Source organism: Lacerta agilis, chromosome 7 (genome assembly GCF_009819535.1).
Source record: "Lacerta agilis isolate rLacAgi1 chromosome 7, rLacAgi1.pri, whole genome shotgun sequence".
Lineage (NCBI taxonomy): Eukaryota > Metazoa > Chordata > Lepidosauria > Squamata > Lacertidae > Lacerta > Lacerta agilis.
In genome coordinates, this window is record NC_046318.1 from 34956633 (window position 1) to 35022637 (window position 66005).

General features: G+C 42.3%; 1 protein-coding gene across 3 annotated transcripts; it reads right to left on the minus strand.

Annotated features, from left to right (window-relative positions):
• Positions 1 to 26358: 26358 nt before the first annotated feature.
• On the minus strand, positions 26359 to 46666 carry SOCS6 (suppressor of cytokine signaling 6). Of its 3 annotated transcripts, none has more exons than XM_033154817.1 (2): positions 46647 to 46666; positions 26359 to 28474 (listed from the first exon to the last, which is right to left on the minus strand). In XM_033154817.1, the coding sequence occupies exon 2, from the start codon at positions 28350 to 28352 to the stop codon at positions 26745 to 26747; it is 1608 nt and encodes a 535-aa protein (XP_033010708.1). In that variant the 5' UTR covers positions 28353 to 28474; positions 46647 to 46666; the 3' UTR covers positions 26359 to 26744. The 3 variants fall into 3 exon arrangements, with proteins under 3 accessions (XP_033010708.1, XP_033010706.1, XP_033010707.1); XM_033154815.1 differs by lacking the exon at positions 46647 to 46666 and adding an exon at positions 46118 to 46163; XM_033154816.1 differs by lacking the exon at positions 46647 to 46666 and adding an exon at positions 37787 to 37806.
• Positions 46667 to 66005: the final 19339 nt, after the last annotated feature.

The window sequence follows — 66005 nt, forward strand, 5'->3', positions numbered from 1 at the left end:
GACCGTGAAAAGTTAAAGTGCAGCTTATATTCATGACCTTATGGTATGCAGCCAGGAGTGTGGGGCAAACAGCGCCAGGAGCGCAGCAAAGCGGCACCCGCCCCACGTGTAGTCCCCCATCCTCTTCCCCCAAGGCCGGGAAGGGAGAGAGTGAGGAAGGGGAAGACCAGGCTCTCCCCACTGCTGCTGCCCAGTATGCAGCCAGGAGCAACGAGGAATGGATCGACTTATATTCAGGTATTTCTTTTTTTTTCTCCCCCACCCCTCTAATTTTAAAGATGCAACATATTCGGGTGTGGCTTATATTCAGGCAAATACGGTATATAAATGCATAAATGCATACATACATAAACACCCATTCCAAACTCCATCAAGGAGCAGAACTACTGCCAGCTGAACTGGCTCAATCCCACGGAGGGAAAACAAGCCTTTAAAACCAAGTTTAACTTACACTATCATATTAGATGGTGTAAGATCCACTGTGTTGCCAGAGCACATGACTGAGCTGAAAGAGGCTTGAAATAGGTGTAAATCTCTTGTCCAGTCCTGTCACCGCCGCTCCCCTTTTTCAGATTTACATCAGTGTAAATTTCACCCAATTAAGCGGCACAGAGCTGAGAGAGTTTAACTAGCATAACCCCATTTCAGCTGGGACAGCCAAGGACCCGCCTTTTCCAAATTTGCTTGTCCTGATAGATCTTGGGTTTGGATAGCACTGTTAGTGTCATTAAACTCAATGGGTTGTCTTCAACTTTTACTCAGCGTATGCCCATTGAAATGAATGGCCATGACTAAATTTCGTCCATTAATTCCAGTTGGTCTACTCTGAGTAAAAGTTAAACACACAACCCAGTAGAACTTACACCTTAGCATACCCACATATGAGACATGCTGTATCTGGGTAAACATGTTCAGACTTGCACTATAACTTCCTCGCGCATAGAATGCAATCTTGTTTTGCATAGCTGGATATAATTTTCTCCAATTTAAACAGAGCCAGCAATGTGCCCCCCAAATTATTTTGACTCAGTTGAATCAACATTCTGAAGATTTTTATGCAGGAAAAGTGTGGCTTGTTTCTTTCCTCTCTCGTGTCCTTCCATTTTGAGTCACAAGTGGATCTTTTTGTGTCTACTTCATGTTATTGTCTTCTATTCCTTGAGCAAACATCCTTTGTGAAGCATAGATTACCCTCTACACAGGCAGGCGGGAGCAATTTGGATGATGACTTATCCTTTCAGGCACTTCTGTCACAGCTACTCCAGTGAGCAAATCAAGGAGGAAATGCGGAACTTCACACTTGGCTGTTGTGACTGAAGAAAACTCTAAAATCCTGATTGAACCTTTAAGTAGTACCCTGTGCAAGAATTTATTGTTGGTGTGAGGCGAGGTGAAAATGTTAAGCTTGGAGTGCTGTAAAATAGGTCATCTCCCATAACATTAGATAACCTAAAAGTCTTGCTGTGGATTGAAAACTTTTAGAAGTTTTGCAGGAACAGAGGGATACTTGTGGTGAGGTAGGTTGGTGCAGAGAGAGAGAGTACTTGACAAACCTTTTTTATGAAATCTCAGGTGCACAAGAACATACCCATGGAAAACTAGAGAGAAACCAGAACTATGCTACTGAATAGCTACTTTCCATATCTGGGTTCCATGTTGTTGCCCACAGACGAGCAATGCTACACTTCTGATGAATTCTGTGCCTGCTAGGAAGGTGAAGAACTTACCTTCAGTGAAAGACAGGCTGTTCCGTCCTACTCCATGTATAGTGCATAGCCTAGGTTTGCATGCATGCAGATGCGTAGGTGCTATTGTGATTTTACAGGTTTGTGGGGGGGTCAGTCTGGATTATACGGAAGGATTCCTTCCAAACCTATGTATATGAGGATTAGTTTCTTTGAAACATAATGGCCTGATATTGCCAGTTAAGCGCCAGCATTTACATGTCCAGAGAGATTGCCATAGAGGCAAATGGGTGGGCCTTTCCCTCCCTCCTCTGGCTGGATTTTGTCGTTCTAGGGTGTAGAATAATAGGTCAAGGCAGGCGCTGTGTGTGAGAGAGAAGGGGGGGAGGGTTTGTTTTGGCTGATGCTGAAAGCTGGAAACATACAGGCTTATCGTTCTCTGTGTTGGACCCAAAGCTATGGCTTGGAGATCTCCCTGGGAACCTAACAGGGAGAAAAGACCTGTTGGAGTGTTGATAGTGTGGGCCTTTCCATCCGATGCTCAGGTTGTATATTAGTGTAAATAAAACCATGTATTCTAAAGACACCACAGTCTTCATTAACTTTCATTTCAAGGAAACTGACCCCAGGTAAGGCACAGGCAACCCTGGAGTCTCTTGCTCCTTAGAAACTGGGGTGCATGCACCAATAAATTGAAATGCAATAGCCATACTAGCTTAATTTGTTTTGTGTTGACACTAGTAGTGCTGCCAAACATGATCTGAGCACAGCTGAGAAATCCAATTCAGGAGGCTGGATGCTATCTGTGATAGAAAACTGAAATAAGGGTGAACTACTATGAACTCATTGCCTTCAGCACCACTCTGGCCCCATCCTCACTATACATTTAAAGCAGCATCGTACTACTATAAACAGTCAAGGCTTCCTCAAATAATCCTGGTGACTGAGGTTTGCTAAGGATGCTGGGAGTTGTTAAGAGACCCCAATTCCCCTCACAGTGCTTCAATTCTCAGTGTGGTGTAACAGTCAATGCCTCTTTCCAGGAAGCTTGTGCATTTCCTTTGGGAATGGATTGATGGAGAGGTGAGTGTTCAATGCAAAGAAATTTAAATGTGCAGTGGAGCCCACATGCACAGGACCAAACAATCCATTGCTTTCCCCATAGCAAACAAACTGTGTGACTAGCATGCAGTTGCAAAAACACTAGTTTACATTCATGCATGTTGGGGAAAGCATACAAGTGGAAGGGAAGAAAGTGAAGAGCATGAATGGATGGAGAAAGGGATAGGATTTGCCTGCCCCATGTGAATGATCTGCAGTGGATACAACCTTCATGACATGATCATGTGGGAACCAGCCTTCAGTGTGCATATCTATACCTAAGTAGCTGAAATTTATCCTTATTAGCCACCTGTTTGCCTGAGCTTCCACTTCCCTCTGTTGCCTCCTTTGCCTCCCTTTCTAGATTGTAAACTCCTTTTATAAAGAACCATGCGCATGAATGGTGCCCATTATGTGTGTGTTCATTTAGGGCAGCCTTTCTCAACCTTGGGTCCCCAGATGTTGTTGGACTACAACTCCCATCATCCCTGACCACTAGTCTTGCTAGCTAGGGTTGATGGGAGTTGTAGGCCAAAAACATCTGGGGACCCAAGGTTGAGAACCACTGATTTAGGGCATGGCTACTTTCACCTTCCTAGCCCTGACGTTGCTTCCTCAAAATGGGTGAGAGTCTTGAGTCTCACTCCACGTAATAATGCAAGGAAAGAGCCTGATAAAATTGTGTGTTGTTCCATTGGCACCATCTTATAGGCTTGCCCTGCAGTTAAACCACAATAACAAATAGTAATGGCCTGTTCAAATGTATTACAAAAGGACTATCAACTACAGTTTTATTGACTGTCAGAAAACAATTCCCATTTTGTGAAACAATAAAAATCAAATTTAGTGCAAACTTTCCCAAGGTTAGAGCCTGCAACCTTATAACATCAGAAATGAGAACACTAAAGCCACCAGAATCCAAAAGAAAGCAGAAATTATATTTTACAGAAAGGTGTTCTGCAATATACTGACATATGACCATGTACTGCCACAGCCATAGCCTCAGCAAACGCTTCCAATTTGCTTGTTTTCTGTGCATCTGACACATTTCTGCCTACTGGGGAAAAGTCAGGAGTGTTTATTTCATCACAATGAAGCTGCAAACACTTAATGCAGCTCATGTAATGCTAAGTTTTTTTTAAAGGTGCTGAGACAGAGGCTCAGCTTGTTCACTCATCAGTTGCTTATTATTATTACAGTGCATATGTATACTGTTGGATCTCTCTGATGGTGCTGCACATGTGCAGCAGTCCATGTGCAATGGGTGCTGGAGGAGGAGAAATGTGTCCCTGCATGGCATGCAAGGTTTTCAATAGAAATGGTCTCTTAAAAGTTTCCACCCTATGTGAAGTTAGAGAAATTGCAGCGGACCTTTCTCTAGTTTGCTAGAGAAATTCTTCAGCTGTTTCTCAGTGGCACTGGCTTGGTCCTCACAGCTTGATAGTGAAGAACTTGAGCTCCCAGTTTGGTTTCTGCCCAAGTCTTTAATGCATAAATCAGATCAATACATAGGCCATGCACATGTGACATGGTGCAGCAGGTATTATTATTATTAATAATAATAATAATAATAATAATAATAATAATAATAATAATTTATTTTATTATTTGTACCCTGCCCATCTGGCTAGGTCCCCCAAGCCACTCTGGGCAGCTTCCAACAAATATTAAAATACATTAAAATGTCACAGATTAAAAGCTTCCCTAAACAGGGCTGCCTTCAGGTATTTTCTGAATGTCACGTAGTTGCTTATCTCTTTGACCTCTGATGGGAGGGCGTTCCACAGGGCGGGTGCCACTACCAAGAAGGCCCTCTGCCTGGTTCCCTGCAGCTTTGCTTCTCACAGTGAGGGAACCGCCAGAAGGCCCTTGGCGTTGGATCTCAGTGTCCGGGCTGAACAATGGGGGTGGAGATGCTCCTTCAGGTATACAGGACCGAGGCCATTTAGGGCTTTAAAGTTCAGCACAACACTATGAATTGTGCTCGGAAACGTACATAAGAGGCACAGATGCACAGCTCAGCGACAACTAAGACATTGATCCAATACACACCCTGCATCTTCCTTCTGAACGATGGGGTGGGCACAGCATTTAGCAGGTCAAGTGGCTGGAGTCTCAGGACTGGGCAATCAAATGGGCACTCTTTCGAATGGGTTGGACTGGTGAGTTTTGTTTGTGCCAGTGCCACATGTGTTGGGCCAATGACATGTTGGAACATATTGTTTGTGGACCGAAAGCAATTACAACAGTGAATATCGATCATATTTACTGGATTGATTGCCGTTCTGGATATGGGACAGGCGAACATCAGCAATTCTCCCTACCTTCTCCCTACCTTTAACAATGAACTAGTTAAGCAGCTTAATGAAGGTCTCCCATTGAAACAAGTGTGATTTATACCACTTAACTTAGATGGGGCTGTGAAATGGGTCTGTGCTGTCAACTCTGGCCATGAAAGCAGGGCAAAGCAAAACTGGGAAATATCCTAGGCATACACTTACTTGGGTTTAGACTCCAGAATGGAGATCTTTAAACTTAAAACAGATAAAAATGACAGATTGGGGTTTTCCCTCCACATTTTTCCTTCTTGCAGCTCTGTGTAAGCTCCATTTCTAAAGTCTTAAGCAAGACATCAACACCCGTAAAAGCCACAAACTCTACAAGGAGCCTTCGTTAAAACTTTACCATAAAAAGTTTTAGTGTGTCAGCAAGAAGGAGGAAGTAGGCGAGTGGAGAATACTGGATGGCTCAATGTCTCTAAAAGCAGGTTCTTTAGTTAGGCAGTGCAATTCTCCACCACCACCACCCTGCATTATATTATATAAATTGGATTCAAGTTGATGTCCATGTCTCTTGAATCAGCTGGGATTTCTTTTTTTCCTCCTGCTTTTCACACAATGCTCCTCTGCCAATTACTGGTCAGTTGCTGTTTTAAATTTGTTACCAACTCATGAAAATTAGTTCTTCAGCACAGGAATTCAAGTTTTTTCTTCCCCAAGAATGCAACTGACAATGTAGAAACGCATCCAAACAGATCAAGACGGTAGTTCTAATTGCATCTAAATCTATGCACTAGAGAAAGTCATGATTCCTTTGAATTTAAAAAAAAATACTAATAAAAATATCGTGATGGGAGAGCAAAGAGATGTTTGCCCTATATATACTCTGTGTGGATTCATGCTTCTTTCTCTGTAATTATTAAAATAAGGGTTTTGTCCGACTACATGCTGAGACCTCCTGATATGTTAAAATGAGTTCACATAATACAACTGCATGGGAATATCTAAATTCATTCAAATATGATTCCAGTGCCTACATGCAGGGAGCCTTCTATTCATTAAGAAGGAATAATACCAAGTCACGCTGTTATAATTTCGAGTTCATGGTGTTTAAAGCATAGTCTTTGCTTGCGCCTTTTCCTTCCTACTAATGAGAAGAGAAAGCAGAGAGATGTTGGTATTTGGAGCTCTAAGTGGATTTTGTAAAGGACCTTGTATGTTACATCTGATTATTTCCTAGCAGTTATGTGCCCCCTAAATTTTCCATGAAACTAATGATGCAACTTTTATATAAGTGAAGGGCAATGACAAACACAAAGGTTTAATATGCAAACCTATAAATGTCCACTGAGAAGCAAGTCCCACTGAATTCAATGGAACACACTCTTGGGTATGTTTCCTAGATTGTGTCTTAAGGGGGCTTCCAGATGACCTGTTTATTGAGCATTCGCCCTGATTTGTTTGCATGGAAGTTAGAAGACATTGGGTATTTAATGAGTGTCCATTCTGATTTGTTTGCAAGGAGCTGACATAACGTTGCATCAAGGCAAGTGTTATCCCATGCTTCCTGGTGCATTTTCCCATCACTTTCCTAACCGAATAAACTTTGATATTTTGAGGAAGCAAATTTATTGTGAAAGACCTCTAAATGAACTTGAATTGCATAACTTGATTTTGCCAGTATGTGTTTGAATCCCACCCCAAAATAACAACAGTTTGGGAGAACTCTAGTTGCAATGGAAATGAATTGAAAGAATATTCTTTGCACTGGGACATCTTAGTAAATGTGTGTCCAAACCACTTCTGTCACGTGATTCAGTATACATTATTATTATTAAAATAGATTTTCAGGCCACCTTTCAGCCATTGCTGTATACTCAAAGGGTCCTCAAAGTTGTGACAAGTATATCAAATAGCAATAACAATTAATATGCTTTAAAAGCACAACAGATCAAGTAAGCAGCAGGCACAACCATATATGTAATTTTACATGAGTTTCCATTTGCTCTGTCCTTACATTTTTCTTTCAAAATCCTCTGCATCAATGGAGGCTAGTCCATTTGAGCCAAGGGGGCACTGCCCCACCAACCCCAGTTTCCCCTCAGCTAGCACACTAAGTCCAGGGGGTGACCCTAGCTGTCAGTTTCATCCTCTTCCACAGTCTATGTTGCTACTGTAGAACTCAGCAGGGAGCAAAATAAGATCAAAGCTAGAATTAGTTGGCTCCGCCTGTCATTGCCTCTGGCTCCACCTACTGTTGGCCTTCTGCCCTACCAGTTCCAATGGGCACCAGCTACTGGTTGGTTGGCATCCATCTGTCCCAAGAAACAATGGGCTGTGCCTCTGGGGGTGAAGCCAACCCACCATGTTAGCAGCACCCAAGTGTCCTCCCCAGGGCATATGCCTGGGGAGTGTATATGGAGGTCTTGGGCTGCCTAGATGACAATGCCCCCCTCTTGGCCTTGCTGATGTGGTCCAAAGGAAAGCAGAGAAATACATTTGGCAACAGCTTGGCTGCAGGAGTTGCCAGAAGGATGCATACAATGCGCCATCCAACCATTTTAGGGACCCCACTTCAGATTTGTGTAGACTTTACTCCTTAGCCTTTTCTTCTCTCAAAGATATCCTGCAAGGCAGCAGAGGTTTAAGATCAGAGTTTTCCTTCTCTTAGATGGGCTACTTTCCCAGGTAGACCAGCTCAATCTGCCTCTGACTTCCCAAGAAACTTGCCTTTTTGGCCATTGGACCCACTATTGGTCTCGTCCACTCAATCCACCAGTGCCTGTCTTCACATGCAGAGGAAGTCCCTAACTCACTGAGGGTTTGAGACTCATCAGTTGCCCTCACCTGGTTTAGCCAAACAGGCAAAGCCGTTCCTGTTGTGAGGCTGCTGTCAAATGCTGACAACTTCTAGGAGCCACAGGTGAGCCCCGAGTGCAAGGTGGAGACCAAAGGTTGACAAACTACCCCAGAGAGAGCATGATGTGTCCTCCACCAGAGGTACTACCCCTCCTCTAGCACCCCATATACCCCAGCAATCACTGTTCTGCATATACTTAGCATCTAACCCATTGATAGTTTTCAAATGACCATTTTGTAAGAAAAGAAGAGAAATTTTATATTTCATTCATGACACAGACTCATAGTACAGGTTTTAGTGGGGCAATCATAAGATTGACTGTGATGGGGAAATGGATGTTAGAACAATGGGTATTCTTAACATAAGGAAAGGGATATCTAGAAAATATTAAAAGGGAAGGCAATGTTTTCTTTCTGTATGTGTATTAGTATGGTTAGAATAGTTTCTCATATGCCCAGCAGGTATTCACAATATAATCCTGTTAGAAAACAGAAAGGGTAACTTTTTTCTCTCAAGGTAAATTGGTAGAAGAGGCTCATAAGCCATTTTTTGTTTGTTTGATTATATTTTTCTCCATTTACTTAGATGCTGTTTGCTAGTTTTATTGCAAACTCTCCAAGCCTTAAATGAAATCTATTGAACTTAACAGCTGGAGTCAAGAAAACAACAGAAAAATGAATGGATATTTCATATTTAATAATGGTCCTTAACTGAAAAAGTATCAGTGTTTCTTTCTTCAAAAAGTGGATTGAATTTCTTTTGTACATCTGTGCACTGAGACCCACAAGATACAAGAGGCACCAACGCTTCAAATTAGAAAATTTAAACAGTTGACAAAACACTGGATAGTTTTATTGTCCATGCAGGTCTACAGCTGTTTCTTCCTAGAGTGGCCTCTAGCCTTCTAGTGCAGGAGAAGACTAAAATGCATTGGGTTGAAATGGTCTACTACCAGTAGACTCAAACCCATCTGAGACAGTTGCAGCAACAACTGTTAAAAGGTTGTTGTTGTTCATGTTCCTCCAAATGGAACAGGGAAGAGATGAGGCAAAAACAGCAGAGAAGCAGTTAGAATTAAAAGTGAACCCCATGTTGCAAGTTGGTATTAAAGGTGAATTCCAGGTGTGATAAGAATTGAAGGTTATTGGATTAGCCTACAGTAGGGTTTTCTGGAAGCCTTGGTCAGATTGTAACCATCATAAACATTGCAATCTCTTTAATGTTTCTCAACTAATCTGTGCTCTTCAAAGGTCAGTAATGTGTTCCTCTGATGTCTACACCCTAGGCGGCTGCCTAGTTGGCCTAATGATAGCAGCAGTCTTGCCCACCCCAATATGCATTTTTAGTGCCTGTGAGAAGGGCTCTGTATGCACTCTCACAGAAGCATGTAGAGTCCCTCCATGCAAGGAGAGGTCCTGATTAGATCCCTTCTCTTTGTGTACCCACAGCATCAGATGCATCAGCTATGATGGCAGGGCCAACACATGCACCTCACATGTTCATTTGATAGATGAGATAATTATCTGAATGTGGTCTTTGGGGAGTATACAATTCAGTATAAGTAAATTCCTAGCATAGCCCTAAAGTTCAACTTTGCTGGTGAAAAGTCCAGGAAAAGCAACTTCTGAAACCAGAGGAAATAATTTAAAGACTAGTGTGTATACTGCAGACTCCCTACCCTCCTAAAGAAATGGGAGAAAAAGCAATCAGCCTCTCCCCCAGGTGCTTGCTTGACCTGAACTCACTATAGCCACTTCTCAGCAGCTGATGGCAGGTCTGATCACTCTTAAGGTAATTGGCAGAAATGGACCATTAATAAGAACAAGCTGTACAGTGTTGCTTAGGTCAAAGCACTTTTTACACATCGGTTTCAAATTTCAAGGACCATATTTCTGAACAAGCTGTAACCTTTTTCTTTATCTGAGCTATAACTGCATTAGAATTGCAGGACAGAGATGAAAATATTGTTAGGAGGCCGAAGTCACATTACATCTTACATCGCCCAGACTATAGTGTGCCACAAGCAAATATGCCTACAGAGCACGTAGTTCACGATGCCACAGACAAGTGAGCCAAATTGGCTCCTGGCCTCTGGGTGGTTTAATAATAATTAAAATTATTTATAAAATAACTGCCATGATCACAATGGGGAAATAATTTTTCACAGGTTGGACTCTGAGCATGAGCAAAAAGCACCCACCAAAACATAAAATAAGATTTGGGAGGTGTTGGGGGCACAAGTTCATGTCCCAACATCTTACATGTACCGGTAGGTCAAAGTCATCTGAGGAAGGAACAAATGTATCAGGATCATATGAAAGAAAGTCCTGATCAGCCACAACTAAGGGATTTTTTTTTTGTACTTACTGACTTTCTTACTTATTTATTAGCAAGGGAAGCCAAATGCCCCCTTTGCCAGTTTTGTGGGTGGGGTGGATTAGAATGAGATTTCCCTCTACCCAGTCCTGCTGGCATCCGCTGGTTTTCGAAGAAGTGAACAGAAGTGCTGCCAATGATCAGCTGACAGATATTGTCAAAAATGGGAGTTCTGGGGAAAGGAAGAGTCTGAGCAGAACTAGAATCCATTATTTCTTTCCTAACCTTACCAGCAGCTTAGCTTCTTGAAAATGATGTTACTGAAAGAAATAATACAATTCACCACAAGAGGGCGCCCATAGTAAACCAATCATCCTCATTTATATATGTAGCATTACTATAGTGAACTGAAATCTCTTTGTCAGTCCTTATGCAGCCAAATGGCAATAAACATGTACAAGAAGAAGGTGCCAGCCAGTTTAAGGGAATCCCAAGAGTTGCGTAAATACAAAATACATTTAGAACAAAAATCCCTACAGGAAGCACACCATCTCCAAACAACCCAATGCAGAGGCATACCGAGCTGCTTGTCTGCCGGGGGTGGCAAGCCAAATGGCACCCCTCCCCAGGGGCAGGGCCTTGCTCCGTAGCGTATGCGTCATGACGCATGCGCTATGGTGCGCAGCCCGGGCGGACTGCGCATGTCCACAGCAGCCTGGGCGGACTGTGGAAGTCCGCACATGTGCAGTCCTGCGGGCTGCTACGGACATGTGCAGTCTGCCCAGACTCCCAAGCCGTCGCCCGGCACCCCTTCCGTGCAGCGGCTTGGGAGTCACACTTGTGGGGGGGTGGCACAGAGTGTCACCCTCCCCAGGCTGGAACACGGGGTGGACCGCCCCCAACACCCCGCCCTCGCTACGCCACTGACCCAGTGAAGACCCAGGGTACTCAAGTCTCAATAGAAATATGACTGATTTGTGCAGGGAGGCAGAAAACTGCATGGGTATGCTGGTAGGGAATGGAGTATACTCAACAGGACAAGGGCTCACTGCAACATTTTGTTGTAGGTCATAGGTCATTTTGTTGTAGGTCATCATAGAATTGTAGAGTTGGAAAAGACCCTGAGGGTCATCTAGTCCAAACCCCTGCAATGCAGGGAACTCAACTGAAGCATCCCTGACAGGTGGCCATCCATCCTTTCTTCAAAAACCTCTAATGAAGGAAAGTCTTGCCACTTGGTGAGGTACTCCATTCCATGGTCAAACAATTCCTACCATCAGGAAGTTCTTCCTAACGTTTAGTCAAAATCTCCTTTCTTGATACTTGAATCCATTGGTTCAAGTGCTACCCTCCAGAGCAGAAGAAAACAAGCTTCACCCGTGTGACAGCCCTTCAGATATTTGAAGTTGAATATCGTATCACTGTTCGGTCTTCTCTGAGCTAGACATACACAACTCCAGCAACTGTTCCTCATAAGGATTGGTCCTACTGTTCATTCCTTCCATTTCTGATGTTCAGGCAATAGCAGTCAGTGGAACATCTGGTCTCTCTGCATTGCTGATGCTTTGGGGAAGGAAAGGTGAGGGCAAAGGTCAGTGTGGTGCAAATGAACTGGTGGAACCAATCCAGGGCACCTACAAGCGTGTTTGCACTGCACCAGTCTCGCCAACACCTCGCCCCTGTACCTCCTGGCAAACAGCAGCAATGCAGGCAATGGGAGGTCAGGTGAGTGCCTCATCTCCAATGTGTTCAGGCTGCGAGTGCCACTGCTTATGCAGCCAAAACGGCACACACGCACAAGCGACACATCAGCAGGTTTGGGGAAACCTCCTGGTTTTCAGAAGTACCAAAATATTTAGAGAACAAAGTAGGTCAGGAGATCCAGAAATAGTACAGTCTGATGGAGGGAGAGATAAAAAAAACCCAAGGGGGTGGGAAATGGAATAGATTGTCTGGAATCCTAACTTGGAATGCCCCCATTGCAACAATCTGTAGGTCTAGTAAGAATCTTAATACAAACAAGCTTCTGCCCCGCCATTATATGAAGGTTACATCCTGACAGAGCTGAGCCTCCTGCGGATAAATGCAGGAGGTTGACATTGCAGACTTTGAATATTAGTTTTCAGATATTCAGTATATCTATCTTCCCACCAGGGGTATGGGAAGTGCTTATTAAAAAAAAAAAAGTTCAATAGCAGCCTCCTTTGCACTCTGGGAGGTATTAAAAGCATTCATCAATGACTGTTTATCATCGACTCACAATCATTTCTCCATGGCAGTTTATTTGAAAATTTCTTGCATTCGCTCCAAGCTTTCTGGGAAAATAAGGGAAAGGGGTGACATGTCGACCAAGGTTTGTCAAATGACGAATCGAGCTTTACTTCTTGAAGAAGTCTCTTCCTAATTTGAGTCTTACAAAACAGATTGGTACTTAAAGTGAGGTCAATAAAGAAGTAATCATTGTAACTGATGGATACAAATCGGGGTGGGGGGGGGACATTTACCATGAGAAGCCACTCTTGGAAAAAGAAGTATTTGAAACTGTTAAGTAGCAAGCTGGGTTTTTTTTTTTTTTTAATGGGACTTCCGATCATAGAGCTAACTGGCAAACTTTTGATTTGCACTGCCTTCCGTCTGCCTGTCCTTTTAATTGCTGCCAAAGTCTAAGCAATTTGTTTGGTCCCAAAGCAGGGACCTGAGTTGTGTTACACTAGGCCAGTAAGAGAATTCAGACTGCTAAGCAGCCATACGATGATCACTTTTAAATTAAAACATTTAGAAATTGCTCCCTCGAGTTCGGCGCGGGGGGGGGGGGTAAATCTGTTGTCCTCCCAGATGTTGTGCTGCTCCCACCAGCCACAGACACCATGCCCAATAATCAGAGGTAATGGGAGTTGGCTCACTGATGACTTGCTGATGACTCCTCCCCTGTGTTCGAATGTGTTTCAGCTAAAGTTTTCCTCCACTCATGTTCGAGCCATCTCCCATCTTGTTTCCTTTCCCTAAGCTCTGGAGCAGGCATAGGCACACTCGGCCCTCCAGATGTTTTGAGACTATAATTCCCATCATCCCTGACCACTGGTCCTGTTAGCTAGGGAAGATGGGAGTTGTAGTCCCAAAACATAGGCCGAGTTTGCCTATGCCTACTCTGGAGTATACCACTGAAAATACCGTTTCAGCTTATGACTGAAACAGAGAGGTGTAAAATTCAGTTGGATCGAATATTACATTACTGAAGAATTTCCACCAGGTGGAGTAATACTAAAGAGGCTGGAAATTGTTTTGTTCTCCACAGCCGCTTGTCTAGTTTTGGAACATGTGCAGGTAATAGCAAGGACTAAATATATGGAAGGATTGAAAGAGAGGGGACACTGATAAAGACTGAAACTGAGTCTAAACCACTCAAAAATGTTATATGGCACAAAGTTCAAAGAGATGAAAGAGTGGCAATGGAATAGAGATAAGCTGAAGATAAATTACTGTCTGTGATTTATTTTTATTTTTTTTAAAAAGAATGCCAGTTGTATTTTTAACCAGCAAGCAGAGCAAAGTGCCCACCAGGACTGAGGTTATTTCATAATATGTACATTGTGAATTGTCTTATATTCAACTGTGACTCAGGTGTATAAACAGCACAAGTACACAGGAAGCTGCTGTAAGCTGACTCAGACCATTAACACAGTATTGTCTAAACCGTAAGTGGCTTTCTAGGATTCAGATGTGTGTGCTCTATATTTTTTAAATTTTATCTGTTTGTGTTATGGTTCATAGATGTTGATATTTAAACTTTTGTAGATGTTATTGCATGGTTTTATGTTGTGTGCTGCCTTGTTATATTTTTTATGAAAGTAGAGGGTATAAGTATTTAAATACAGTCGTACCTCGTGTTACGAACGCTGCGTGTTGCGTTCGTCACGGGTTACAAAAGCGCCGAACCCGGAAGTACTGGGACAGGTTACTTCCAGGTTTGGCAGTTCGCGCATGCGCAGATGCACAAAATGACGTCATGCGCAGAAGCGCCGAATCGTGTCGTGCACATGCGCAGATGCGGCGCTTCAAGTTGCGGACCTTTCAGGTTTACGAACAGGGCTCCAGAACGGATCCTGCTTGTAACCAGAGGTACCACTGTAAATCACCACCACCATCATTCACAGAAAAAAATAAGTGGACGAGTCTGGCCAAAATTTGTCCCAGCACTCCAGATACTGAACTTACTAAATGCAGCACCTTAGCTCTGTCTGTACACAAAGCATGTAATTTTCTGAACAACCAACAGAGAATTGAGGTCGGTTGCATTAGGCCCCCTTCCCAAGCCTTTTTATGGGAGATAAATTAGGCTGAGCTATTGAAACCTTCATGCCGCTTGAATAATATAAGGAAGCTGTGCACACCCTCATGACTTAATGGAAGTTTGAGGCGTGGGAGGGATTTTATTTCTTTCCCTGGAGATCCCTTCCCTCTTTTAATGCCTGCACGGGAAATCCTTAAGCATGCACAAAAATATAAAATATGAAAACACCTGTTGTAGACAAAGGATGTATTTCACTGACTTGGCCAATTTAAGGTCACACACACACACACACACACACCTCCCTTATAAGCATATCTGGCCAGATTAAAATGGTATTCAAAATATAGTGAAAGCACACTATAGGGGCATCAGACGCTGCCTTGTAAGTACTATCGATCTCAGGATAGCCTGGTTTTGTCGAGCACACACAGGTATTAAGAGTGAGCATGTATGCTATAAGTGGAGTGTCCTGTAGTAAGTGGCCAATGCCTTGTTGCTCCTCTTTTCCAGGGGTGGGGACCACATTTCCTTCTTGGAAACCTTCCAAGGGCCACATACCCATGGTGGAGCAACAAAGGCAAACTCTCTCTCTCTCTCTCTGTCACACACACACACACACACACACACACACACAAGCAAGCAAGAGGCATTGACAACAGAGTTCAAGAAACTTTCCAGCCTGGCAAATGCGCTGGGGGTGCAAAGCAGAGCCAGTGAGGGGTTGGCTTGTGGGGAGGGGGGGCAGGCAGGATGGCCAGGGAAAGTTTTAAGGACCAGACAGAGGCCGGGGGGGGGGGGTCTGCGATTTGGCTCCTGGAGCTGAGGTTCCCCACTACTGGTCCCATTCTTTACAGCATGCAAACCCCATCTTACTGCCCTGTTCGTGTCAGTGTACTTGACGCTTCTGTTGAAATCAGTGAAACTTCCAAGCACTTAACTTTGGCACAGTTCTACACTTCCACACTAATGTCCAGCAGTTGCCCATCCACTAACGTGGGAAGAGGAAATACGCTTTCCTACACTGAGTGCCAGCTAGACTGCCACACCTCAGTCCTCTCGCTGATAAGCCAGGAAGCACCCTGGAGAATTAGTAACTCATTGCAGTCGCTGAAACTGGGGTTAGGGCAAGGGACTTTTACATGGGCCATTGAAAGGGAGGTAGGGTTGGGAATGGAAAGTCGAGTGACCTTTTGTCAGAAAATAATGGAATGAATCACAAGGTTTGACAACTCCGGCTTATCTTTGTTTTTCCTTGTGTGTCAGGCAACTGTGGTGGCTGAAATTTTGCTAGGTTCTCAAAGGGCACATTCCAGCAGAGCACACACTCTCTCACACACAACTTCCTTTTTGTCCCTTTTTCGCAGCCTGGTTTTGTGGAAGAGTTACCCCTTAAAACTAACCAAGCAATCCTCAATGGTGCAGCTAGGTTGGACCTCAGGGCCAAAATCCCAGGTTCTGTAACCCATGGTGAGGTTCCACCAAATGTCGACCCAGCATGTAATAGGGGGCAGCAGCAAACAGGGCCTGCTTGGGCTGGTATGGGCATGCCACAGCCCATCAATCCAATCTAGAGCTCCTCTACATGGACCAATTGCCCCTTTAGCCCAAACCTCTCTGGGAAATCATGTGAGCAATTTCCAGCACCGCCCCTATCCTGCTATTTGCATCTCCATCCCTCTCATAAACTCTTGGCCCTCTCCACCGACTGTCTCATGGATGTGCTATCATGGTAGCAGCACTAATCCCACTTAAGCAACCTAAAGGATAAGCCCCTTTTAATTCCCCAGAATGACACTGAGCAGAGAGTAGAGGTGCCAATGGCCCTGACAGTACTGGGTGCCATTGTGTCCCCCTTAGTGTTCCATCCTGCAGCTAACTGAAATTCTGAATACTGAGCGGTATATGAATACCTGGAATAAAATAAGTAATATTCTGGAATCCAGGATGGCAGTGATCTATTTACACAAGTGCTCTAAATTATTATATATATTTTTTCATTTGTAGCAACTTGATTTAGCTACCAGTGGAACACCCCAATTCCTACTGACTGGAATGTGGCTGCTTCTTGATGGTGCTTTACATCTCCCACTAAAAACTCCTGAGTGAATTTAGCAGTCATGGGATTAAACAGATCCTCTTGAGAATCAGTAAACTGGTTATATACTAGAAAACAAATAATAGGAATAAATGGCCTGAGATTGAAGCTTCTTGGCTTGCTCATATATGATCTGGGGTCAGGGATGAGCAGTGAAGTGGCCAAGTTGGTTGATCACATGAAACTATTCAGGGTGGTAAAAACTAAAAGGACTTGCAAAGAGCTCTAAAATATCTCTCCAAATTGGGTGAATGGGCAATAAAATGGCAAATGTGGTTCAATGCAAGTAAAGTGATAGATGTTATTGCAAAATCCTCTCTCCCCTGCATCTTTACATATGCACTAATAGGCTATGAGCTGTTGGTGACCAGTTGTAAAAGATATCTTGAGTTTGTGCTGGAGAACTCATTTAAATCATTGACTCTGTGCAGCGGGGGGGGGGGGGCAGTGAAATTCATTTTTTCAGGATCATTAGGATATTAGTAATAAAACTGCAAATATTGTAAAAATGCCTTTGTACAAGACTTAAGTGAGACCATACTTAAAACATTGTGTATAGTTCCATTTTTTTAAAAAAATGCAATGATGCTTTGAATGACAAAATATAATTCATAACCCAATAGGGCAAAGTTATGTGTGTTACCATTAAATTTCATCAGCAGTTATACTGCTTATTCATTGAACTGCCCTCCTGAGGCCTTACCTGCACGGCAGCTTACTACACAAAAATGTCTATGTAATGTACATTCACCATTCTTTTCCTGCTGCATGCCATTAAGATGCCACAGGTGAGAGGAGCGTGGTCATAACCAGTATTGTATTAAGGAGTATTCAAGAATAAAGAGAGAATAGACTATGCATCCCTATTTCCAGCTCAGCAAATCTATGCATGTTGATCCAAAAATGTGATAATGTTCCTTTTCTTTGCTTTCTTCTCTCAACTTTCCCCCATTCCCCACAACAGTAATGGCCACAATGAAACAAGTTTCGTATTTTATTTTGCTCATACGTTATGCTGTTGAACCACCTGCATAAATCTGTCATGAGTCATTGTTAATGTTTGAAAGCTACTGCGCCAATTCTATTTTGGTATCACACGAGCACATAATAGTACAAGACCCACCAGGAGAAAGCATGATCCTAAAGAGTGGTTCCTTGTTTATCTTTCCATATTGAAAGAGCTGACCATTCATGTCTTCCTGGCTTCTTATCTTTCAGCTTGTTCCTAAACAATTAAAGGAATTGCCATTTACACCATGAACTCACTTTGAGGTGGGTTTTTTATTATTAAAAAAGCCACCTGTGGGTTGGTATGCATTGGGACAGAGCAGAATATATATACATTTCCAAGATACTGAGATGAAGTAGGAGCCTTAGTTACAGAACAATGGTTGTTGGTTTTATCGGATTGTTAGTCTTCAAACATAGAGTCCCAATTACTTAAACTGACAACACTTAATGATTTGCATATGCCTTCGCTGGGATTTGTGACACTGTTTTTTTCTACTGTAAGTTAGTTGAAATATTTCTTTTGAAAGAGATTGAACTTTATTATTCTTTGTAGAGCATTCACGGTTGGTTCTCTGCCAATCTTAGAAGGAAAAATAGGAAGCCCAGTAGTGGCACATGTGTATATGTCAATTCAATACAGTGAAACTGACGAATTAATGGCAAGGATGACAGGACCAAGTTGCCCAAAGGGTTTCAACCTAGGTGAGCAAATCATGGGTTCCCACATTTTGCAAAGCTGCTGAGATCTTAATCCCCAACATATAGTAATTTTTTGGGAAACGAATTCTCTACCATAGATTTTTAATGGGGACATCTAAAATCACCCCTCCCCTTCAAACTGAAATACCTCTGCCACCCACATGAATTGGTGTTGGGAGAGGGCTACTTTAGCCTGCTTCGGTAATTTGCATTCGATAACATCCAACCAAGCCTGCCAAAGAGGCCGTCTCATCTATATTCCTCTTCACACTACTGTTTCTTCCACGATGCAGCTATAATTAAAAGGCTTTTAAAAGAAAACCAATTCTGCAACACGGCAAACCTTTACTTCCCACTAGAATCGACAGAACTTGAGTATGCATAATTGGATGCATTGCAGATTAAGACTGAAATCCTATACACACTTACCCTGGGAGGCTCATTGAACTCAATGGGGCTTACCGCAGTGTATACATGTAGATACTTGCACTGTTGGCTTTCTGCCTTTCTTATACTGATATCCCTAAACGCTTGGCAATGCAGTCCCTTTGAAAATCAGTTGCGACCACATTTGTGAAGACACCTCTCTCCCTATTACATGGTCCTTTATCAGCTTAAGTGCAATGATACAAATAGGCCCCTAGAAAGTTCCACCAACATGTTTATCATGTTTTTTGTTGTGGCCTAATAACAAGAAGTGGAACCACCACAATAAAATGTTGCGGTGTATCCTCTCAACCCCCAGGAGGATGTTACAGCCATCCTGTAGCAATTTGTGTGCGCGCTATTCAGGCTTCAGATGGAGGAAGTTTCAGAATCATGGGTATGTTCCCTGCTTCCACTGTCAGAGGCAGTTGTGTCTGTGAATATAGTTTCTGGGAATTGTAAGTGGACTCCCATTGTTGCACTCGGGTCCTGCTTCCAGGGTTTCTCATAGAGAAGTGTGATAACAGAATGTTGGACTAGATGGGGCTTGGTCTGATCCAGAAGGGCTCTTAACTTCTTAGAACACTTTTTCTTTCCCACGCTGCTGTACCATATAGCGCTAGCTGCTTACATGCCATTTCACAGCTATATAGCAGGTGAGGCAGGTGAAAGAGTGTGTTCCACCCCTTTCATTATACCTGAAATATCTCTGTATATGAGTGTGAAGGGCTTCTTAAAAAAAAAAAGTTAACAGAATCCATCTCCAATCATCTCTCTAGGATACTTATTTTTTGGTGTTTGTGCAGTCCAATTCACTTTTTCTTCCAGTTTCTGTAGCTCTTGACTCTTAGAGGCCCATGTCCTGTTTTGGGGGTTTTCATATTTTAAATTACTTTAATTAACATATACTTTTATACTTTATCACACCTATTGTATATATACAATTTTATTTTTGAGTGGCCCTGCCACACTTCAAAACTGATAGCAAACTCAGATAGCAGAGTGCCTTTAGCAAGGAATAATATGGTGTTCCTGTACTAAAGTCTTGTAGAGTTCCACTAACTTGCCTCTTAGCTCCTACTATGTTGTCCTTTTTAAAAATTACACCTACTTTGCCTGCGCATATGTGAATCTGTAAAAGGTTTGGAATTCATTAAATGAGAAGGGTTTTTTCCATTTGTAGAAGCAACCTGGAACCAGCAAATGAGGAAAACTGGTAAGAGTTTTCAGATATTAACTTTACTGTATGATTATCGACATTTTACTAAAATATACACCACAATTATTTTTTGTGAATGTTTTTTTTTATTTACACACCGTATCTAGAAGCAGATACATAAATCCTTATACAATTTTTCAAAAAATGTGCAAGAAATTACTATAATCTTTTTAACAAACCAAAACACATTTAAAATCAATGGACTTTGGATAATTCATTCTGTTGTGTGCTTAATACAAATAATGCACACTCAGTTGGAAACATACAGAAAAGTGTAAACTACAGCAATCTGGATTTTAAGTATTAATTTCATGGCACTCCATCACCACTATAAAAATTATTTAACCCAATATGTAGTAGTACAAAATTCTATAAGAATTTCTGCCCCATCCCATTATTGGCATAAAGAGTTTGGACTATTCTCCAAATACATCAAACTCTACAGTATTTTGTCATTTTAAGGTCTATCCCATCTTTGTCAAAGAGCATGTCTTTCATATATATTTTTGTAGCATTCAAAGATACAATATTAGCAATTGCTGATGTGACCATATTTTAGCTTAAAATTTGAAAGTTATATAGCTGAAGACCCTTCCTTACTGGAATTCACAGTCAATATATTGCTGGTATTTTGGTTTCACTTAACAGTTCCAATATTTACACATTTAAGAAATGAATTTGTACGAAAAACTGCATGTTCTGCAAAGTTCAGCAGTAAGAGTTCATATGGAGATAAGCACCTTGACATGAATATTGAAAGATAACCTGGGGATTTTGAAAACAAAAAGACTTCCCTGGGTTTGCAGGACTTGATCTCCTGGGACCAGAACAGAATGGACAGAATTACAAGGGGGGGGGGGGGAGTAAGTAAATTCTGGTTGAAATTCCTCCCTCTCCAAGAATCACTTGCCTCGAGTTAGAAAATATGCAATGTACTCAAACATTAGGGGAAATACCTCAAGCCTCATATGAATTATCAGTCTTGCTAGGGTCTTCCTTCTCTACATCACTGTAAAAAAAATGTTCTGACCCTTACAGACACTGATCTGGTCTTTCTTCCTTCTCCCTGCCCCCTCAGCAGCCCAATCTGGAAGAGTTTTGAAAGAGCTGCCCCAACTTCCTTCTTTTTGCTGCTCCTACTTAGGCTGTGGAATGGACTCAGAGCTGCACCACCACCTTTCCTAATTCAAAAATACTATATTCACCACAGGAGAAAGCTGGGTTTGAGTAAACATCTTCTGCAGATGTAGGATGTTACTTTTAGAAGATCTAAACGTATGAAGCATCTGACAACAATTAGCCAGTCTTAGCTGGTCATGTAACTGCACTTGAACAGTGGGCCTGTTAAGAACATTTGTTGCTTGTGTGTCTGCTTAATGAAGATATAAAACAAAAAATGTAAGGGGAAGGCCTCAAAGAAGGCAAAAATTCAGGGAGACTTTGTTGCTATGATTGCAAGCCAGGCTTATAGTACTGGACTATCTGCACAGGTGAAGAAAGGAAAATACGTCAATTGCCCGTGGACTGATATGCCAGAATCACTGTTACTCTCTATTGTGCATGTAAGCTATCTCTCTCTAATCTTGAGTACACCAGGTTTGAAAATATCCAACGTGCAGGTGTTATTTCATAGCCTATTAAAGGCAGCAAAGAAACGAGGCAGGCACATCTCAGCAGCACTGTCAGGTGCTTTTGCTGTAACAACAGAAGAAATCTATTAAAGGCCTATAATCCAATTTTGAAAACAAAAGTCCCTTTATTATTGAAACCATAGTGCTGCAAGGGGGTAGACTAGTTTAAAGAAGTCTAGCCCATCCCTCTGAAGGAACAGCAGCACAGGTGCACAGCTGTCTGCTTCAGCTTTTGTGTGCTCGCAGCCCATTGGAAATATAACAGACAAGGGGTTTCTAAGGGTCTCAGGCTTTCCAGACCACATCTTAGAAAGGAAGGAGCAGTAAGTGGTTGGATACACTGGCTACAGAGGCCCTCTGCTGGGACTGCAACCAACATGAAGTATGCAGGTGCTAGACTGCCAGAGGCACCACATACTGACCTGTTGGGGTCTCGGGCTTTTGGATCCTATTGTCTATATGTGGAGGTCCTTCAAAATGGATTGTTCCCTTTGTTTCTTATACCACATTCTACTCATTGTGTAAGCTCAGAAATCACCACTGCAGTTCACATTTGCTTTCTCGAAACCTATCTAGTGGAAGGACACAAATAAAATACAGCTATTGCCCTCAGAAAAATGAAACCAGTAGTTTTGTTTTAAAGTGATGCACTCCCACCAGGGAAGGCCAGAGCTCAGTGGTAGAGCCCTGCCTGCAGGAGTTCCCAGGTTCAAACCCTGGCATCTCCAGGGCTTGGAGAGACCCCTGCCTGAAACCCTTGAGAGTCCCTGCCAGTCAGTGTGGACAATACTGAGCTAGATGGACTCAGTATAAGCCAACTTCCTATGTTACAGACTTATTTGCTTTCTCCATTACAAATTAGTAAGTCTTATTTTTATCATGAACTTGTTAACAGTCTGATTTTACACCACTATTTTTCCTGCCAATCTACAATAGCTTTTTCTGCTTATATTAGCATGCTTAAACTGCAGTTATTAACCAAGCTATGCTAGTGCAGAGGCAATAGTGTTTTTCATCATAACCAACCATAAGTATTCCACCAACCCTCCCAGAAGTTGTTTATTATTTTATTTCTGCTAATGTTTCAACAGCAGAAAAATGTGGATATGTAATCTATGCCATTTGTTTATAGAATAGTAAGAAAACTTTAGGAAATTACCTCACCAGGTTAAAACAAATGCTGAGCAGCTTGATTGATTTAGTTCTCCCATAACTTTAGAGTGTCCCTTTCCTTCAGTGTTATAAACTGTCAATCTAAGAAAGCACTATGCATTAAATGCAATTTAAACATGACTCAAATTAACAGCTTGCAGGAGTAATCTATTGGCATGAGCAGTGTCACATGGGAGGAACTCAACAGCAACTGTGAACAGGGGCTTCTGCTTTCTAGCAGACTATGTATGTTGGAGGTTGTTGTGAAGTCTTGCATAAGCTCTTTTATTACACTGAACATATGAGCAGACCATTTAGGCAACCAGTTAAAATGCCCAAAAATGTGACTGAATATAACACACAGATCTTTGTGGCAATAAGATATGTCCATCCTATGAAGTACAAATAACAGAGCAATAAAGGCAATTCAAAAAGGATTTTCAATGGAACCATTCAGTTGAAATGTACCCATTCCTTCATGTAATACATGGGTTCTGCTCACCTCAAGGAGCAATTGCCCCCAAATGCCAAACTGAAACTTGGAAATACATAGAGCAGAAGCCACTCATTCATCTGTCTTATTGTCCTAAGCAGTTTTGGGCCAGAAGATCCTCCAGAGCAGATGGTGTTAGATTACACTTAAAATGTTTCCCCACCTCCTGAACAAGCTTGGTCACTTGCTTCAGGACCATTCAGAGCGGAAACAAAAGGCCAGCATCAGTGCTGCAATTATGTCTGCTCATCCACACTCAGGTATTTGCTAGGTGGCTGTCAGCAGCAAGAGATAAAATAGCTGCTCCTAGTGGGCAGTTTTTCCAGCTGGACTGCTTGCTTAGCTCAGATGTGTTTGAGGGAAAGTGTATTCATTGGTGGTTGCTGCTCTAGCTGATGAGAGGTTGGCTTGCTAGGAGATGAAGGCCTAGCAACGGTAAGGGCAAAGGCAGATCTAATAATTTCATGCTTTTATGGAGTATATGACTACAGTGGTACCTCGGGTTAAGAACTGAATTCGTTCTGGAGGTCCGTTCTTAACCTGAAGCACCACTTTAGCTAATGGGGCCTCCCACTGCGCCGCCAGAGCACGATTTCTGTTCTTATTCTGAAGCAAAGTTCTTAACCTGAAGCGTTATTTCTGGGTTAGCGGAGTATGTAACCTGAAGCGTCTGTAACCTGAGGTACCACTGTATAGGTTGCCATTTATCAGGACACAATGTCTTCCCCAAGTCCACTAAACTGCACAGTGGAAGAAAGCAGCTGCTGCTGTAGAACTGTGCTACAAGAGCAAAGAGGAAAGCGGTGAAAAGCTAATCGGTCAGCATTGCAAGAACCACCTCTGAAAACCTGTTTTCAATACAAATGAACTGGAGAGAATATGAGAAGGAATGCAGCATGCAAGTTCATGCTGTCTCAGAACAGCAATATGACTGGAACATAAGAGATCTAAATATACAACTCATATGGAACTGTAATACCATCATAACTCATAACATCGTTATTTAGAGTTTAGACACCAGGATAATGTTTGCTTTTGACCTTTGCTGTAATACAGATTATTGTTCCAGGAAACGTTTTTACTCCAACAGATTTTTATTTTATTTTTGCATTTGAAGGGGAAATTCCCGGCACCCACCCCCCAAATGACAAGGGTATTAAGCTAACAAGTATGCTTCCTATTGTATAAAAGGGATAACCTCTTTCTTCCTCAGACTCAAAACACTGTACCATAGTATATATTATTGTGCCTTTTGTGTATAAAATTTGTAGTCTTGCTTTGGGGGTAAAAATCAGAAAACCAAATGAAGATTTTGCATAAATATCAGGATGGCAAAGCCAATAAATGACACACATGAATACTTTGCTCAGGAATTTAAGAATACACCTCTCTGAATACTCCCCACACCCCAGAACCTATTTTAACTGGGCAAGAGAGACCCTTCCACCTCTAACTCCCAGAGCAAAAGTCATGCTTTGCCTCTGATATTCTTTTTAAACACTATGATCTAAAAATATTTTTTTTAAAAATAGAAGTTTAGCATATCGATTCAGGCAACCCAGGATGTGGCGCCATTGCAGCACCTTGCAGCAACACTGTACTTTAATATTATAAACTCATTCAGAGCACAAAAAAGGCTAGGTAGAACAAGCAATAGAGAATTATCCAGAAACGACGATTTTTCAAAACTTTATCACCCTTTAATATTTTTTTACTAAACAGAATTGTATTCGAATTTTTGAGATGGGAAAATGAAAAAGAAAATTACTAATGGCCATATCTTCCAGAGGATAGGAGGAAAAACATAAAACTAAAACAACACACATGAAAATGGCACAAAATAAATTTTGTAACCTACTAACTAGGCTCCAAAATACTTTTTTTCTCCAGAAATTTCAGAGCTCAGTTTCCTCCTTGCTAACATTTTGATTAACTAGATCATTCCTTAATGCAAACAGGAATACTTCCTTTCCACCATATAATGCTCGGTAGAAGCAGTCCCTAAGTACAAATCTTAATGGCCCCAAAAAGTTAGTTAGTTATATTTATGTCCAGCAGCAACTTCTCCCACTGGTTTCTACAGAACTAACTTCTGGATTGGATCCATTATGTAAACTATGTAAATCTATCTTCCTCTGGAAAACCTAGTGCAGGATTTTCCCATGTTTCGCATATTAAATGGAACTGCTTTTCCTTGTTTTGAATAAGACTAAGCAGAAATGAGTTGGGTAATGCACTGAAATATTTCCTATAGCGGTTATGCCATAATGTAATCAATTCAGTCTTAATTTCAAAACATGCAAGTTTTTTAAAAAATGAAACTTTGGGGATAGTTTTAATTTATTCTCTTCCCATCTTACATATTGAAATGAATATAATCATGGAAAATGTATGCTAAGCAAATAAAAAAATATTTAAGGGCATTATCTAGCAAAGTTAAGTACTTGCTAATCCCATCAATTTCTATAGGAGAAATTTAAGGATGTGCATAACTTATCTATGAAATTAATTAAATTTGAATTGGCTTAACTTTAGCTAGATGATGTCTCAATTTTGCAGTAAATATGGGGTAATATTTAGATCTGCTGGTCAAATAATAACTTTTAAAATCCTACTGGCAAAGAACCCACTGTTGAAATTATCCGGAAAAGGATAGATTTCAGTTATCTGACCATGTGCTACCATAGCTTAGTCAAAATCATAGTTTTCCAGGGATATCAAATAGTTTTTAAAAATGGTCGCTGATTTACATTTAACTTTTGTCTAAATACAGAATCCTAGCATCCCCCCCCCAGTCTGTTTTGAAAGGCCGTTTTTAAAACTTAAAAAAAATTGTTAAGAATGAACAAAAAAAAAGCAAAACAATATATACAATCTTTGAAACTAGTTTAGGAGAAAGGAGGCTTTCAAAACATATGTTGCATAACTGTGTTGCGTCACACATTCCCTCCAGCCCACAGTTAACTTTGTTTTTAATTAGGATACTGGGAAATCTTTTTCAGCATACATCTAAATTCTGTATACCGACACAATTTTTCCACAATTTTTTTTAATTAAAAAAACGAAACGAAACCAGGCTGTTTGAAGAAGACAAAACATATCCCATCAAGTGTCAACTTTTACTTATGGTTGAAAACACATGAAATGTGCTTCAAATGCATAAAAATCACAGTGGATTAGCAGCAAAGGAGATGGGGAGTTTTAGGAAAACTTTTATCATTCACATTGTGATTATTTTGCACACTGAATGAAAGATAGCTATTCACTCTCCTAAAAAATATATGCTGAGATCATTATTTTTAAACATAAAACCCAGACCACCCATTAAACAAATAAAAATGAATTACCCTTCTTTATGCACAAAATGAAATTATGGCAGCAAAAGACTGATAGCAATTAAAGTTTGTAAACGGTATTTCAATCTCTCTTCTTTATTTTATTTTGTTGTTGTTCCCAAAGTGCAAGATGCAAGGTTCCCATAAGCCTTCAGTAGTGCTTTTCTTGTAAATAATCCTTCATTTTGTTTGGCAAAGGCAGTTTCTGAATCAGATCTATTCTGGTATACTGGCGTATAACAAAGCGACACAGATACTGCAACGAGCGCACCTGCATAAAACGAGACACTGGATTGGTCAGTCTGACTGGGTAAGTTGTAGATCCAGGCAATCGAGACCTTGAATAGCAAAATGCTCCATTTTCAGAGTCCCTGATGGAGTGTTCGATGAGATCAACTATAGAAGTATGTCCCTCCACATCTGGTTGTTCATAAAAGCTAAATCTGCCATTTGAATGCTCAATTCTTGTATGAAGAGTTTTACCATGGGAACGGAAACTCAAACTTAAAAGATAGCGGTCATCAGAGCTATCTCGTACAAGAAACGAGCCATCAGGAACATTGGCCAGTTTTCCTTCTGCTTCCCATCGTGTAATTGGGCCCCAGTACCACCCTTGTTTTGCAAGTTTTTTCAGTTCTTCCGTGAGGCTGGTTACAACCATAGGGCCACTGTTTTGTACAGAATCATAAACTCTTCCAACTCCAGGTGCAGAGTTAGGATCAAAATTCAAATGGCAACGCATACTTTCAGCCACATGGACATCTGTGGCGTTTAGGCCATTAAAGTTCCTTTGGATTTGATTATTCTGTATTGGAGGTAGCAACGGAGAGAGCGGAGGAACATCACTGTGATTGACTCTTGAGCTTTGCAACATGACTCCTGTGGTACCAATTAATAAACCACTCACAGCCTGGTCAACAAAGATATCTGGGGTAACTACTACATCTTGACTCACTGGACCCTCTTCTTCGTGAAATGCACTGCCACCCATTTGAGAAGAAACGGTCGAAACCTCCATGGGTGAGGAACTATCCAAACAGTAACTACGTGATCCTTCCAAAGGATACATTCCCTCATCTAAAGGCACAGTATACTGAATGTAGTCCTGAGGCATAAGTCCAATAACTACAGGCACATGTTCATCAATATGGAGATGCAAATCTCCATTCTGAGATTCTGTACTTTTCAATGCATTGTTTTGTTCCTGGAACACACTGTCGGACTGCAAGTCATGGAAATCTTTGCGAACACCATTTAGTGCAGGGCTTGGATTTGAGGAGTGGACCAAGGCCTTTACTTTCACTTCCATTTTTATACATGTTTCTTCTGAGTTTGTTGGACGAAGCGGCCACGGAGTTGGGCTATAATGGTGATTTCGGAGGGATGTAGATCTAAGAGGTCTCTGAGCTCTCACATCTTTGAAGGTTATTGGAGCAGAAGAAGAAGAGAAGGTGTCATCATCAGCAGAGCTAACAGATGGCGTGCTACCTTTGCCGCCTTTCTGCTTTTGTTTTGCTGAAAGCCTTCTTTTTAATGTACCCATTAAGCTTTCACTCTTCGATCTGTTTTTTCCACCTTTCTCATCTTCACTGTTGATGTCACAGCTCGGCAAATCTTTACCATAGCAGCTACCAAACAAGGAGTCATCTTTTCCAAAATCATTTAACGATGGCTGTGCAACTACAACGAAGTCACTTTCATCTTTGCTCTTATTTAGATTAAAAGACTTGCGAATGGTCTTGAGACTAATTTTCTTCATTATGAAAGTACAGCAAATCTGGCAGTTGACTCTTCTGAGGTTCTGCCCCTAAAGCATGTAATGCAGGAGCTTCTTCATTGATGTGCGTTATCCAGTCTCATTTAACTTCGAAGTCCCATTTCCTGTGGGGAAGGGGAGAAAGAAATATTATTTTTACGTATTTGTAAAGACACATTTACACTACAGCAATGGTAAAGAGATCTACATAACCAAAGTATAAGCTTAACGAACAGCAAGAAATATCAACATTACTATCGTTAAGTCATATGCCATTTTTACTTGCAAACTATATTATATATTTTTTGTATTCATCTTTGATTTGTTGGCTGATCAGTCTTTTGAGGTTTAAACTTTGGATTAAAATTACAGTGGTACCCTGGGTTACGTACTTAATCTGTTCCGGGACACAGTACGTAACCCGAAAAGGACGTAACCCAAACAATTCGCGAAAAATGTTCTGCGCATGCACAAATTGCGCAAGCGTTGGGTTGCACTTCTGGGTTAGCAGAGTTCGTAACCCAAAAAGTACGCAACCCGAAGCGTACATAACCCGAGGCGTGACTGTACAACAGACCCCTTCTGTTCACATTATCAAAGAAACTGAGTATCTTTCATGACTCTCCTTTTCTGTAGAAGGGGCATACTCTGAGAATGTCCGGTTTTATAAACACTTCCCGCAAGGGGTGAGTAAAGAAAGAAGAAAATGGAGATATCAGGTTTCCATGAACAGATCATGCAATATACTGTACAATGACACAATACCAACTCCTCCTCTAGGCATTGCAGGTTTACAGAGTAGGTAAAGAACTTTCTTTCCTCTTTTAACATTGAGTCAACATTAGCTGTACACTTCTATATAATCAATGGCAGCACTGATATAAGGAAAGCCTGGCTTCTACTCCTGCCTTTTGTGACCCTTAATGAATTCACTAATTGCAATCTCTTACTTTCTCCTAAAGAAGTCAATGGAAGTTATTCAACTGCAGAACAGGAAGAATATACAGTGGTGCCTCGCAAGACGAAATTAATTCGTTCCGCAAGACTCTTCGTCTTGCGGAAATTTCGTCTTGCGAGGCACCTTTTCCCATAGGAACGCATTAAAATTTAATTAATGCGTTCCTATGGGAAAAAAAGTCCGGGGGCCCCTCCCGACCGGCACCGGAGCCAAGCCAAGCCGCGTTTTAAGACTGCAGTGAGCGAACAGCAGTGCTGCTGTTCGCTCGCTTCAGTCTTAAAACACGGCGCCGCGGCTCCGGGAGGGAGGGAGGGGGCCGTGGGATGATGCCCGACATCGGGCATGATCCCACGGCCCCCTCCCGACCGGCACCGGAGCTCCGCGGTGCTGTGTTTTAAGACTGCAGCGATCGCTGCAGTCTTAAAACGCAGCTCCGCGGCTCCGGGAGGGAGGGAGGGGGCCGTGGGATGATGCCCGACATCGGGCATGATCCCACGGCCCCCTCCCGACCGGCACCGGAGCTCCGCGGTGCTGTGTTTTAAGACTGCAGCGATCGCTGCAGTCTTAAAACGCAGCTCCGCGGCTCCGGGAGGGAGGGAGGGGGCCGTGGGATGATGCCCGACATCGGGCACGATCCCACGGCCCCCTCCCGACCGGCAGCGGAGCTTACCTTTTCGCTGCAGTCGGGAGGGATGTTGTCTGCGTCTGCCATTTTGGATCGACTGCGCATGCACAGTCGATCCAAAATGGCGGACGCGGACATCACCCCTCCCGACCAGAGCGAAAAGGTAAGCCAGCTTACAGTGGTACCTCGCCAGACGAATTCGTCTTGCGAAAAACAGGCATAGACGAATTCGTCTTGCGAGTCAACTAAAAACTCGCAAAACCCTTTCGTTTTGCGAGTTTTCCGTCTAGCGAGGCATTCGTCTTGCGGGGTACCACTGTATCTCCCATTATATGAGTTACTATTTTACTAGCAACTGGCCAGCCCAAATTTAGTGCAATACGATTCACCTTGTGCTGGGAATCTCCTTCCTGCAAATGTTATGATTTGCTACCTGTGCCTCTGATATTGGTAACTGTTATGTGAATTCAGCATGAACTCAGCTCCTAAAGTCTAGAAATAAGCCCAAAATATGAGCTAAAAATGCACATTATGCACACCAGTTTCACCTTAGTCCAAGAAACACTCCTCCTAAGATGTTGCTCACAACCCCTCTCCTGCAGCAGCTTCTTATAAGGCTTCCAAGGACAAGGAGTAGGGTAGCTGTAAACACGTAGTTTTTTAACATACCGGTAGTTCAATTTTCTTATTAACTGTTCCACTAAGAGTATTAATTTTTCAGAGTCATTAAAGGAAGAATTATGCATGATGAATAGACAACATTCTAGGATTTCTTCTGATGTATTTTTGTGTGAAATATCTTTACACTTATGACAGCATTTTTGCATGCAGCTTTAGTGTTCAGCTTCGAGATTTTCCAGCAAGACTAGAACTCTAAACAACAACCTTTGATATCAGATTAACACATTTATTGCTTAGATACCCATTTGACAGTATCTAATAACACTATTCTGGAAAGTACACAATAATAGCTTCCCACTGAGCAAGTTTTTATTAGTGGAAAGATTGCACATCTGATATTCTAGAAAAGTAAAACTAGTGAAAAAGTATTCTATAAAAGAAAACTTTGTATCTAAACATTTCATTTTAATTTGTCATTTCTAATAACGTTTAGTTTTTGTTGAACCTTTACAAAATCACATCAACTCTGTGGTTAATTAACCTTTGCATTAATAGCCCTTCAAACTAACATTTTATCCTTACATATCTTCAGTATAGCTTTATTTTATTTTTTAGTTGTACTGATAAAGTAGCTCCAGTTACAGGTAGGTAGCCGTGTTGGTCTGCCATAGTCAAAACAAAATAAAATTTAAAAAATCCTTCCAGTAGCACCTTAGAGACCAACTAAGTTTGTTCTTGGTATGAGCTTTCGTGAGTGTGCATGCACATGAAAGCTCATACCAAGAACAAACTTAGTTGGTCTCTAAGGTGCTACTGGAAGGAATTTTTTTGTTTTTTGTTTTGATAAAGTAGCCTTTACTGTTTATTATACCAATTTTCATGTTTTGCTTTAAAGCATTTGAAATTAGAAACACTAAATTTTAAATAAAATATTTGACACACAAGCATTTCTTGCTGCAGCATACTAACAGTGAAACCCTAGGAAACTTTATTCAGAAGAAAGTAAGTGTGTTCAGGAGGAATACTCACTAATAAGTGTGCTTTTGACTGCAGCCTAAGTAAATTTCCAGTACTTGTGGAGCAATAATAGGAGCTTAAAAAGTGTAACAGACTCCAAATAGTCTTGTCAAATCTTCTACATCTTACACGGTATCTGAGATTTAAATATTTGGGGGGGGGCGGGGGGAGAGATCTACTGCTGCTTTGGGATATTAGTCTTTATCTCCAGGCAGCCAATTTATATTTAATGTAAAAGATTCAGAAACCATGATCAAATTGATTTCGACAGCACTTATAGTGTGATCCGCAAACTACTTCATATGGAATACTTGAACAACACGTATCTTACTTCCTTAACGGCTCTAAAAGGATTCAAGAGCAAGTATTCTGGATTAGGACATTCTCACAATTAGTGTGCGGCAGAATAACCTTGTGCATGCTGCAAAGTACCAGATTGTCTGCGCAAAGATAAACGTCATTTAATCAATTACAGCTCTGACCTAAAGCTACTGATTTCACTGAGAAGACTCTCACTTATTTTAATTGAATTTGTCTCTGGCCTTGCAACAGTCAGCCACTGACTTCGTATTTAACCTTGAGAATGTTAAGGTCCCACTGACCTTCTACAGGTAAACAAATAAAAATATGCCTGGAAGATAAGAGTTCAACTGAAAACAACTCTGTAATTATTAAGTAATACTGATCAACTGGAATAATTCCCTACAGTGAAGTTCATCATTGCTTCCTGTTTATCTTCTCTACAATAATTCTGAGGAAATTTGTAACAATTACAAATTTCAAGGAAGTTTTAGCAGCAGTCCTATATTTTATGCTTTGTATCATTATCAAACTTCATCAAAAGGAACTACACCCAGTTCAGATGTCATGCTAAACCTGGGGTCCCCAAACTAAGGCCTGGGGGCCGGATGTGGCCCAATCACCTTCTAAATGCAGCCCGTGGAATGCGGTCTGGGAATCAGCGTGCTTTTACATGAGTAGAATGTGTTCCTTTATTTAAAATGTATCTCTGGGTTATTTGTGGGGCATAGGAATTCGTTCATTTTTTCCCCCCAAAATATAGTCTGGCCCCCCACAAGGTCTGAGGGACAGTGGACCGGCCACGGCTGAAAAAGTTTGCTGACCCCTGTGCTAAACCATGGTTCAACATTACAGCAGCAGCGAATCAGCCCTTTGTATTTGGCTCAGACTTTTTAGAACTTTTTATCTGTTATGCTTTATCAGTTTTAATATTGAAAATGCTGCATAATATACACAAGTTCTCATGTCTATGGTGGATCAGCCTCTCGAGGCAGATTAACAGTCATTAATGTGATTTGACAATGGTCTGTGAATTTAAACGCAATTGGTTGCTGAATAAGGAATTACGAAGCAGAGACTTAACATTCCAGCTTTCCTATAGACAAAGGCAAAGCAGTAGCAAGGTTGGCACATCAGTAGAGCTCATCTGGGGCTCCCATCATTGCAGCAGGTCATTGCAGAGGTGTCAGTGTTCATACTCAGAAACCTTATTTGTAGGTCATTAACAAATTTCTTCTCCAAGCCAAGAACTACTCTTGTCACAACCATTTTGCCTACATGTAAATATGGCTGCCCAATAAATCGCCATATCATTGAATACCTGTATTGAAATAACATTGTGATAAAGTGTTTCAACAAGGCAATATGCTTCACCAGTATCTTTCTACTTATGGCTCAACTAATTATGTTGAGGACCCACCCCCAATGGCTAGACAGTAAACAAAGAATGTAAACTAAGAACTGGAAAGCAATTCTTTCTCCCCCCCACCGGTGAAAACAAGAGGGGGGAACAGTTTATTTTATTTTATGGTGGTGTTTATGTTGTTGGTTCCCCCTAAATAGCTTTCCTTCCTATCAAAAAGGAAGGGTTTTTATTGTATAAAGGAAACTATCTTTTTGCTTGCTTGCCCTCCCTTTGATAAAAAAGGGAGGGATTGGTAGGATGAGGGCTGGGGGGAGGTCTTATGTGGGGGTGTGTGGAGGGAAGAATATTTATGCTGAAATGGGAGGTTGAGTACTATGTGCGAATGATGGGGAAAATGGTTTTTTGTCAGCAGTGCAAGCAAATGCATGTCTACTCACAAGCAAATCCTACTGAATTCAATGAGGCTTACTCCCAGGAAAGTAGAAGAAAGTTTAGTTGAACTCAGTCGGGCTTATGCATGCATAGATTTCACTTAGATCTCTGAGTGGGGAAGCAGATGGAAGTTTATTTAATATTTTTTATTAAATATACTACTTCCTTAAATTTTAAGGCCCTCCACTGCCACAGGGAGCTCCGTCAAGGCCCGCTGCTGCCGTGGGGAGGTGCGGCAAGGCCTTCTGCTGCAGGGAAGCATGGTGCTGCTATGGGGAGGTACAGTGGGACCCTCTGCCACTGTGGGGAAGCGCAGCACCCCCTCCAACACCATGAAAAGGAAAGGGCAAGACTCTCTGTCACCATGTGTCCCGCCAAGGCCCACCACAGCAGCAGATACATATCATGATTATCAAGATATCATGATATTTAGCTGGTGATATCATGATGTTGGAAACCAGTTACCGGCCAGACTTAAATGTAAATGTTCTGCATATTCTCAGTTCCTCTTCCTTTTGCATGCAACCTCCTCTTCTGCAAATGGGGGGGGGGGGGTGCACAGGGTGCAAGTAATTCAGGCCTTCTGCAGAAGTGGCATAACTACCATAGTGCTTTTTCCTACTCTTCCATTATCTGAGTTAAATCTTTTTGTGACTTATTTTACTTTAAGAACAGAAATTATCTGATGTCCTTTAAGGCTGGATACTCTTTGAGTTCAGGGAAATCCAGAAAATGGCTAAAGGAAAAATAAAGGCTTGATCTGGATTGCCCTAAGGTGATTTACAGATAACATACAATTTATATCCTAAATACTTTTATTTAGAAGTAATTAAATCATGAGACGTTAAGAAGGAAGAAATCAAAGTGACTGTAAAATATGCGGGCGGGGGGATCTCTTAAGATCTGAAAACTTCCCGTTCCCCCCTTCAAACATCTCCATGCCTTATTTAACATGCTGATACATTCAGACACATCAAACTTCAGAAACATGAAGGTTGAATTAGAAAATCTGCCTATCAACAAAAGTGCTGTCAGCACAGCTAATAACTCTTACAACCTTTTATAAATCCTGCTGCAATATTCACTTTTGCAAATTGGCACAAAAGTGACAGAAACACAACAAAGCCTCTCATGTATGAAACATTTTTGTATCATTAAAGAGCCGAACAGCTTGTACACAAAATGACAGCAGAATATATTTATTCTTGTGCTAGAGTGAAGGTTGTAGAAGCTCTTAAGGTATACAGCGCCTTCTTAAAAAGTCAAATGTAAGTCCAGTGTCTCACAAATACAGGCTCCAGAGGCCCACCAGGTTCATGCTCTAAAGCTTTCCCCGCATTGCTTCCCCGCAGCCTCAGGGAGGGGATATGTCCAAATTTGCATTTGACCTTGTCTGTAACATCTAATTCGGGTTATAGTTTTGAAACTTATACAGAAACAGTAAGGACACTTGTACCAGTATAGCACCATGCTTCCTTCACCTAATTATAAAAAAAGTCCTATTTTAACTAAATAGTCTCTGGCATAGTGTCAGATTTTAAAAGGTAAATGCCAAAACAAAGCAAATTCCAGCAAATGGTGGAAAGTAAAGTTTTACCAGCTTAACAAAATATAAAGGTAAAGGTAAATAGACAACTTGTTAAAAGGTACATCTCAATTTTTATAGAGTACAGTATCCTCTTTTTAAATTGTAACTTGCAAATTGTAACTTTTTTGAATTGTAACTTGCAAGTTCTACCACCAATGTACATACACTGTTGCCAGCTTTCCACATTCTTACATTACAAAATACCGGTACCCAGTTGCTTTTAAAACTTTTCTCATTTTTTGATATCAACACATTTTCTATCTGTTTGTATTTATTTTGAGGCATTTTCAATAGAAGTTTACAAATGATACTACTGGGTATTCTATAGGTTCACACATTGGGAACAAGTATTTGGAAATCTTCCATGTTTTCAGATCAGAAAAAGTGATATGCATGGGTGCTACAAAATTTCCTACCAGGCTTCAAAACCTGTTATTTGTGTTTTAACTACAGGCTTCTAACCCACTTTTAAAATGCTAGTGTGACAGTATCAGATGAGGTGCCTGTTGTGCATGTCATATGTAAACAATGACACATCTGTTTTGCAATCATTAAATGGTTCTCATAAGGTATGCAATTTACTGTTTTGAGAAATTATTTTCAAGGGGACGCTGGTGTTTAGAGAACAAAATTTCAATGGCATCAATATAAAACGCACAAAGATAAGAAACTCAGGTGCAATAATCTAGAATTGGTAGTACATTTTAGCAAGTTGTAGCAAATTCTGTAAAAGTTCAGCAGGTGTATCTGGCTTACATATAATGGGGAAAATGTGAGCATTATATTATTCCCTATTCAGGAAACTTTTAAAGGCACAGAATACTTTTGATGACTTAAAAAAAAGAAGGTGGCCCATCTATGTTAAATAGCTACAATGTGATGTTCACATTGTTACCACTACAGCCGTTTCCTTCCAAGGTCTGCAAAGTTGAATCTGAAGAACAGTACAGAAGATTCTGATCCTTAAACATTACAGCCATCAAGATAACCCAAATGTTATCAGTGATACTTATGTAATAATTAGTGCTTAGCAACAGCCAAACTAAGTCATAACACTGGTATTATCAATCATATTACAACTACAATATATGTGATGTGAATACCTTTAAAATCAAAATGATGTGCCATAACATCAAAATTGCTCTTATACTACACTGCCACTAATTTGCAAATACTTCTGAACTGTTTGTAAAAATGGGCTTATAAATATTACTTTTCCAATCAATTATATCAAATAATGTTCCTGGTCTGACATGCTTCGGATGTGGAAATTAAAAATCCTGTGTCAGATACATATGCAACAAGGAAACAGGTTCCACTGACACCATCAAACAATAGTCAATATATTTCTGTGTATATTTGCATCAATTTCCATATAGTATATATCTATAAAAAATGAGAATGCCTAAGAGAATGCCTCAACCCATATATCCCTGTGCTCCTCAGATGGGGCACGACTGAGATTTCCACATGCCCCAGACATGAGCTTAGTTTGTACTAGAAACAGGAATTTAATGTTGCAGCTGCAGCCGTCTGGAAACAATTACCATCTGAAATTAAACAGGCATCCAGCATTGTGATGCATAGGTGCCTACTGAATATGTTTTTAAGAAGGCTTTTCCAATGAAAATTTATGAAATATTAACTGTATATCTTTAGGAATGGTTTTATTATATTCAGCGTTTGTCAATATGGTTTTAGTAATTTATATTTGTGTAATTATTTTATATTATTTTTATCTTGCGGTACATAGCTTTGAAGCAGTTTATAAATTTGTAAAATAAAAAAAATATGAAATAGCATGTTTATGCTCATACTATCAAGGGCTGAACCCAAAGTCCTACAAAATAGTTAACATAAATAAAGAAGTGCATGTTAGCAACTGCCTGGTCCATTGCTCCAGCACTAAATAGTAACTCTTAGGCAAGTTTTGAATCATACCAAATACAGATCCTTACAAAGCAAATTTCTCCAGAGTAAAGAACATGTTACTCTTAAGCTCCCTGAGTTATGCAGCATGGAAGGAGCTGACAGAGTGTGAGATCTATATAAATAAAATCGTGCAACTTTTTGTCTTTTTAAAAAAAGAGGGGGAACAATGCAAGAGATGAGAACACGATGTCAGCACAATTGCATGAATAGTTAATCACCCTCCAAATGAGAACAGACAAAGGTTTCAATGTCACATTTTTATATTTTGCTGTCTTCAGCTATCAGATATTTTTAAAAAAGTAATTCCCTTTTGATTTTGTAATGTCTGAGAGAAGTTTTGCTACTATAAATGCTTGCAAAGATCTGTAAGAGTGACATTACAGCTGAGATAGGTGGCAGATTTGGCCAAAAGATTTCATTCTACAGCCAACTAACGCAAGCCAAAAATTCCCTGTGACTCTGCATGCACAATCAATTTCATTGGGATGCTGTATAATTGGATCCTATACCAAATCAATTTGCAGCATCAAGCTTTGTCTCTTCAACCATCTGAATCAGACGTATTCACTATAAAGTCCCTGTTCTGAATATTTAATACCTGTATAACCTTAAGGCTGTCTGTATGTGGGGCTGCCCTAGGAGGCTGTGATGGATGGGGGGGGGCAAAAACACCTTCTGATTGAGATGAGTCACATGGAATACACTACACTAATGCTCCCAATTGTGAGGTCATTTCTTATAGTTTTCTGACCTTCATTTACCTATAGCTATAATTCTAAGCACTTAAGGAGTAAGCTCCACTGAACACATTTCATAGCCATCTACTCTACAATATACAATAAGCTTGACTTGAACAAAATAATAAAGTATATTAATAGATAACTAACATATGTAAAGAAATCTCAAGTAGATATAAATAAAGGTTTTAGTTCTAAAAAGGGAATATATTTCATATGTACTTTCTCAATAAATTGAGAAATTGAGCAGCCTTGACCAGCTTGGTGCCCTACCAATGTTTTGGACTACTTGATATATAAGCTAGGTGCCAAATGGCTCCTTAAACCAAAGTTACAATTGCCAAAATGGAATGCCTAGTTGCCATTTTTGACTTTTTAGTTCCTGGAATTTTTAGTTCCTGGAATTAATTCTGATTGTACAGATACAGATAGAATTCTACAAGATGTGTGAAAACAGTCAAGATCCAAGGATCCCCAGGCATGCTCCTCCAGATGGTGGCCATGTCATCCTGGTGCCCAGGCATCTTCACAAGTGGCTGATAGCCAGGGGCAAAATGAGCCTGGTGAATTTCAAATGCTGTGGCTTTAAAGATTATCATCAGCAAGATGATATGCCCAGCAAGATAGGAAGCTAGTTACAGCTGTTTCAGGGAGGGAGTTAGGAACACCCTCTTTGCCACCTCTAATAATAATAATAATAATTTATTATTTATAACCCGCCCATCTGGCCGGGTCTCCCCAGCCACTCTAGGCGGTCTCCAGCAAATACCAAAATACAATGCAAAGTCACAGTTTAAAAACTTCCCTAAACAGGGCTGCCTTTAGGTATTTTCTGAATGTCAGGTAGTTGTTTATTCCCTTGACTTCTGATGGGAGGGCGTTCCACAGGGCGGGCGCCACTACCGAGAAGGCCCTCTGCCTGGTTCCCTGTAGTTTTGCTTCTCGCAGTGAGGGAACCGCCAGAAGGCCCTCGGCGCTGGATCTCAGTGTCCGGGCTGAATGATGGGGGTGGAGACGCTCCTTCAGGTATACAGGACCAAGGCCGTTTAGGGCTTTAAAGGTCAACACCAACACTTTGAATTGTGCTTGGAAACGTACTGGGAGCCAATGCAGATCTCTCAGGACCGGTGTTATGTGGTCCCGGCGGCCACTCCCAGTCACCAGTCTAGCTGCCGCATTCTGGATTAATTGCAGTTTCCGGGTCACCTTCAAAGGTAGCCCCACGTAGAGCGCATTGCAGTAGTCTATTGATGACTAAGCTACTGCATTCTGTACTAGTTGTTTCTGAGCACTCTTCAAAGTCCTATGGAGAGTACACTGCAGTATTTCAGATGTGATGCAATTATGGAATGGGTCACCATGGCCAGATCTGAATTCCACAGCAACACACATTGATGCATCATCTCAGCTGGGCAAAGGCTCTTCTGGCCACAGATGAGAACTTAGCATCCAGGGTGTCAAGGCTGCCTCCATAAGAACTCCCAAGCTATGACCTGAGTTTTCAATAGGTGTGCTAACAACAGTTGAATCCCAATTCCTGGATCATATTGACTGACCATAAGCATCTCTGCCTGGATTAAGATTCAATGCATTTGCCCTTATTCAATCCATTGCTGCCTCCAGGTAACATTTCAGGACCTAAACAGCTTCCTTAAAATGAGAGGGAAAGGAGAACACAGTTGGTTGTCCCATCCACATATTGGATGACACCAAATTTCTGCTCACCTCTCCCAGATGTTAAATAGCATGGGAACAAGCTGAAACTCCAAAGGGCACCATAGGGTGTGGCACCAAACAGATCTCCCACTACCTTCTAAAACTGGTGCTCCAGGAAGGACGGAACCACCATGCCACCAAGACCCATCCCAGATATCCAGCTCAGAATACTATGCTTGATGGCATGCCAAGATGTCCAACGGAACTAACAAAATGCATTTATCCTGTACAGTTCCCAGTATAAATCACCAAGGAGACCAAAGCTGTGCCTAACACTGGATTGAGATGAGTCTAAGAAAACCTAGAGCTGAGAGTAAAACACATGAGACTCAGGCACCTTGCCCAAAAATGGAATATTTAAAAACTTGCTATAAATTTTCCAGAACACTGGGATTAAGTGCAATGTTTTTTCTCCCAGTAAATGTCTGTAAACACATTTGCATTTTATGAGGCAAAAAAATAATTTAAAAATTCAATGATTTCTGCAGCAATAATACCTACCGTATGTATTATTTTTTGAATTCTCTAACCCATTAGAGCAACAGAAATGTAAATGCACAAATTTAGAGTGGAAAATTTCCTGCTATTTCTTGATTCTTACAGCTGCTACTGATTGGAGAATCAAAGCAACAGAAGTATAGCATACTTTTCATTTTTCTCCCACAAAGCTGAAGCAGGCCAGTTCACACATGTATGTTAATTACCAGATAATTCAGCATCTGGTGACTATATCAAGCACCAGAGATAAAACTTTCATGTCACCTCAGAATTTGGTAGAGACCCCAGTACAAGTACATAATTAGGTACCGCTGTGGCAGGAAGGTAAACGGCGTTTCCGTGCACTCTGGTTTCCGTCATGGTGTCCCGTTGCACCAGAAGCGGTTTAGTCATGCTGGCCACATGACCTGGAAAGCTGTCTGTGGACAAACGCCGGCTCCCTTGGCCTGAAAGCGAGATGAGCGCCACCAACCCCATAGTCACCTTTGGCTGGACTTAACTGTCCAGGGGTCCTTTACCTTTTACCTTTACCTATTAAGCAATTATACAATGAAGAATCAAGTGATATAGATACATGTACGAACCGGCCCTCTGTCACAGAACTTGTTAGCTTAATTTTACCAGGGTAGATATGATTTTGGTAGAAACCTCCCCTCAGTGTACCTCAGCTGCTCCTTCTAACATGATGGCAAAGGGTTCTTTGATGACCTCTCATTAAAACTAACAGAAGCTCTACCAAAGTCACTTTTACTGTTCACTAGAGAAAGAGGTCTGAAGCTCAACATCAAAAAACTAAGATCATGGCCACTGGTCCCATCAACTCCTGGCAAATAGAAGGGGAAGAAATGGAGGCAGTGAGAGATTTTACTTTCTTGGGCTCCATGATCACTGCAGACGGTGACAGCAGTCACAAAATTAAGACACCTGCTTCTTGAGAGGAAAGCAATGACAAACCTAGACAGCATCTTAAAAAGCAGAGACATCACCTTGCCGACAAAGGTCTGTATACCCGGTAGTTAAAGCTATGGTTTTCCCAGTAGTAATGTATGGAAGTGAGAGCTGGACCATAAAGAAGACTGATCGCCGAAGAAATGATGCTTTTGAATTATGGTGCTGGAGGAGACTCTTGAGAGTCCCATGGACTGCAAAAATATCAAACTTATCCATCCTTAAAGAAATCAGCCCCAAGTGCTCACTGGAAGGACAGATCCTGAAGTTGAGGCTCCAGTACTTTGGCCACCTCATGAGAAGAGAAGACTCCCTAGAAAAAACCCTGATGTTGGGAAAGATGGAGGGCACAAGGAGAAGGGGACGACAGAGGATGAGATGGTTGGACAGTGTTCTCGAAGCGACTAACATGAGTTTGGCCAAACTGCGGGAGGCAGTGAAAGAGAGGCGTGCCTGGCATGCTCTGGTCCATGGGGTCAAAAAGAGTCGGACACGACTGAACGACTGAACAACAACACAACAGAGAAAGAGGAATTAAGGAATTTTTTCTTATGCAGGAGCAAATCAGCAGGTGTATCGAATGTTGCTGCACTGACATAACATTTACCTGTTGGAAGATCAGAGGCATATATTTTATCAATGACATTGCTGCCTTATTTAAACACAGTTAATGAATATTCCATTGCAAGATCTCGATGATACTTCTGATAGCATCATTATACTTTGTTAAAAAGAGGCACACATAACTTGTCACCTGAAGTCACTTACATTAAAGAAAAATGTGAACATGTATCTTTATAACTTGATGCAATTACACATGTTATGCATTATGTACTTCAATTGAAGTGTGTAGAGAACAAACCAAATCCGTCTACCAATGCTTCCTCCAGACACAGAATTTCTCTGAAGTGCCATCAGAAGCCATACAATGATGGTTATTTAATTTCTGTGTTCTGACAAGTTTTGCTTACACATTATTTCTTTAGAGTGTGATTAAGTAGCATACATCCTCAGATTTAAGTCCCACTGTATTCAATGTACATTACTCCCAGGTTAGTGTGCTGCCACACTTTTACAGACTACAACCAAAGCAGCAATCCTGTGCTCATGTAACTGGTAAGTCTGACTAAAGTCAGTAAGACATACATATGATCAGACCCAGAAATTTAAATACTACACACTGAATCCTGAATTTTCTGGTTTCCTGAATGGAAATGGGGAAGACAGAATTCCTAAGACCAAATTTACCAATAAGCAGTCTCATATTCAACTGAAAGAATTTAATCAAAGCATACTAACTCAATAAACTTGGTAAATTTTGAAATTTAACTTTACAAAAGCGGATTCCTAACTGCAAGGAGAGCAAATATCACCTAAAGTTGCGACTTTATTATCTGAAGGTGCATGACCTCCAACTGCTGGATAAAGATAACCAATTTGGATTCTATTTACAGTGGTACCTCTGGTTACGTACCTGATCCGTTCCGGAGTGCCGTTTGCACCCCGAAAAGTACGCAACCAGAGCGGCAATATCGCGCATGCGCGGAAGCGCGACATCGCGTTTCTGCGCATGCGCAACCTGCGCAGAACGCTTCTGCGTGTGCGTGGCAAAACCTGGAAGTAAACACCTCTAGGTTACCGTGCTGCTCCCAACCCGCAGTGAACGCAACACAAGGTACGACTGTACTTTTATTATCAAGCACATCTAAAATTAATATCTCCCTGTGTTTATATAAAAATTACCTAGTTTCCCCTTATTCATCATCCCCACAACCAAAAGAACCTGTGTGTTTCACTAAAGAATGAAAGCAGAATTCAATTACAGCTGGTTGTTATATTTGCAGAGATGGTGTCTTGGTTGTTATGCATGCATTTTCTTCTCAGGCCACCACAGTGCAACATGAAACCTGAATGCAAATCATTTGAATGTCTGCTGGCTCCTCTCATGCTCCGCCTTAAAACTTGCCAGATGTAGACATGGATAGCTTAACTAACACCAGCAGCCCCTCCTGTCCCCTTCACCCCTTGTAGTTTTAACATCTAGCCTGATGAATATTTCTCCAGAAATCGAAAGCTTGCACACAAAATTATAACATTTTGGTTAGCTTCAAAAACTACTGCCCTAATATGGACTTTGTAATCAATATACATGCAATCAGATCCTTCCAATTATCTTAAGCTACAAAAGCATAAAACTTTAGCTTTTCTAAAAAAAGGTATTTGGTATATCTGAGTACCTTTGCTCATTGAAGTTTGATTAGGTTTGCCAACATGTTGTGTGCTTTCTATCTCTATATTTGCAATAGGGTGTCAACAAGTGTCCTATGTTACTGAACTGCAATATTCAACAGGAAAATATAGGGAAGAAAATTATGAAAGTTGATTTTGTAAAGAAAAAGTAATTCATAGACCATGAGAAATTACATATAGGATAACATTCCTTTTTTACCACATGCAGTAACTCTGAAGCTTGTAAATATACCAGTATGTAGTGGAATAAAGGTTCTCTTTAAATCAGTAGAGCTATATATAGAGAAGCTCAATAATATTTAATATAATTGCAACTTTATGCAATAATCACACATATACGCATTTTTGGCAAAATAACAAAATGCTGTATTTTATCACCAGAAAAATGTAATTTCACTCCAATTTACTCATTCATTACTTCCTGGAGTGCCCTAGAATGTGCGCTTGTGCAAACATCACCACTGGTTGCAAGTGACAAATTTCCTTGGTTTTGTTTTGAGGTTTGCTGCTTTCTTTTGTATAAAGAGACTGAGCCTTCGACACTGTACCAAAGCAGAAGCATTTAACATAGCATTTTAAATAAGTGAGGTAGGGAAATTTCGTGAACACTCACATCCAGTACGATACCTTCCCCATGTGTGAAATTGCTCCACCATTTATTAAGCCTTTATCTGTGTGATTAATGTTCAGTTTTAGGCTGTACAGCTCTAAGCTCCAGTGCTATATTACATATGCACCTCAATTTAAACAGCACAAGGAAGGCAAACAGGCAGGTCATCTTGCAACAAAGGCTTCCTCCCCATCTGCTGTTCTCACTGTAGAAACAGGATAGAATGCTGCTTTATTAGCATTGGTCTGGGCTTATGCTGCTACAGCACCAAGAACACAATCAGATTTTAAATATATATATATATGTACGAGGAGTTCTTTGTAGGCTTCTCTGCTAGAGGGATCAAAGCTCAGAATAATCAGAGTCTGTGTCAGGAGATCCATATCCCAAAACTCCTTCAAAGCACATAGTAAAAGCACAGAATCTTAAACAGATTTATTCCACCCTACTGATAAATTAAGCCATAGTGCTGAGAAAGGAGAGGTAGGGTGAAGAACAAAACTATCACTGACCTTTGTTTAAATTGTAGACCAACTAAGGACTATTTGGTTATACAGAACTGTCCTCTTTTCTTTTTTTACAATTTTTATTGTTTATTTTATTTATTAGATTTATATGCCGCCTTTCATCCCAAGATCTCACAATGGTTACTTGACATAAGATCTCAATTCAATAAGATCACATTTTCAAATAAAAGTCATTATTTTATTGAAATTCAAGTTGGATTCATATTTTACTTGTGTCAACATGGTGAGGAGATGATAGTAATAATTTTTCAGAATACAGAGATTAATCTTGACTGGCTAGTACTCTATCTGGAATCAAAGATACCAATCCCAAACACTTGACTTGGAAGCAAGTGTCCTTGATTTCAGCTGAATTTGTCCCATTTTGATTAATGGTCCGTTTCTCCTTTATCAGAACTTTGTCATTCTGTGCACCTTGGTGCATGACATGTATTACTAGAACTGACAGGAAAGCAAACCATATGATAAAATAAGTTTAGAAAAAGTTGAAATACAAAGTATGTCGCCGTTGTTTTAAAAAATGCTTAAATAATAACAATATTTTTACTACTGCCGAAACAGCTCTATGAAACTGGAAAGCTTGCATACTCCTATACAAACTGAAGTTTGTACCTACTTTGAATCTTTTACACTTTGGGACCCTCATGACAGCTACTTCTAGTACTCAAAAAGCCAGAGACACTTTTCAAGATGGAGGTGGAGGATGAAATGATGTGCTCTTTTAATGAGTGGCTACATGAGAGAGAGAGAGAAAATCACTGCACTCAGTTTGGTTGCGAAACTCAAGAGGCCTACCTCAGAACAGAAACAATTCTCTGCAAACTTCACTGTTTCTGATGACAGAAAGAAGAAAAGGGGGCCGGTATGAGTCTCATATAGCTTATATACGGGAGAGCTCTTCGGGTCTCCCCACCGTCAATCTCAGTCTTTCCCCCACTTTCTCCCAGCTTGTTGTTGCTCTCTGCAGCTGAAAGGAAAGTCTAAAAACTACACGGGAGAAAGCAAAAAAAAAAAAAAAAAAAACAGCACCGCATTTAAACGTCTGAAGCTGGGCAGTGTGCGTGGAGGGGGAGCAATTTCGGGTCCTGGTTTGCAAAGACTAAACAAAAACAAACAAACAAAACACCGCTTAGGGGCGTAACGCTGTTAAAAAAAGTTTACGACCAGGGTCTCTTAGCTGAAGTACAGAAGGGCCAGTGATCCGGGTATAGAGCTGCTAGTTGTTTAGGATCGGGGAGTGGAATAGGATGCCCACGCTCCTTGCGGCCCTGGAGCAAACACCACCCCGTTCTTCGGGCATTTCCTAGGAGGTTTCCATATGACAACACCCGGCCGAGGCGGAGGTGGGAGCGCGGGGGAGAGGAGGATGCCCCGCGCGAGGCTCCCACGCCGCCTCCCCACCTCCCGGCCCCACTGCAGGCCGCGGCGGCGCACCCTCTCTCCCCTGTCTCTCTCTCTCCAGGCCCCGGCCGCGCCAGCCGGAACAAAAGGCGAGCCGGCGGGGCCGCGCCAGGCCACTGCTCCGTGGAGGCCGCAGCTTCCCTCGCAACTCCGGGCCCTGGCTACCCAATCTCCACGGAGGCCTCGATTCCTCTTGCGAGGCATACACAGGAGGAGGGGGGGGGCAGGCCGTGTTTACTCACCGGGAGAGGCTGCAGTTGTTGGTGCTGCTGCTGCCGATGGCGGCGGCGGCGGCGGCGGCGGCCGTGCTGCGCGGAGTGCAGGCCGGCCGGGCTCGAGCGCCGGCTCCGCCTCCGCCAGGCTCCCTTCTCGTCGGTCGCCTCCGCCGCCGCTTCCTCCTCCTCCTCCTGGCGTTGCAGTTTCCTCCGCCTCCTTCCTCCTCCTTCACCCCCCGTCTTCGCAGGGGCGCGAGGGGGGCAGCGAGGCCGCCGCCAGCCCGCATGCAAGGAAGCTCCGCGCGCTCCCGAAGCAGCAGCAGCAGCAGTTCCCCCCCACCTCCAGCTGAGGGGTACGGACTGGAGCCCAAGCCGCCGCTCTCCCGCACGGCCTCGGCCGCCTATTCGCTGCCCACTGACGCCCCCTCCCCACTCACAACGAGAAGAAAACGACCCCCAACTCGCCTCCCCCTCTGCTCCCCGCGGACATTCGCCCCCTTTTGTTTCTTCTCTCCAGGCTCACTTCACGCAGCACTTTCCTCCTCACTTTGCTTACCCGGCTCTTCACGTGGGGCAGCACAAAAGGCTTTCCCTCCGACTCGCCCCGCGCTGCCCGGCCTGCCTTTTCTCCCCTCGGGGTTAGCAGCTCGCGCCCCATCCTCCTGGCGGGCAGCGGGCGGAGTGGCGCGCACTTTGCGCCCAGTCTAGGGGAGCCCGCGAAATGTGCTGGGGGGTCGCCAGGTCTCTCTCTCTCTCGAAAGTTAACTCGCCTTGGGACTTGACTTCTGCCGAAGCGTTTTCAGTTCCTCCGAGCTGACGGCACGGCGAGTCAGGGAGGGCAGGGAAAGGTGGCCCGAACGGAGGGACCGGCGCTTGTGCCTGGGTTGGGAAGAGTACAAAATGCCCGTAGGTAGCCAGGCGGCCACGGGTGGGGGACGCTTGCAGGAAGTCGGGGAGAAAACACGCGGAGCTGGGGACAGGAGAGTTTTGGGCACCGAGCGCGGGGGGGGGGGGAGCTGTCTGCCGTTGCAACTTTTTTCTCTTGGCTGAAGATTTGACTGGCTTTTGTTTTGTTTCAGCAAGTGTCCTGAGAAGGGATGTTAGTGCGGGATGCTGCTGCTGCTAAATTATTATTATTATTACCCCACCCATCTGGGTTGCCCCAGCTATTCTGGGCGACTTCCAATACTGAACCTTCATATGTACCATAAATTTAAAGCATATTATTTTCCTAGTGGGGGATGCTGGAAATTCTGGTTTACCACCCAGAGAGCTAAGATTCCCAATGCTCTTAACAAACTACAGTTCCCAAGATTCTTGTGGTGGGTGAAATTACGCGCCTGATCACACACACAACATTCATGAGATGGTTGCATGTTGAGGTGCTACCAAGTCAGAACTGTTAACTGGCAGGGGTTGTTGGGTCTCAGAGGGGCTGGAGTATCACAGTGATGAATGTATTTCTAAATAAATAACTCCTGGATGTTTAAAAGAGAGGTGGAAAAATACCTTTCTCCTGGTATACTAGCTTTTTATTTGCTGGAAGATGTCTGTGTAGGTCAAAAAAGGTACACACACACTAGTCTGAACTAGCATATTTTACCTCATCAGGGTAGTAATGCATGTGTAGACCAGGGACTCCTTCAGACAACCAGATCTGTTTGCATAAAGCTTAAGCAGAGTTTAGGCCAGGGGTCAGCAAACTTGTTCAGCAGACCTTGTTCAGCCAGACTATATTTTGAAGGGAGGGAAATGAACGAATTCCTATGTCTCACAGATAACCCAGAGATGCATTTTAAATAAAAGCACACATTCTACTCATGTAAAAACACGCTGATTCCTGGATGGTCTGCAGGCCGGATTTAGAAGGCGATAGGGCCGGATCTGGCCCCGGGCCTTAGTTTGCCTACCCACTTTAGGCCATGACTGGGCTTTATGGAGTTCTGATCTGTTTGCAGGTTGGTTATACGCGGGTGGCGCTGTGGGTTAAACCACAGAGCCTAGGGCTTGCTGATCAGAAGGTCAGCGGTTCGAATCCCCATGACGGGGTGAGCTCCTGTTGCTCGGTCCCAGCTCCTGCCCACCTAGCAATTCGAAAGCACGTCAAAGTGCAAGTACTGTAGATAAATAGGTACCGCTCCAGCAGGAAGGTAAACAGCGTTTCCGTGTGCTGCTCTGGTTCACCAGAAGCGGCTTAGTCATGCTGGCCACATGACCTGGAAGCTCCCTCAGCCAGTAACGCAAGATGAGTGCTGCAACCCCAGAGTCGGACACGACTGACCTAATGGTCAGGGGTCCCTTTACCTTTACCTTTTATACAGCAACAAGCTTTCAGCCTGATTTGGTTATGCGGCATTGATAAACCTTTCCATTAATTCAGGGGTCAGCAAGGTTTTCTGGCCATGGGTCAGATCATTCTCACGGAGACTGTCCTTTGGCTGGACATCTGCAGCACGATACCGGAAATCGCACTAATGCATGCCCAGATGTCGAAAACCGCACCTGCGCAGAAGCGATTTCCGGTGTCTGGACATGCACAGGTGCCATTTCCGGCATCACCTGGCGAGTCTCCACGCCGCGCCAGTTTAGTGCGGCATGTGGGGGACTTGCTGACCAGGCATCTCGGTGAGCGGGTGGCTCTTGGGCCACTAAAGCAATCTTTGTGGTCCGCATCCGGCCCACAGGCCGGAGGTTGCCAACCTCTGCATTAATCAGTTGTTCAGTCCACACTTCTCAGTGGATGTCTGACTCTCCTAACTGCTAAAAGTGTGCTTTTAAAAAAAAGTTGATTTGTTGCACCATCGTAACAGAGTGCTAAATTTTCAGTAAGTGCTTGAACCCCTCTCACAAAACAGTGAATCTGTGTGGTGCCACCTGAAGTCTGACTGAGCAGACAAGAAGGGGAAGTGAATACATGTGATAATGAAAGTTGAACTTTGAGGGTGTGGACCAGGTCACCACTGTTAAGAAAGAAGTAGGACATGGGGATGGAGTTCGACTTGGGAGGTGAGGGTAAGGAACACAGGCAACTATTTGATATGGGACATGCATTTTCTATATCTAGCTCTTTGTCAGCAGCATGCAGGGAAAGTATTTTGCATCATTTGCAACCTGATCCATTTAGCTGGAGATGCCAGACATTGAACCTGTCACCTACTGCATTCAAAGTATGTGCTCTACCTCTGAGCTATGGCATTGGGCCTGTTGTCGAAAGATACATTATATTGAGAAGCAAGTCAGGTCCATCAGGTCAGTTTTAACTGCTTTTAATATTGACTCTTAAATTGGGACCTGCTGGAAAATGCTAGAACTGGAAAGTCATGTTTTTGGTCACTGAAATTGTCAGCTCTGTTGTGTGTGGCGCGCACACAGATGCTGTGGTTCCACTTTGATTTTAGAACATAGATATGGGAATTACAGCAAGCTTCACCCCCACCCCAAAACCCCAGTCATCAAACCACGTGTCAGAACTCATCAATTACACAAGCAGGGATCCCCTAATCATGTTCCCTGGCTTATGTTTATTCATTTGCCTTCTGCCTCATCAGTAGACTGTTCAATGAGACTTAATGCTATAGATGGTATTTGGAAGTGAATGGCAAAGCTCTACAACTGGTCCATCAAGACACCATCCCCATCAAGGCCTCCTATCCCCCGGCTACACTCTTCAATGGTCCTGCTCTGTGCCCTCCAGCACTTTTGCCTGGCTGGAATATATCCTTGAACTGTGGCAATACCTTTTCTCTTCCTAGATGAGGCTAGATAGAGAGATGTATCTGTGTGGTGTGGCTGTATGTAGAAACCTCTGGTTTTTACTGTGCACTGGTAAGAGCCCCAACAGTTGTTCCACCATACTACAGTGGTACCTTGCTTTCCAAACGGCTTGGCTCCCGAACAAATGGGCTCCCGAATGCTTCAAACCCAGAAGTGTTCCAGTTTGCAAACGTTTTTTGGAAGCTGAACGTCCGACGCGGCTTCCATGGCTTCCGATTGAGTGCAGGAAGCTCCTGCAGCCAATTGGAAGCCACGCCTTGGTTTTCGAACAGTTTTGGGAGTTGAACGGACTCCCGGAATGGATTAAGTTCGAGAACCAAGGTTCCGCTATATTGCAATGTGCCCCCTCCCAAAAAACAGGTGCCCATTAGATAATAAGTCCCAAAACAGCTTCTCCACTCCTGGTATATGGGCTATAGTTCTTTCTCATGGGTTTCATCGAATTGTAGAGTTAGAAGGGACCATGAGGGTCATCTAGTCCAGCCCCCTGCAGTGCAGGAGTCTTTTGCCCAATGTGGAGTTTGAACCCATAAACCTGAGATTAAGTGTCTCGGCCCTCTTTTGAAGGATGGCATCCTTTGGGCTTCTGCAACAGGGGAGTAATGGGGTTAGAGTGTCAGGATAAAAGTGGGATGTTTGGAATGTGATGTGAATTTTGTTTTAATTTTATTAAAAACCAGGGCTGAATGTAGCATTGACCACTTGAGGCTACATTTAGACAAAGAGAATTCTTATCCTTGGTAGCAAAGAAGGAAGGGGGAGAGAAAGGGGGGGGAATAAAGGACATAGTTCCAAAAAAGGGAGTAATACATCAAGGTGTACTCCAGTAAAAACAAAATAAAAAATAAAAAAATCCTTTCAGTAGCACCTTAGAGACCAACTAAGTTTGTTCTTGGTATGAGCTTTCGTGTGCATGCACATGAAAGCTCATACCAAGAACAAACTTAGTTGGTCTCTAAGGTGCTACTGGAAGGATATATATATATTTGTTTTGACTATGGCAGACCAACACGGCTACCTATCTGCAACTGGTACCCCAGTAAAGTTAGTGCTTTCTTACGAGGATAAAAATGTGGGTACAGGAGGCAGGATGAAGTGCAGGTTGCAGAATATTTTTGCAGTGTTTTCAGTCAAAAAATGAAGTGGTGGATATTCTGCAAGAAATATATTTATAGTTTGAAGGTATTTAGAATTCTTGGGGGTCTTTCCTCCTACCCGTTTCTTCAAGCAAGCTTTTTTTTTATTATTCATACTAACTTGATTTGACATTTTAAATGAATATTTTGTGCTAGATCGAGGCATGTGTTGTGTCTTTTGTGCAGTGTCTTTCAGATTGTAAGTTGTGAGCAGGAATTGTCTTATTACTGTTTTTATCAATCTTATGCAAGCCCCTGTGGTGGTCTTTTCCACTGGGGAACAGGGTGGGAATACTTTAAATAACTCTATCTCTGCACATGCGCCTACATAACGAACATGATGGTCAATTTGCATAACATTTTTTCTGCTATTAAATGACTTTAATGTAGAATGATTTCATGGCAAAATCCACATGGAATCTGTTCTTGGGAATAGTTTTCCACATCATCTGCTGTCAACAGGTCCCCATCAAGCCTTTGTAGCCTTGAAATACAGATCTATGTCCTGAAGCAATGAGCTTTAGTAGGAGGCTATCTGCCAGCAATACAAGCCCCTTAATACAGATTTTTATGGCTTCCTCAAATTAACAATATAGCCAAATTCTACTGCTTAAACTCTTTCCTTATCATACAAATATGTATCACATTCCACAAATATCACAGTCATACCGTTATTTTTCAGAAGCAACATTAACACTGGTTATTATTGTCTTAATTTCGTCTAATAAAATTTTTAATCTAGTAGATTTGGTCCTCAAAGCAATGTTTGCTGATCTTAATTAGCCTCAAATTCTCATTTTTTCCATTTATGCTGTGTATGGGTTGGAAATTGCATTTGTTACTCTCTGCCGTTATAACATTTTTATGTTCTCTGACTCGTTTTTAAATAATTAGACTATTTGCTGCTATATTACACTTATGCATAATGACAGAAGAAGCAATTAAAAGTTCCTCAATGGTAGAAAAGGAGTACTGATTTTATTAGGATACTTGTCTAATTTTCCAGACACTTACTTGGAAATACAAAGAATTTTCATGCAATATTTTAACAAAATCCTTCAACATTTTGAACTCCAGTTTTGCACACGGGGGGCATGTTTACCTTTTTTGCATCACAGTCACATCATCCATTTATCCAAGGTTGTGTTCCATTTTAAAAAGCCCAACCCCCTCAGCAATATTCCCACTACTTTCCAGTCATGTGCTACTTTTTTCCTGCATCTTAGTTGACCTATGGATGGTATAGGTAAGGGGGTTAAATCAACCTGCTATGAAGAGTCTAATAGAAAGCAATATATAAATCTATTAAGTACTAAATACTATAAACATTCCATCTGCCATTGGAAAACAATGAATTGAATTCAACCGAGTCATACTCAAAGTAGATCTACTGAATCAATGAATATTACTAACTCTAGTACATTGATTTCGTCAGGTCTACCCTGACAATTACTTAGCTGGATACAATGCACTCACTTAAAGCTCTCAGAAAGGAGAAATGTTATTGCCTTTGCTCTTTGTACTATAAAATATTTAGCAAACACAACAATATTTGACCCTTATTGACTGAGGAATGTGCTAGGTTATCTCATAGACAAGTTTAGAACACAAATCTGTTGCTGTATTTTATAAAGTAAACCATTTTTACTAGGTGTCCTCAGAAAGCTTCTTATTCAGGATTAAGGCATTATCCATTGGACAAGTAAATATTTAATCCTCTGTGTTAGTGAATTTTTCCTTGTGAGTTATCAACCAACATAGACAGAAAATTTTTCACCAGCTTGGTCTGCTAAAAATGCAATACAGTGGTACTTCGGTTTATGAACTTAATCCATTCCGGATGTCGGTTCTTAAACCGAGACCGTTCTTAAACCGAGGCGCACTTTCCCTAATGAGGCCTCCCACCGCCGGTGCTCTTCCACCGTTCAGATTCTGTTCTTAGACCAAGGTAAAGTTCTCAAACCAATACACTATTTCCGGTTTTGGGGAGTTTGTAAATCAAATCATTCTTAAACTGGACTGTTCTTAAACCGAGGTACCACTGTACTGCTGCAACTAATCACCAGGGTTGGTGCAAGGCATTTTGCCTTTTGATGTGAAGGACAAGATGGTATCTTCACCCTCATTCCATAAACAGAAACCAACCGGACTGGACACTGAATCCTAACACTGGCAACAAGATTATTTAGATTTCCTTCCCACCATTCCTTCTAAAGGAGCCCAGGGAAGCATTCTGCACTGCGCCTGAGGGCAGCAAGCTAGTGCAGGACACAGAGCATATGGCATCCTCCAGCAGAAGTGTACAGCCAGGGGTCTCGGAAGGGACAGCCAGGGAACTGCCACCACCTCCACATCTGCTGCCTGAGGCAGTCATCTCATAGTGCCGAATGGTAGAACCAGCCCTGCCAATCACCTACTCCTTAATGAATATTGTGACACACCACTCAAAACCTCTGCCAAGCAGTAGCAAGTTTCCATGAGGTTCCAGGTGCTTACTCAGGGTTGTGTTTCTATCGGGAAATCAAGTCACAGCAGAGACTACTGTCTCTTAAGAAATATGGTTTGCTTTAAACATATTTACACCTAAAGCCTTCTGTGGAGGGGGTGCAAAACATTAAACCCCAAGTGTCCCTCGTTGCTCCTCAGACAACGTGGCGCTCAGCAACCGCCAGCCTATGCTAAATGGAGTTTTTCCCACTTCCTCCTTCTTGTTCACAGAACACCTTGTCAACCCCCCCCCCCACCCTGTGTAAAAGGACTATGTGTATTTGTGTGTGTGTGTGTGTGTGTGTGACATCATGCTCTGTTGCCCAGGCAACCTCCCTGCCCCTCAGTTACTTGTAGATGGCATTTGAAATAGGTTAATGGCAGGGCTTGCATCTCCCTCTGCCCCTCTGTCTGGCAATAAAACAAACTCAGCCTGTCAGCTCTGATTAAACCCCAGCACCCAAGAATCTAGAGGGGGAATTCTGGCACTCAGGGATCTGGGGGACCCCTGTTCTCCCACTAATCCCTAGCACTACGAAGCAAGTACAGCCCATGATTCATAATACAGAAATTATTCAGCTTCTTCCTTTAACCAAGTTTCCTACAAATATATACATATTGAACAGATAAAATTCCTGACTCCTAGCTTTATATAGTTGGTTTTGGAAATGAAGAGGGGCACTTTGTGAGTGAAGAGGCCTCAGCAGCTCATTGCTATATACCAGTAAGTCCTTGCTTCACCACTTGCATTACTATTTGTAGAAAGAAAGAAAGAAAGAAAGAAAGAAAGAAAGAAAGAAAGAAAGAAAAGACTTATCCTGCTGGCTCTTCCACTTTTCTCCTCCTCCCAGACACCTCATATCTGTTTTTATGCATCAGGGTTTTTGTTGTTGTTGTTGTTGTTGTTGTTGTTGTTGTTGTTTAGTTTTGCAGAGAGTAGGCTGCTTGATATGGACTGATAACATATTACAATATCCCTCAAAGATCTGAAGCCACTAAGATCTGTGTTGCACTGAGATGATATATATGCAATATGCATGTATATTATGTACTGCCATTTATATTTTTTTTAGAACTGGGCTGGAGATGCAGCCTTAATGAAAAGGAAATGCATTCTATTGACTTAAGTAGATAAGGATTTTACCAAAAGAAGCCAGATGATTTATTTCAAGTCATATAGGAATTCTTTGGTGAAAATGGCAATGTAACTAGTGTCTTTTAAGTCCCAGACACAGACTAAATGCAGCTCACATTTTTCAATTTTAGACTGCTTCATCTGGCAATTCAGATCTCTGATTTCCACTACACTGAAATGATCAAGTAATAATTTTCTTCATTGTTATAGCAAGTGTTCCACGAGATGCTCTAGATATTGTGAACAAAAGTCTTTCATTCTCTCTTTCCATTGTTTTCTGGGACACTGATAAATATACCTTTACAACCCTGGGAATAAAGTATGAAGTAATACCAGTATCAAGCTGAGAAAAGTCGAATGCCCAACGTGTTGCTGTTTAGCTGGCAAAGAAATGCATAAAAGCCAATTTAATAGGAAGGTTCTTTCAAATGATTGAGTATTCAATTGTGTTGCATCCCCTTTCCCAACAGAGCGGTGTCAGCAATTGGTAATATCCACTCCTTCACATGCAGCCTCAATTTTGATACTTAATCCCAGAGCTGGTAGTGCTGTAAGCTTAAGCATAGAATTTGGAATTGTACAGGGTGCCTTAGGGAAAAGGCTGGCCTTTCATAAATGAGATGAGCATATGCTAAGCAAAATATGTCTGGGTAATGCCTGCAAATCCAGAAATGAGTGTTTTGTTACCACACATTTTTATTTCAAAACTGAGTCAAAAAGATGGCAATACCATCTTTGGGTCAATACTGATAAATTCCACAAAATGGCAAGAATACAATATTTTTCAAAGGAGAAACTGGTGCATTTTTTCTGGAACGAAATAATCTATACCACACCATCTCCACCTTCATAACCTGAAGCATTGACTAAAAGCAATGTGTTTCAAGTAGGGCTGACCTTGTGACTATTAACTCCATGCTGCTTGGAGAATGGTTGTCTGCTGCCAGGCAGAGGCATACCTAGGGTCCCTTGTGCCCTTGGCAAGAAGCTGTATTAGTGCCAACCTTAACAGACTGGAGAACTGTGCCAAGTAACAAAACATTTTTCAACAGGTACAGAAACTTGCAACTCCCTGCATTAAATTTTAAGTTATACAATCCAGAGGGCAGTAGTGGCTCCAGATTTTCTTGGATTTATCAGATCCAGCCAGTATGGCCAATAGTGAAATTATGGCAGTTGTAGTCCAACACTTGGATGGCTACAGATTTCTCATCCCATCACGGAATCTGCTACCTTAGAAGTGACATGTTGAGTCAGCCCCTAAATCTCTGCTTTTCAGTATGGATGGGCAGTGGCTAAGCAACCAATATGCAATGTTCATTCCTGATTCTGCCAGATGCCATTGTTTTATTGCTCCCCAGCCTGCATTATCCAGCTGCTGCCTTTTCTGTTGTATTTAGAGTGTCGATTCATGGTGGTGCGGAGGGCATTCAACATAAACTGTGAATGGAGTTTCTCTGAAAAGCATGCCTACATATGCAAATTGCTAGATGAAGTTAATAAATGCATTGGCATCATACTTTGTTTATATGGGAAAACATTTTTTCTTTACAAGCTCTCAAGAGAACTGTTTTGTATCAAAGCTTCATTTGCATATGATACTTCACTGTTGTAGCATGAGAGGATAGGCAGAATGTTTAGAACGACAGCTTCTTTAAAGCAGCTTAATAAAGCATCACATGCAGCTATCTACGTTTAGTTCATACCCGTAATTTTAGATTGCATTTACCCGTAATTCACAGAGGAACCTGGCATGGGGCAATGTAGTGTGAGATTTTCCTATGTAGCCTCTCCAAAGATAAAGCTGGCATTGTCCGCTACTAAAGGAAAAACAGCCAGAGGCATTTCTGTGTGAAAAGGAACACCACAGAGAAACTATTGGCTCATAGGCACAAGTTTATTAACTTGCGATACATGCCTGTTCTCCTTGGCATGGCAGGGTACATGTGCCCATGGTAAGGTAAGAGCAGCCATCCATACTGGGAATCCAGAGCTATATTCAGTTTAAGTATAGAGCTTTGCCAGAAGCCAAGATTGTGGTACTTTTGAGAATGTTCAGCTTTGCAATATCCTCATAGAGTTCATTTCCCTATTTTCTTATTAAATTGGGAATGAAATTTTAGCTTGCAATTGTAATTGTCCTCTCCCCTCCCCGCATACCCCAATCTTGCAAAATTCTGAGTGATTTCCAAGGAAGTGTGCTTAGAGTCTCACACTTTCAGCTATGACAGTATGCTTGACCCATTTGTGTTGCTGGGTTTTATCAGGAATTATGAGGAAAAAAATATATCTCAAATTAATAATTCCATGGGCATGGTCCCTCAAGCCCCAGGGTTATGAAATTCAGCATGAGAATTGCTGTCGGCCAAGCTATCTTTTTCTTTCTTGTTATATTTCCATTTGGAGATTATTTTTTTCTTAAATTAGGGAGGCCTTCTGAATTTTTGAGAACCATCCCACTCAGGATGGCCTTCATATGTCTCTCCTGGCCAATTTTTTTTCATACAGTTCACATACAATTCTTATTTTTAAGATTCCAATTCCATGTTTATTTTCCAAAGACTAATTTTCTTCTTAAGCTCACTAATATTTAACCCATATGTTTTTAATGTGACCATTACCTTGTCTCAAAAAAAGAACCCTGAAGCTGAAGGATCATATTAGAATTGGATCAAAGAGATTTTTTAGCGAGCATGAAATATGCAAAGAAAGAAAAGTCATTCCAGTAAAGCTCATTATGCAGAGAGCAATTGGCAACGTGAGACTTAACTGTTCAGAGGAAGCTGTTTAGACAATAACTCACTGAACATCCATTTGCCAGCCTGTATTGAAATGGCTAGGCATCTTCAGTTGGGCATTAGCATGTTTTGCTATTCAAGATAGGTAGCATTGAAGTCATGAAGAATAGGGTTGAAGAGAACCATCGTCTACTGCCTGTGATGTGTGCATGATTTATTTATGTGCAAGCCAGCACACAAAAATGATTTTCAAAGCTGAAAGGGGTCTTGCAAAGAAATATTACTTCAGCTTGAAATAGAAAAAAAAAAGAGCAAGGCTTTTGAAAACCATCTATAAGGGTGGAATGGATCATAAATACATAGGGAAGTGTTAGTTCAGTAATAGTACTGCAAGATCAGTTTACCATTACTTTAGGACAATTTCATTGGCATTTTCTCTATATACTTTGAATAATTAAATGCAATGCTTAACTGAAATCTGTCTAGTGGCTTTAATGTGTATCTAAGGGTTCAGAGACATATTGTGAAGGCTGTTTAATCAGGTGGTTCATTGTATATTCTTGGTTGTTTATTAATTCATTTATTTAAAATAGTTCTTAACCACTCTTCATCAGGAGATTGCATTGCCATGTAAAAAAAGTGTTTATAAAATTAATCCACACATCATATAAATACAATTTGGAACCAACAAAAACCCTTAATGAAATGAAACTAAAACACACACTCTAAAAACAGAAGAGAGCTTAATTCAAGAAATCATCTAAATTCTAAAGGGACTGGGGAAATAGGAAGATCTTCACTAGGTTCCCAAAAGCTGATAAGATCACTCCCCTTCCCCGGGGTGGTGGCATTGTGGGCGTGCATCTGGGACCTCCCAGTGACCCAGCAGTGGGCGGAGGGATGTGCCTACGTCATTAGGACTTCCAGCTGCATCAGGCCCCCCCCGGCTGACCAATCGGGTTAGCTGGGGGCGTGGCCAATGCTGTTTAAACTACGGTGCGGCTGGGGGGCGACCTCCATTTGCCTTCTTGTCAGATATCCCAGCCTACCCACCCTCTTTTTATGCGTTGCTTAACTTTGGCTTTGCTATGGACTAATGGCGGTCTCCTGGTTGTTGGGGCCAGGTAGGAATTTTTCCACTTGGCAAATTGGTACCAGCCATTTGGTTTTCGCTTACCTTGTAGCAATCGTCACAACTTTGTAAGGTTAGACACTGGGTAAGCCTTGTTTATGGGAGGGGAGGTTGTTGCCTCTGCCTGCCCCTCCTTGTTAAGGGTATCCCGTTAAAGGGATCTGGGGGTGTAGATCCTGTCCGAAGCCTGGGTGTGGGCTAGAGCATGCCACGACCCCATTGGTGACTCTGGGGGTGCTCTTAATTGATGTACAGTCGTACCTCTGGTTACGATTGCTTCAGGTTGCGTTCGTCACGGGATATGAACGCGCCGAACCCGGAAGTACTGGAATGGGTTACTTCCGGGTTCGGCAATTCGCGCACGTGCAGATGCACAAAATGACATCACACACATGCGCAGAAGCGCCTAATCATGTCGTGCACATGCGCAGACGTGGCGCTTCAGGTTGCGGACCTTTCAGGTTGTGAATGGGGATCCGGTTCGTAACCAGAGGTACCACTGTATATCATAGGGCTCCCCCTATTGGTGGTTGACCCTTCAGAGACTTCCTGCAGATGGGCAGGAGCCAGGATATAGTCTGGCTTCACCCAAATGCCTGAGCCAAACTGCTCACATCTGTAACCAATAAAGTCATGGCCTAGGAAAAGGTAAAGGACCCCTGACAGTTAAGTCCAGTTGTGAATGACTCTGAGGTTGTGGTGCTCATCTCGCTTTACTGGCCCAGGGAGCCAGCATTTGTCCAAGTTTTTCCAGCATGACTAAGCTGCTTCTGGCGAAACCAGAGTAGCGCACGGAAACGCTGTTTACCTTTCCGCCAGAGCAGTACCTATTTATCTATTTGCACTTGGACGTGCTTTTGAACTGCTAGGTTGGCAGGAGCAGGGGCCGAGCAACGGGAGCTCACCCCGTCACAGGGATTCGAACCGCCGACCTTCCGATTGGCAAGCCCTAGACCACAGCGCCACCCACGTCCCTAAAAGCTTTGGCCTAATTTATCCCAATTAACCCAATATATTTGTGTCTGTGTGTTTATTTCTGAGGGGACTGCAGGGCCCAGGGCCTCGCCACGCAATGTCAGCACCAGACATACCACTTTAGGAAGGGCATTCCAGAGTTGGGGCCCTCTCTTGTGAAAACATAGTGTACCTTGAACAAAGAAGTACTTGGAGCAGGAGCTCTTCAGAAGTTCTTAAGACAACGAGCATGCTGGCATGGGAAAAGGTGCTCCATTAGGTATTTGTGTTGCAAGCCATTTAGAGCTTTAAAAACAACCACAAGCATCTTAAACTGGACCCAGATATGCATAGGCAGACAACAGAGTGCGCTACTGTACAAGCATATGAGGGAAGCTGTTCTCTCACACACGTTGATCATCTGGCAGTAGAAAGGTATTGTTAGAGATTTGAGGTAAATCCTAGAAATTAATAAATGCTAGGATTTTGGGTTCTTTGTGATATGAAGGGAGGAAATAAGCTGCAATGGGATTCCTGAGGGCCTGCCTACCCTGGGCTGGCTGAGGGAAGGGTAGAGCTGGAGATTTGGAAGGTTGCCCGGATAACTGTTCTGGGGGAGGGCAAGGGGCTTCTGGGAAGAAGAAACAGGAAGAAAAGAGTAGATCCATTTTGGCGAGGGTGAAGGAAAGACTTCCTGCACTGCTGTGGACCATGCTGTAAGATCTGGACCCTTTCGTGCAGATTGAATGTGTACATAGGCAAATAAACGGTATTTCTTAAAGCATGACAGCCTCTGCCGTGTCTTCTATTCTCAAAAGGGACACAGACCCTGTGTGGGTGCCTGAGATTCCATGAGCTCTTGCCACAGCTTGGCAGAGAGAGAGACAGGCGTCGGGCTTTTGTAAGAGTATTATACTATAATGGTAGCCTCTTCCATATGTATTAGGATCATCCCATATATAAACTTTCTTTGTGCAGATCACACACAGAGCTAAGGCCACAATAAAAACACTTCAAACAGGATAGATTTCAGTCCTCTCTTGGTGACATACAGGTTGTTTATCTTTACCCTTTACCCAAGTTTATGTTGTATGACCAGGGAGTCTCATGTCACATCTTTCTGTCTGTCTGTCTATCTATCTATCTATCTATCTATCTATCTATCTATCTATCTATCTATCTAGTCTTTCCTATTTTGGCCTGCAGGGGCAAGTTGGGTATTTTGCAGTAGAGCGCAAGCAATTGTGATAATTTTGTTGGTCCACAGTAATTGAGTTTTGGGGAAAATGATTCCTCGAATAAACAAAGAAATAAAGCACAAGCTGTTCTTTTTGTAGCAGCCATTTAGCTGCAGTCTCAGTTTATGTGTAGGTCTTTTGTTTCTGGTTCTGGGAATAGCATATGGGCAATTCCTCTTACCCTTAGAGGTCAGATTCCATTATATGTGAGTGCCACATTACAAATTAACAAACAATGCCACTTGTGAGCATTCACTACTCTTCTTTGTTAGTCATGCAATGGATTTGCAGTGATGCTATTTCAGTTCTCTGGGATGATTGTTGTTTTGGCATGAACAATGGGAATGAGAGTCCACAGCAGCCAGTACTATAACAAGAAAACAAAACTAAACAATTTACCAAGATAGTTACATAGTGAAACAGTGGGTTGCAGTGCCGGCCCACCCTTGAGGCAAGGTGAGGTGACTACCTCAGATGGCAGGATTCGTCCCTTTTGTTCCTGATGTAGGTCTTCCCTCACTCCTTCTTCCCTGTCAGGGAGGGGGAAGTGCCATTTTGGGATCCACCTTAGGTACAAAAATGCCTTGGGCTGACCCTGGTGGGTTTTATCAAATGCTGGTGTAGTGGTTAAGAGCGGCAGACTCGTAATCTGGGGAACCGGGTTCGTGTCTGCACTCCTCCACATGCAGCTGCTGGGTGACCTTGGGCTAGTCACACTTCTCTGAAGTCTCTCAGCCCCACTCACCTCACAGAGTGTTTGTTGTGGGGGAGGAAGGGAAAGGAGAATGTTAGCCGCTTTGAGACTCCTTCGGGTAGTAAAAAGCGGGATATCAAATCCAAACTCTTCTTCTTCTTCTTCTGTGTAAGCAGAATTCCACTCATGCAACAGGACTTTCCCATTTTCTCTCTCCTCACACCCAAAAAAAAATCTGCCCCAGAGGGTCCCTCCACCCCCTGGAGCAGATGTTGAGGGTTCATGGGGCACTGCAAAGGAGAGGAGGGGTAAATTTCATTGCACAAGTAATGAAAGTGTGAATGGAGCTGCAGTGTTGTATACAACCCACTATTTATTTATCATGCTATGTCATGTTAAGACACTGAAACCAAGCTTTGAAGGTACAAGTCCTCACATTGCTTGAAGGTTCACAAATACGGTAAGACCATGTCTCTGGGACATAACCCCCTTGTAAGCTGTGGGTTCACTGTATGCCAATTTATTTATTTATTTATTTCAAGAGTTTGTCCACTTAACAAAGAGCCACACCTACAGCACTCCACATTGTAGCCAATAAGACTCTACAGGATGTGGAATCCTCATGAATAATTGCAGGAGGTAGATGCTTGTGTGTTTCTTCATCTGTGGGGTTTTGCTAATTTGGGCTGCTCCATGTGTAGCACCCGGTTTCCCCATTCCCAAATGTAATCCAAACAGTCAGCCTAATATCCTAAAATACACATATCCCCAGCCATGAACAGCTTTGAGAGTCAATCCAGCACATCTAATCAAGTCTAGAAGCTAACTGGTAGCTGCTGCCACAAACTAGACAATTAATCCAGAAAGTGATTTTTAGTTGAGTGGGAGGAGGGTGGAATCTCGAGAAAATATTAAGAGCAAGCAAGATAAGAAGTCTGTTTAAATCCCATTGAAGTTGATAATATTTAATGCAGCCTGTGTGCAGGACTGCATCCAAAGTGTCTTAAGCCACTTTTTAACTAGGCCTAGGGCTGTATAGCATATGTCAATAATGAACTAAGCCACGTACTGCAGACTACAAATGGTTAAAGTGGCAGATACTATTATATTACCATCATAAGCCTCTGCATCTTGACTTACCTTGTCTTTTATAGCAGTAATTTTGGCAGTCAACTATAATTTGCAGATTATAAAACAACAATAAAAACCAGCTCTTCTGTGATAATTAGGGAAAGGAATTGCAGGACTCGTGCTGTCTTAGGCTCCAGCATTCTCTGTTGGATCTGGCTTCCAACCATGGGTCTGGTTGAATCATCATCTGACTGGCAGCTGACAAACAGAGCATTGCTTTAAGAACATGTGATTACAGTGCTCCTAATAAAATAGCCATTACTCACAAAGAAGTACAAAGGGGCTGTGACGGTTTCTGTTCCATCTTCTAGTACAAATGTCCATTGCAGCTTCTGTTTTTGCTATAGTCAGTAGCTTCATGTCAACAAATACTCAGCCCCTACCGTCTAAAATCTGCACTACATTAATATGTTAGGGTGACAGTATTTTAGATATGGCTATCATATCTCCTCTGTCTTCTCTTTTCCAGGCTAAGCATCCCCAGCTCCTTAAACCATTCACCAGAAGGCTTGGTTTCCACACCCTTTGTTATGTATTGGTTTAATATGCATACATGAGTTTCACTGCTAGTTCTGTAACTACCTTTCCCGCTCCAGGGTGATTCAAACGGGTGCGGTGACAGTTGCTATTGGTTAACTTGTTGGCACAATTTGGATCCTTACTCTGATTGGGTCCCGCCAAAATCTAAATGTATTGTTTCCCCAACTCCTGTTCCTGAGAGTATAAAAGGAGCTTGCCCTTTCCCTCCAGTCAGTCAAGTTCCTACTGCAATAAAGGAGATTGTTCTTGTACTTAATACCCTTTATCATCTTAGTAGCCCTCCTCTGTACATATTCCAGCTTGTCAGTATACTTCTTAAATTTTGGTGTCCAGAACTGGACCATAGCTGTCAAGTCTCCCTTTTTTTGTGGGAAACTCCCTTATTCCAAGCCGTTTCCCGCTGCTATCCCTGATTTTTTATATCCCTTAAATTTCCCTTATTTCAAAGGGAATATTCCTCTCCCCAGGCACGTCTCTACCCTGTGGCGCCAGTGGCACGGGGAACCCGGGCCGGGCGGCAAGCTGAGTGTCCGGGAAGGAGAGTTGGAGTCCAGGGAGAGCAGAGCTTCTCCCCCTCTGCAATCCTCCGCTGAGGGAGGAGGAGGAGCTGGAGGAGGAGGAGAGTGCACCTCCCTGCCCGCACAGCTGGAGGACCATGCTAGGGAAAGAGGCCACGCTTCCCAAACTTCCTGCCCCACGTTCCTCAACATTTGGTTGCCGAGCGCACGCCAAGTGTGAGGAGAGAGCCGCGTCAGAGATCCTTAAAAGTTCTCCTGGATCTGAAAGCGAGCTATCGTGCAGTGCAGGAGAAAAACACTGAGAGGTGGGCTCTGTGGGTTGCCCGTGAAGCCGCCTGGACCTTTAACAACCACCCCACCCCACCCCACCCCACCCGTGCATGCCTCTTTCTCGCTCCATCGCCCCCCATCATCTTTGCAGGGACAGCAAGGACTGTGTGGCTTGTCCGGGGAAGGAGGGATGGGCAAAGCAGGCAGAGACAGGAGGAGCCGGCAAGGGAGGCTTTTTTATGGGGGTGATGTAGAGAGCTTTCTCTCCTTCCTCCAGTGGGTCTCTAACCCCCACCCCTAGATTTGTTCCTGGTGAGTTCTGGCACCTCTTTCTCTAGAAAAATAGCACTGGGAGGACATTAAGCATCATATTGTTTGGTCTACGTAGTAGGCAGAAGACCAGAGGCCTGCCTTAAAAGGAGTGGTGAGGGACATTGTTGTCCCAGAGTGGTTGCAACTCAATGTTCTTCTCTGAGGGGTTGTCCACACTGGAGTTTAATGGGAATTTAAGGTTGCTTATGTCTCTGTTTATTTAGCAATGCCCTCATGATGCCCTTCCCCACTCAGCCCCTATCTCACACATTCTCACTTGTAAATTGGGTTTTCCCAATCTGAGAATAAGCCTAAAAGGGGGACTGTTCTGACAAGAGGAGAGAGGTGAGAAGCCGGTTGCAAATTATGCCCCCCCCCCATCCTGCTTTATAGGTGTAGAGGTCCCTTATCCCATAAGAGAGAACCTTTTGGGAATGGCACATGCAGAAAGAGAGGAGCGAAATCCATCCATCCATTTGTCCAAAAATAGCAGATAAGAATAAATATTTGCTTTCCTTTTTATTGTATTGCCATCTGCTGGCCATTCCTTGAAACTACAGGCTGGGATTTAATCAGTGCCAGATTTATGTATAGGCTAAGTAGGCTGAAGCCTAGGGCCTCTAAATCTAGGGGGCTTCGCCAGCCTGCCCGCTCTCCAGTGCTGCAGTCTCCCCTCTCACAAAATTGTAAACCCAAGACTTCATGCAAGGGCAGGGCAACTCAGGCCCAGCAACTATTAGATTCAGGGCTACCCGGTGGGGCCCAATTTGAAGCAGTGGTGCACAACTTGATTTTTTTTTTGTAGGGCCCCAGTTCACACCCAAAGTCTGCAAAATCTTATAGATATAAATAAAATCCATCTAGATTGCCTTGGTGTAGGGCCCCCCTTAGGAGCGGCCCACGGGGCCCAAGTTGGCCCAATTGCTCCAATTGTCTTAAGGTCAGCCCTGATGAGACTGTGTAGGGGTTGGACTGACAAGCCCTGCACCATCTAGGTCCCTGATGTCACCATTCAGAGTACAGACTCAAGGACTTGTTATGGAAATAAAGGGGGGCACTTATTGGAAATCAGTTTTGTCACCTCTTCCCCCCAAACCCTGAGACAATGAGCCCAGCCACCTTTTATTCACAGTCGCATAAGCACTACACTACAACATGGCCTGCACCCAATCTTGTTTTTGTACAATCTTGTTTGTCCTCAGCAACCAAAATTATATTATCAACATATACAAGCAGAAAAGTTGTTTTCCTTCATTTGCAAGGAATCATACAAAACAAAGTGGCACTAATAAAGAAACGTTCCAGTGTGGCAACAGAAAGCAAACTAAAAATGCTTTTGCAGTTGATCAAAACCATCCAGCAATATCAAGTTATAGGAAAACTGGTGCTATTAACAGTAATCCTTCTGGTTGGTTAATTGGTTTGGCAACTCCCAGGCACATGATGTGTGATGCTAATTACTTCCCCCAAGAGTTAAATGATAACTGATCAGAGGCAGCTACCGGAGAGCTATGAGATTCAGGTGAGTGTGAGGGTCAGATGACTTGTCAATCCCAGCAGGTATATAAGAGGACAACCCGGCCTGCGGCCTGCCCAGGCCTTAGCCCATCTCTTTCTATTCCCGTACTTTTGCACAGGTCACCAGATTGTGGTTGTATATTTGTCTGTAACTTGAAGCTTTGGGCTGTAAAACAGAACAGAATCATAGAGTTGGGAGGGTATAAAAAGGTGTGGGATGAAGCTATTAATGATAAATTAACACGTGCCATTAAGGTAAGACGTGGAATACACAAGAGAAATGATTTTGAGCAGACACGGAAGGTGTTTGTAGAATATGCACTGTTAAAATGGAAAGG

What these genes read in the sequence shown, in the direction of transcription:
- SOCS6 (XM_033154817.1), bottom strand. Translation starts at nt 28,352, where the DNA reads ATGAAGAAAATTAGTCTCAAGACCATTCGCAAGTCTTTTAATCTAAAT.